Source organism: Gossypium arboreum, chromosome 3 (genome assembly GCF_025698485.1).
Source record: "Gossypium arboreum isolate Shixiya-1 chromosome 3, ASM2569848v2, whole genome shotgun sequence".
Lineage (NCBI taxonomy): Eukaryota > Viridiplantae > Streptophyta > Magnoliopsida > Malvales > Malvaceae > Gossypium > Gossypium arboreum.
Window position 1 is genome coordinate 19,998,468 of NC_069072.1, and position 72,089 is coordinate 20,070,556.

At 33.0% G+C, this 72,089-nt stretch overlaps 3 protein-coding genes across 4 annotated transcripts; 1 reads left to right on the forward strand and 2 right to left on the reverse strand.

Annotated features, from left to right (window-relative positions):
* The first annotated feature begins 15,076 nt into the window (after positions 1 to 15,076).
* LOC108464833 (uncharacterized) lies at positions 15,077 to 16,550 on the forward strand. Its single transcript, XM_017765105.2, has one exon. The coding sequence runs from the start codon at positions 15,460 to 15,462 to the stop codon at positions 16,234 to 16,236; it is 777 nt and encodes a 258-aa protein (XP_017620594.1). The 5' UTR covers positions 15,077 to 15,459; the 3' UTR covers positions 16,237 to 16,550.
* A 12,602-nt stretch (positions 16,551 to 29,152) lies between these two features.
* On the reverse strand, positions 29,153 to 35,351 carry LOC108464837 (uncharacterized). 2 transcript variants are annotated; one of them, XM_017765112.2, is made up of 6 exons: positions 35,018 to 35,351; positions 34,388 to 34,455; positions 32,158 to 34,288; positions 30,413 to 31,996; positions 30,049 to 30,103; positions 29,153 to 29,542 (listed from the first exon to the last, which is right to left on the reverse strand). In XM_017765112.2, the coding sequence occupies exons 1-6, from the start codon at positions 35,145 to 35,147 to the stop codon at positions 29,407 to 29,409; spliced, it is 4,104 nt and encodes a 1,367-aa protein (XP_017620601.1). In that variant the 5' UTR covers positions 35,148 to 35,351; the 3' UTR covers positions 29,153 to 29,406. The 2 variants fall into 2 exon arrangements, with proteins under 2 accessions (XP_017620601.1, XP_017620600.1); XM_017765111.2 differs by having other exon boundaries at positions 30,413 to 31,999; positions 35,018 to 35,344.
* Positions 35,352 to 44,989: 9,638 nt separating this feature from the next.
* Positions 44,990 to 50,620, reverse strand: LOC108464832 (very-long-chain 3-oxoacyl-CoA reductase 1-like). The gene is made up of 3 exons (XM_017765104.2): positions 49,966 to 50,620; positions 45,943 to 46,012; positions 44,990 to 45,553 (listed from the first exon to the last, which is right to left on the reverse strand). Exons 1-3 carry the CDS (start codon positions 50,595 to 50,597, stop codon positions 45,263 to 45,265), a joined length of 993 nt encoding a protein of 330 aa, XP_017620593.1. The 5' UTR covers positions 50,598 to 50,620; the 3' UTR covers positions 44,990 to 45,262.
* Between the last annotated feature and the right edge of the window lie 21,469 nt (positions 50,621 to 72,089).

Sequence of the window (72,089 nt, forward strand, 5' to 3'; positions counted from 1 at the left end):
AAATTGTTTTAAAATGTTTTATTAGGTGATCCAATCACACCTAAACAAAAGATTGGTGGCGACTCCACACTCAATTTTAAAAGTCGATCCCCAATTTTTCCTAACTCGAAAAAATGGTTTCGACAATACCCAAAACCAGGTTTGTTAACCATACTAATGGCTAACTTTATATTCATTTCACGTTAACATTTACTTTATTAGCTTATACATGCCATTGATTTCCAAAATAAAGTTTCTTTATATACCGAAATCTTGAGGTTGATAATGTGATGTGTCTCCGACCAAATCCGACCTCCGAGCTCTTAACACTACAAAACAGGAAAAAAGGAAACGGGGTAAGCACTTCGTGCTTAGTAAGCTCATGTAACAAGAATTATACTTACCTAATATTTTCAATACAATACAATAAACATTCATATATTCATTCAATGCATTATTACCCTAATATGCACAAACTCAACATTCAAGTTAGTACAATAATTTTGATGTACCAATAATATATACCATGATTGATGAGCTCATCAATATCATAATTTCCATTTCCTTGTTATTTTTCCATATTTATCCCGTTGAATTTATCAGAATTTTGATGGATTTTCAGAGGTACACTTTTAGTGTACAATTCCGGGTCCGTCAATTCATATTCATGTGCGCACATTTCTATTTCAGAGAGCACACTCCTGCGAACCTCAACCTTGCAGTGGGATTACCAGTCCAGGTTAAATCCCCTGCAATATAAACTCATAGAGTATTTTCGGGATTACCAGTCCAGGCAAAATCCCCTGCAACGACAATTACTCTAATGAGTTTGGATCTGAATTACCAGTCCAGGCTAAATTCAGACCCTAATTCGGATTACCCGTCCGGGCATCCATTTTACACATATTCTTCGAGAGGGCTATATCAAGATAGAATCACCCGTCCGGGCTAGATCCTTTTTACAGTCAATTCCTTTTCAGAAATCCATCGAATTTTCCTTTCATTCAACCGGGATTTCTTCCCATTTTATCAAATATATCAATGTTTCATTAATTTTCATACAATGAACATTCAAATCATATTTACATCAATAACATACAATCTCAAGCATTTAAGAACATAATTCAAGTTACACGAACTTACATTGATACTTGTTTGTAAACAAAAAAAAATCTACTAATCCCGAACTTTTTCCTTTCCTCGATCTAGATTCATATTTGAATCTTCTGGATCTAAATAAGTAAATTTAATTATCAATTTAATACATTTCATGTTCATATGCAACATTCTCTATAATTCAACTATTATTATTTATAGTTTATTCAAAGCTATCTATTTGAGTCATAGTCACTAAATTATTTATAACTCGAGCTATGGAACTCCAAATTAAGATCCGTTAATTTTCCCTGAAACTAGACTCATATATCTTTTTTACCAAAAAATTTTCATAATTTTTGGTTTAGCCAATAAGTACAGTTTATTCTTTAAAATCACCCTTGTTCTGCTGTATGACAGTTCTGACCCTTCTTCACTAAAAATTAATTATCTCTTCATACAGGATTCAAATGATGTTCTTGTTTGTTTTTCTTAAAAATAGACTCATTCAGAATTTTATACATATAAATTTAATCCCATAATTATTTTTTTTCAACTTTTTATGATTTTTCAAAGTCAAAATAGGGGAATCTGAATTCATTCTGACCTTGTCTCCCAAAATTCATTATATCTCAAAATTTACAAATCCATTGCTTACACTATTTCTTCTATGAGAAACTAGACTCAATTAGCTTTAATTCCATATTTTGTGAATCTTCTAATTCGATTTCTAAAACTTATGGTGATTTTTCAAAGTTAGTCTACTGCTGCTGTCCAAACTGTTTTTGTGCAAGCTGTTTATTACCATTTTTCCTTTAAGCTTTTAATAAATGATAATTTCGTCCCTACTCAATTAGCCTCTCAATTGAGCTGATTTTTCTCAATTAATACTTTATTCTATCACCTTAAACTAGTTTACAACCTTTAGGAATCATAATTTCAGCAATAGACTTTAATTCCAAGCATTTTCACAATTAGGTCCTAAAATCAAGTTCTATTGAAATTACCTAATAAAATCATCTCATAAACAAATTAAAGCTTTAATTTTATTCTATTTCATCATAAACTTACAGCACTCAACCATGGTGGCTTTCAATTTCATCCATGAAATCAAAAACTAATGAATTTAATAGTAGGACCTAGTTGTAAAAGTCTTAGAAACACAAAATTACAAGAAAAAGGCAAGGATTAACTCACTTGGTGCAAAAATTATGGAATACCAGCTTAGAGAAACCTCCTATGGCATTTTTAGCTGCTGGAATTGAAGAGAAATGAAGAGAAATCTAGATATTTCCTATTTAGTCCTAGTTTTATTTAGTTAATTTTGCAATATTCCAATTTTGCCCTTAATTTATCAATTTTTCTGCTGATTTCATGCCCTTTCCGTCCAGCCCAAATAAATTTTGGGTCTAATTGCCTTTTAAATCCTTTCTCATTAGACTTTTAAGCTATTTAATCATTCTAGCAACTTTTACACCTATTACAATTTAGTCCTTTTCATTTAATTGTCTACCCAAACATTAAAATTTCCTAACGAAATTTTAATACCACATTACTAACATTTCATAAATATTTATAAAATTATTTTTTACTCGGTTTTAAGAGATAGAGGTCCCGATACATTGTTTTTACCCAATTTCTTCAATAATTTCTTTTTCTAACTAACTACTAAATCAGTAAATTTTTTTCTATCAATATTTTCATACGGTTTTCCTATCATATCAATTTTCATGCAAAAATATTGAAATAAATTTCTCTTTAAATCGAATTTGTGGTTACGAAACCACTATTCCGATAACCTTGAATTTAGGCCATTACACACCATATCACAGTGCAGCAAAGGCATCCAAAAAGAAAAAAAAAAGGTACAAAAATAGAAAAATAGAAAAATAAAAGCAATAAAACAATAAAACAAAGGTTATAGTGAAAGACGACCAAGCCTTGTAAGGATTGGCATAAAGAAGTTATCATTTACCTTCTATACTTATCGAACGTTGGCCAGGACCTTCGCTGGGGCAATACATTGCTCATTGGTTTATAGGATAGAAATGATTTTGAAGACGAGATTCTTTGTCTCTAAGTCTTGTCAGAGTTGAAGTTAGATAGGGCAGAATAAATCTAAGCTCGATATGATCAGTTGAGTTTGAAGAGAGGAGATTCTGTCGTGGTCCAATGCACCAGAAATGAATGATATGAGAAAATTGCATGAGGGGAACTTGAAATTGAAGAAGATCCTTCCTATACAAGAGGGACTTTAAAGGAAGAAATATGTTAAACTAAGGGGGACCTTATGTAGTAAAGAAGGCCTGTTCTGGAGGAGCATTGATATTGACCAAAAGGATTTGCCCAGTTTAGGGAGTTCAAAATGCAGTCAAAGAGTATTCTACCTAAAATGGGAGAGGCCAAGGTGAAAACTCGCAAAGGGCGCCTTGAGACCTTAAAAAAAAGAGATCGAAATAAAAAAATCAAAATCAAAACAAAAAAAAAAAGAAAATTAAAAAAAGAATAAAAAAATAAAAAGAAAAAGAAAGAAAAGGAGAGGCCAAGGCGAAAACCTGTAAAGGACGCTTTGAGACCAAAGGGGATTTGAGTTGAAAACCTGAAAAGGGCGGCTCAAATTTGGATCAAAATAGGGCACACAGTAGTCTTGCTATGCCTTAATTAATAATGAAAGAAATATGTTACGTATTGGGGCATCAACAAAGTACTCCAGATCCTCTAAACACAGATTGAGCTCAGAATGGTCCTCAAGAAGTTGATACAGAGAAGCTCAAGCTGCGATATCTGGGGCACCTAGCTTTCTATTTTTACCCATTTTTTTGTTAATCTTTGATTACCTTATTCTTTTTAGGTCATGTCCCAAAAAAGTTCTTTCTTAGTTATATTTGCTTGTTTGTTTCGAGCTAAGTTCTCAATTAATTCCTTTCTTGTCCATGATTATGATCTTTTTCAAGCATTTTGCATTGAAATAATGATTTTTGGACTAATAATACTTTCATAAAGAGAGTTTTGCATATTACTTTGGAAAGTTTCTAAATAATATAGGAACCTGAAACAAAACTATTGTTCAAAACTCACCAAGCTTAAGGGTTGGAAATATTTAAACCCAAATTGAGGTTATCTCTTTGGATTTTCTGTCAAAGATATTAATTAGTGTTATAATCCCAGCAAAGAACGAGTAATGGGGTTATTCTTGAGAAAAGGAAAATGGTATTCTGCATTCATGCAGATATCAGGCATATACATCTGTTCATTACACCCAGGAAATGGTGTAACAGATCAAATTGATTGAAGATGATACAAATCCTATACCGCTGAGTTGCCGCAGGATGGGTAGAAGGAATCAAATGATTATTCCCTGAAGTTGCAGTGGGAGGTTCAAACTTTATGTCCCAGAAGTTACGGTGTAAAGGACTCTGAAATTACAACGGGGCAGGCTTGCTAAGCAGAATTTGATTGTTTCTTTGAGTTTTTTTCTGTCAAAAATACCAACCGATCAAGATGGCAGCATAATAAATCAGTGATAGTGCCCTGGTGAACAACGAGCGATGATACCTTAAACATTTAAAAAAGAAAAAAAGATCATTTAAAAAAGATCATTCTCATTTTTGCATTCATATATCATTCATAACACATCTAGTTAGGAGCATTTGATTCATTTCGATCATAGCGTCCTAATTATTTGACATCACATTACATCTAGTTAGGAGCATTTAATTCATTTTTATCATAGCATCCTAATTATTTGACATAAGCATCACATCTAGTTAGGAGCATTTGATTCATTTCGATCATGGCACCCTAATTATTTGACATAAGCATCAAATCTAATTAGGAACAGTTGATTCATTTTGATCATAGCATCTTAGTTATTTGGCATAAGCATGATACATGAAACTGAGTCTACAGGACATGTCCAAGAGGACAGTGTAGTAACATCGGAGAAGTCAGATCTTATATCCCTGAAGTTGCAGCAGAATAGATCGAATATTACAAATCGTATCTCCCTGAAGTTGTAGTGGAGCAGGTTGAAATGACGGGTCTTATCTCCTTGAGGTTGTAGTGGAGCAGACTAAAGACAACAAATCTTATCTCCATGTATCGGCAATGGAGCAGATTTAAGCTGCCAGCCTTATCTCACTAAAGTTGCAGTGGAGCAGGCTCAATATACAAGTCTTATCTTCCTAAAGTAGCAAAGAAGCAGACTAAAGATTTAAGATCTTATCTCCCTAAGTAGTTGTGGAGCAGATCGAAGATGGTGAATCTTATCTCCATGTATCGGCAATGGAGCAGATTTTACCACTGGCCTTATCTCTCTGAGGTAGCAAGAGAGCAGGTTGACGATTGCAGTCTTATCTTCCTGAGGTAGCGAGGAAGCAGCCTGAAGATTGAAGATCTTATCTCCTTAAGCAGTAGTGGAGTAGATCGAAAGAGGCAAATCTTATCTCCATGTATCGGCAATGGAGCAGATTTTAGCCACTAGCCTTATCTCTCTCAGGTAGCAAGAGAGCAGGTTGGAAATGGTAGTCTTATCTTCCTAAGGTAGCAAGAAAGCAGACTAAAGATTGAAGATCTTATCTCCCTAAGCAATAGTGGAGCAAATCGAAGATGGCGAATCTTATCTCCATGTATCGGCAATGGAGCAGATTTTAGCCACTAGCCTTATCTCGCTGATGTAACAAGAGAGCATGTTGAAGATTGAGTCTTATCTTCCTGAGGTAGAAAAGAAGTAGACTGAAGATTAAGGATCTTATCTCCCTCAGTAGTAGCGGACCAGATCAAAGATGGCAAATCTTATTTCCATGTATTGGCAATGGAGCAGATTTAAACCACCAGTCTTATCTATCTGAAATAGCAAGAGAGCAACGGTCAAGCAGATCGAAGATGGCGAATCTTATCTCCATGTATTGGCAATGGAGCAGATTTTAGCCACTAGCCTTATCTCTCTGAGGCAGCAAGAGAGCAGGTTGGCGATCGTAGTCTTATCTTCTTGAGGTAGTAAGGAAGCAGACTGAAGATTGAAGATTAATGTTTTCTTTGGTTTTGGTTTTATTTATTTTTATTTTATTTTTTCCAAGTGGAGTCGCCAAACTGTCGAAACTATTTTTTATTTTAAAAACAATGGGGATCAATTTTTTAAAACCAAATGTGGAATCGCCACCAATCTTTTTGTTTAGGTGTGATTGGATCACCTAATGAAACATTTTAAATCAATTTTGGTCTACGCAAATTCAAAAATGGGTTTGGGAGCTTGTTACGTATGAGGAAGGGTTAGCCCCTCACTACGCCCAAAAATTGGTACCAGATTAATTAAGTGCTGTCCTTATATCTAGGGTTTTAGAAAAATTTTGAAATATGGTTCCCTTTTAAAAACATTTGAGTGATTCAAGCTGGTCATCAAAATTCTCTCGTTTCAAAGGTATAAAGTATTACACCTAGCATGATTGGACATGATCATTTATACCTTTGAGAACACGATTGATTTTTGACTCCCAAAAACTCTTAGATCAAAAATTACAAGAGGTTGTCCAAATATTTAGTCCAACGAAAAAAATAGAAACCCAGCACGGTAGGGCGCGATTTATTGAATTTCTAAATACTGAACATTGCCTTATTTTAGGATTTTTTAAGAAAAAGGATTTGTAAACTCAAAACATATTAATTTACTTGAAATAAGATGGAAAAATTGATTTTAACGAATTGGAAATTATAAAGCGATATTTGCAAACCAAAAAGGAAAAAAAATAAAACATGGGATAACATGCATGCATAAAATACGATGATTGATGAATAAAGATAATATAACCTATTTAATCAACTAACAAAACAAACAATAATCTAAGAAAAGTGTAACCAAATTTTAAGCATGGATGGAGAAAAATTGATATAACAAATAAAATAATGAATAAATAAATTGCAACAACAATATATATATATATATATATATATATATATATATATATATATATAGCATCATATAAAATAGTCAAAGCAAAATGTATAAAACAAAATAGCAATTAGAAGCTAATGTGATATAAGACAATCTTGAAATAATGATGAATTAATGAACACATAATACACATAATATATGAGTTGATAAATTTGCATAAAAACTAGGGATATATAATTATTAAAATAAATGTTGTAGAGTGAAGACATTTGAATTAAATAATGTGCAAAATGTTAAGAAAATGTTTATTCAAAATTGACAATATATACACAATAAAAAATAACTTAAATAATACGTAAGATACGAAAGGATAGTAAAAATACATAATAAAATATAATCCTAGGAGATAAACTATACACATAATAGTACATAAATAGATTTGGAAGTAATTATATGTAAAAATAATGTAGAGTTAATAATGCATATAAAATTAAATTAATTTTACCATGAATATAATAGATTTTAAAACATAATTATGTATATAAATAAACTTAAAAGAATCATATGTATAAAATAACATAGATTTAATAATGTATATAGATTAAAATTAATTTTATCATGAACCATATATATATATACATAATAATATATAAGATTGTTTGTGTGAAATATTATACAAAATATAAAACAATACGATATAAAACTTATAATAATGGTTTTCAAAAACAAAATAACATCATAACAGTAGCTCAAAATGTAAAAATAAGTAAACATGAATTTTTAAAAAATGAATATTAAGTGGTCTTTAAAAATAATAATGAAAGGTATAAAATAAAATAAAAAACTCAATTAGAATACAATTAAAGCAAAAGGGATAATTTATAAATAAAATAAACTTTTGCAATTAAAATAAGGACCAGAGCGCAATGGGTGCAAATGTAAAGGGATCAAATATGAAAATACCCCAGATCCCAAAATACTGCGTTGAGGCGCGGGTTAAATTGCAACAGTGCACAGATTCTAGGAAAATTTAAAAAACAAATAAAACATTAATGGAAGCCAATTTGAAAATCAGTGTGAAGGGGAGGATCAATCACGCAATTAACCCTCCATGGTCAAACACGGGGATCTCATCCAGGTACGGGTCGGGTCATCGGATTTTGACTTCCAAACGACGTCATTTTTTAGACCATTGGAATTGGTTTATACGGCGTCGTTTCTTCTTCTTTATAAAGGCCAAACAATGCCTTTATTCAGCCAACCTAACACCACAACCCTAGCATCCCCATTCTAATCCTTTCAGCTGAACCCTAACCTCCTTTTAGCACCAACGTCGATCTGCCTCCGCAATCGACGATCGGTACATTTGAGCCTTGTAATGATAATTTTCAGCCTTGAGATCCCTCTTCCAACTTCGATTTCAACAAAGCAAAGAGGAATCTATGGCAACTTTGCAAGGTAAGACCTCGCCTCTCTTTCTCTTTTATTTTTTAAAAGCAACAGAAAATGATTGAAAAAGAAAACGAGATAATTCTATAGAAAAACTAAAGCGACTATGAAATAAAGAAATTACCTTAAAAGATTTGCTTTCGAAATGCTCTTTTTCTGATACTCAGTGTGCGTAAATTTGAAAAAGAAGTCCCAATTACAGTACACAATTGGCTTTATATAGCCTATTTACAGCATAAATAAAAGAAAAATAAAATTCTATTTTCTTGTTGTCATTTGCTGGCTTTTGTTATTTGTTGTTCTTGTTGCAGGTATGAAAATCGTGGTGCTACTAACATGGCGAGGCCATTCGTGAAGGCTGCAGTGCAAGGGAACCCTAGGGGTCCAGAAGTTTCAATTTGCCCGGGCCATTTGGGCCGTTTTAAGATTAGGCCTTATTTAAAATTTAGGCTTCAATTGCATTTGGGTTGTTGTAAAATGGACTATGGACATTTATTGGATTTTTATTATTTTTGTTTTATGTTTTTGGTTTTGGTTTTGGTGTAGGCCCAGGGGAAATGGTCCTATTACAGCTAAAAATGGTTTCGACAAGGGCAACCCGAATCTGGCCGAGAATTTGTGGTATACAGTGATACCTCACATGTTGGTTTAGGTTGTGTACTAATGCAAGATGAAAAGGTGATTGCTTATGCATCACAACAACTAAAAACACATGAAGTTAACTACCTAAAGCACGATCTCAAGTTAGTCGCAGTTGTGTTTGTTTTGAAGATATGGAGGCACTACTTATACGGTGAAAAGTGTATTATTTACATCGATCATAAGAGTCCCAAGTATTTTTTGACTCAGAATGAGCTAAATCTTCGGCAACGATGCTGGGTTGAATTACTTAAGGACTACGATTCCACAATTGAGTATCACCCGGGAAAAGCTAATGTGGTAGCTGATGCCCTTAGCATTAAAGCTATGGTTGATCTGAGAGCGATGTTCGCTCGTTTAAGTTTAGTAGAAGATGGAGTATTATTGGCTGAACTTCAAGTTAAACCGGATTGGATAGAACATATTCAAACTAAACAGTTGAACGATAAACTTTTAATTCAACATATGCCGCTTGTTGGCTCGAACGAGAATTCTGATTATAGTTTGAACTGTGACAATGTATTGTGTTTTAGAGCTGGATTTGCGTGCCTAATGATAACGAATTGAGGTGTTCGATCTTACAGAAGGCTCATTATAGTCCTTATGCTATGCACCCGGGTGAGAATAAAATGTATCAAGATCTACAAAAACTATATTGGTGGCCTAGACTAAAACGAGATGTGGTCACTTTTGTTCCACACTGTTTGACGTGTCAAAAAGTTAAAGCCGAACACCAGTTACCTTCTGGTTTGCTACAACCAATTAAAATTCCATAGTGAAAGTGAGAGCGAATAACTATGGATTTTGTTACGGGTTTACCTTTAACCACTACTAAGAAAAATTAAATTTCGGTCATCGTTGATTGATTGACCAAGTCAGTTCATTTCATTCCGATCCGAACGGATTACTTTTTACAGAAATTGGCTAAGCTATCAATCGCCAATATTGTGAGACTACACGGAATTCCAATATCGATCATTTCAGATAGAGATCCATAGTTTACGTCCCGATTCTGGAAGAAACTTCATGAAACCCTAGGCACTCGACTCAATTTCAGTACTGCTTATCATCCTCAGACTGACGGTCATTCGAAGTATATTATTCAGATTCTCGAAGACATGCTTCAAGGCTATGTGATAGATTTCAAAGGTAGCTGGGAAGAATACTTACCGTTAGCGAAATTTGAATACAACAATAGCTTCCAGGCCAGTATACAGATGGCACCGTATGAAGCTTTATATGGTCGTAAGTGTCATACCCCGTTGTGTTGGACGGAATTAGATGAACGCCGAGTATTAAGTCCTAAGTTGGTGTCCGAGACTGAGAATACTGTGAAAATAATTCGTGAATGATTGAAAGCTGCTTTGGATCGCCAAAATTCTTAGGCGAATTTAAAAAGGAAGGAAATTGAGTATTTTGTTTGTGAACAGATTTCTTGAAGGTGTTACTATAGAAGAAGGTTCTCCGATTTGGACGTGAGGATAAGTTAAGTCTGAGATACATTGGACCTTATCATATACTAAAACGGGTTGCACTTGTTGCCTATCAGCTAGAATTGTCGCCAGAGTTGGATCAAATTCATAATGTATTTCATGTCTCAATATTAAGACGATATCGATCAGATCTGTCGCATATTATTACTGTCGACGAGGTTGAACTGCGACCTGATTTAACCTTTGAAGAGGAACCTGTACAAATATTAAACCGTGATGTTAAAGTGTTAAGGAAGAAAGTCATTCATCTGGTTAAAGTTTTGTAGCGGAACCACGGTACCGAGGACGCCACATGGGAACCGGAAGAATTTGTTTAACAACAGTATCCGTATTTATTCGATTCAGGTAAAATTTCGAGGCCAAAATTTCTTTTTGGGGGAGAGAGTTGTAACGCCCAAAAAATTTTAAGTTTTAACTGGGAAAAATCTGCAGTAATTAATTTCTGTATTTGTGGTTCTGTGTTCTGTTTCTGAGTTTAAAGTCTAGGGTTCAAATTGCATTATTAAAGTTTTATTATAAGTTTTAAAACAACCCATAAGTAAGCTTTGCCCGCTTAAGTTCAATCCGCTGTGTTATTGTGACAAGAATGAGTCTGCTAGTTCACTGGTTAAGTATCTTTCTGTATTCTGTTTGGTACCGAGTTCGAATCCCATCGTATGTGTTAGAGGGTATTATTTTTGGCTATTGCCGGATGAATCTAAAAGTTTTTTATTTTCTTCTTGTATGTTACTTTTCCTCTTTTCTTTCTTTCTTTTGTTTTTTTTATTTTACTCTTTTGTACTTTGATTTTCTCAAATTTTGAAACAATTCGGTGCTGTTTGTTAAGTCGTCGGAATATTAAGAGTAAGTTTTTTTGTCTTCTACTTTCAATACAAGTCTGTGATGTTAAAGAAAGTTGTCGAAATGGTTTAGTCGAAGTAGGTTTTATCAAGTGGTGAAATGTTGTTAATTGATCGTTTGATTGTCTTGTTTAGGCAATAATATTGCAAAAGACGCTAACCCTCTGTGTTAGTACGATATATTTACGTCTCGAACGAGGTGAGTGTATGAGTTGGAAGAGGTTAATGTCGAAATTCTCGACAAGTTGATGTTAGATTAATGTGGTGAGAATGTGGAAATGATTGTGAAATTTTGTTGTGAAATGATTAATTAGAGTCTGAAAAATCTCCGAAACAGTTTCTGACAAAGTGAAATCAGGTGCGTAACAAAATTCTCAACTTTCGAAAGTTTCAAATCGCCAAAAATGGTGGCTATCAACGTCACATGGCCAGTACACAGGCGTGTGGTCAGGCCGTGTGAGCCATACGGGCATGTGACAGGCCGTGCGATCAGTCGTGTAACTCACTGTTTGTCAAATTAGGACCACACGGGCTTGTACCCGTGTGAACCCTACACTATTTGACCGTGTAACTCTATGTTTATGGATTAAGGACCACACGAGCTAGCATACGGGCGTGTGCTTCGAACATGTGAGTCACATGGGTAAGGACACGACCGTGTGTCCAAGCCGTGTAACTCTCTGTTATTGTTTGGAAGAACACGGGTACACAACACGGGCGTGTAACAGGCCGTGTGAGTCATACGGGCAAGGACACGACTGTGTGTCCAGGCCGTGTGACATTCATTGTGGTTTAGGAACCCATTTTACGATCGTAATCTTTGTTGTGATTGCTATTGATTATCTGTGACTTGTTTGATATGAAATGAGATTCAATGAGAAACTATTGTTAATGTACAAATGATATCTGGTTGTTAAATCTGTGAATGTAATGTGAAATTATGTGTTCTAAATGTGTTGGATTGGAGAAGTGCGAAGAAGGGAGTATTCTGTTCTGAACAGTGGTTTAACCATTTTTTGATTGAATCTGAAATTGGCGTTTAACGCAAAATGTGTTAGCATCTATGATGTAATTCTGTAACGTGTCAAATTGACACATTACGGTGTGAAGGGATGGATGGACACTGAACATCCTTAATGGTGTGTTGGGTAGGTCGGAGATGGTGTGTAGTGGTTGGAAACTAGGATAAACTGTTGTGAATCTGTTCTTCTATCGGTTTAGGCATGATGATAAACTGCTACTGCTCATATATGTTATCTGAGTATATCTGATCTGCTCTATATCGAGGTTGTGGATATTAGAACTGTATAACCTTCTGAATAAGATCACTTTGTGATCGTATTAAGTTGAATTACTTATTCTTCGTTACACATTGAGTTCAAAACTCATTTTGTTATGTTTGACTTTCAGGTGACCCACCGAACTAAACCGGATCGATATCGCGGCAGCTCGGTCATCTTTATTAATTTATGATGCTTAATATGAGATTATGTTGTTAATATGTTATGGATCTATAATGTTTGAGCACCAAAATCTTTCTGGTGACTATTTGAAGTTCTATAATTAGGATTATCTATCCTATTAACTTGTTAACGATTGGTATGGTGTTTGTAACTCTCTAAACTCGGTATGGACATCCAGGCCGGGGTTAGGGTGTTACATTCTTTTTCTTCTTTTTTTTTTTCGAGTACTCTCTGAAAAGGTAAATGACTAAGTGGCAATGAAATACGCTTTATTGCTTCATTCTCATGGGCAAAAATCAAATCTCCAATCACATAATGAAGGAATGAGGTGAGTAACTGTCACACCATATCTCGATGTTTGTTATTAATTTTATATTTTATTGTATTTATATTAAAATGCAAGTGTTTTTTAATTTTAGGTGGGAATGACAAGGGTGTTGGAGATTCAATGTTGAATATTTATATATGTGAAGTGTGTCTGGAATACATATAGGGATTGAGTTTCATGATTTGCACGAGATTATTACATTTTTACACGTGTTGATCTCAAAATATTTTATGTATAAAATGTACAGCGACCAAGTCCAACCCGACCAACTCCCTAATAGTGCCACCACTCTCTTTTATTTATTTTTATTTTTATTTTTAATTTTTTGGTTGTTGACATAAGGAAATTGTTTTAAAATATTTGTAAATGATTCCGATGCTATTTATGAAAATTTTATTTTATTTAGTAAACCAAATAATAGTCCACCTTCAAAATAGATAATAAATTTTGTTGCTTCTTCCAAATTTCAGATATAGAATGTACCATAAACAGAGTCTCTTTATTTATATGTTACACCATTAATGGTCGGGTGGGGCTTATACAATATTCTTAGATTAATTTTTAAGTTTGGGTTTGATTAGAAAATGAATTTACTCTTTTATTTAAGTTCGATCTAATTTAAGAAAGATAAATTTGTACTCGACCCTACTCGTGCATATTTAATTTTTTAGATTAATTTTTATTTAAAATATTTTTAATATAATGCACCAAATGTACTAAAAAGACTAAAATAAAAATTTTCTAACACATTAAAAATATTTATATTAAAAAGCACTACCATAAATATAACAAATATTTTATTATTTAAAAAATAAAAAATATAATCAATATTTTATTGTATTAAATATAATTTTAAAATTTTATATTTTGGATTGAGTTATTTAGTTGAGTAAATCTTTTTCAAGTTTTGTATAATGAATTTAATTATTATTGGGTTAGTGATTTATAAATATATATTATTATTATTATTATTATTATTATATTATTATTATTTAACATATATAATTAATACAATATTTTTTATAATAATATATTCAGACCGAGCCTGGTTGAGTATAGGCCAAAAAATTTTACCCGAAGGCCAACTCATATAGAAAGTGAACCTTAAATTTTAACTAAACCCATTTTTTAAATTTTATATTTTATCTAAACCTTTCTATTTTTTGAACCAACCTTCAAATTTGAACGGTTACATTCAACCTCAACTAATGAATAATATATAAATCATGTAATGGAAAACCATATTAATTTGCAAACAACCATAGGCGTTTCAAGTTAATAATTTTGACCATAATGAAAAATAATGAAAAATAAAATATATAATAAATGTAATAAAATCATTCTTTTCACCCCACTAAAAAAGTCATTAAACAAATATTAACTTATGTGACACCCATCTATTATACCGGTGAAAGAAAATTTATGTAGAAAATACATATATTTAAATGAATAATAGTTTTATGAAAGAATGATAATAGAAAATGAATTATGTGAAAGTTATATATAATTTAATTAAATAATAGTTTTTAAAGATATTTTCTTAAAATATTTATATTATATGACAAATTAAATATACAAATATTCATATTGTATTAAGTATAGATTCATAGGAAAAATTGTTTTTAAGATAATTTTTAATTGCATTTGTATTACTACACTTAAGCAAAGAGTATGTAAATGAATTTATATTTAAATGAGAAGTGAGAGGTTTGAGTGATAATGTGTATAGTGTTTGGTGAGTTAAAAGGGAATGATGAGTAATAATTTTGATAGATGAGATGTGATGGAGGGAAGTTAATAATGATGGTTTGAGGAAAAACAAAAGATTTTAATATAAATTTTAGAAAACAATTAAATCCACATAAAATAATTAAACATCAATTAATTTCATATAAAATAATTAAAATCAATCAACATATTTCCATGTGGCAATATATTAAAATTTCTCAATTAATTACTATAAATGAGCTCTACCAACTTTCTTAATCGATTACATAATTTTTTAACAATTAAGCTAAAATTTTATATGAAGTATAGATGGATAAATAGATCATTTTAATAATATTTAATAATTGGCTTTGAGTTAATGAAAAAACAGCCACTTTGAGATCACTACTATGATTCCGCTTGTCATTTTGTCACTGTTGCGCCGGAAAGTAATATTTATTTTATTCCGCTTTTGCTCCTCCATTTAATCCAATTTCTCCAACATCCCCCCCTCCCTCTCTACGCGCATTGCCCAAAGCAAAGTACACCTTTGTTGGGGTTGGTGTTTCTTGCAGGCATGAAGACGGTTAAAACGAAACCTCCATTGCTAAAATACTACTTTCTCACCTTCGCCTCCCTTTCATTCCTCATCCTTTTCTTCTTCTTTTCTAATCAGCGTCGCCACTCCCTAACATCATTCCTCACAACCACCGCTGCTACCACCCACACTTCCTCTGCCTCCGAGGTAGACCTCAAAATCCGACCTGGCTACACCTCCTACGACGCCTACATCCAACGCCAACTCAACAAAACCCTCAACCCAAAACTACGGAAAATATGGATGACTCGTGACTGGGACCGCAAAATCCACGTCTTCTCCAATTTCTTCCGGGAGCTACAACTCCAAAACCTCCTCTCTAACTCTTCCAAGTCCCTCTGCATCGGCGCCCGGGTAGGCCAAGAGGTCGAGGCTCTCAAACGCGTCGGCGTCTCCGACTCTGTCGGCATCGATCTCGTGCCGTCCCCGCCGCTCGTCTTGAAAGGAGACTTCCATAACCAACCATTCGACAACGAGACGTTCGATTTCGAGTTCTCCAACGTGTTCGACCACGCGCTCTACCCGCGGAAGTTCGTTGGCGAAATCGAGCGGACGCTGAAGCCGGATGGTGTCTGCGTGTTGCACGTGGCGCTGTCAACGCGTGCTGACAAATACTCGGCCAACGATTTGTACAGCGTGAAACCGTTGATTCATTTGTTCCAGAGATCGCAGCTGGTTCGGGTCCGAAAAGTTGACGGCTTCGGATTGGACACAGAGGTCATATTTCGTAAGAAGAAGGCAACCCAACGTTCTTGATTTCATTTCTGATCATCCATTGTCATTCAATCCTTGTTAATTACTGAAAAAGGAAAACAAATTCTGGGAGTATTGAGTTGTAAAATGAAAAGGGGAATGGGCCATTGAGGGTGAGTATGATAATCAAAGAACAACGGCATTGACATTGTTAAAGCAAAGCAAGTTGTGAGTTTAGATTAATTAGAAGAGTGGGGTCCTTTGACAATGATATCACCAACTCATTTCCATCTGTTCTTAAGTAAACTCAACGCAAACCAATATATAAGGAAAATTGTATACTCTTCATCATTATAAAATTCATTTGTTTTGTATAATTTTATCCTCTTTTTTATTTCTTATATTTTAATTAGATTGAATTTGAGAGTCTTGGTGGAATGCGATTATATTACTAAATTATGTAATTGCTTGGTTAAAATGCGAATCATACTCCAACTTATGGAGCTTAGCAATACTACACCCATGCAACTTAATTCTCAAATATATATAGTCTAATCCTCTCTCTATCCATGCATTTCATTTTTCAAATAAGCTAAAAATATTTAAATATTTGTTTGATGGTTGATAGCAAGCTATTTTTATATGTACTTAATTTTTATTCATTTTTTAATAGAATATTACTAAACTTGTGATTTCTTGCTTAAATTTTATTAAGGGAACAATTGGAGTGCCAAAGTTAAAAAACAAGCAAAATCCGGCTAAATTGAAACAAAAAGTAAGTTGGGGGCTAAATTAAAAATTGCAGAATTATTTTTGGGTTGATAAAAAAATCATACTTTTGACTTTGACAAAAATTACCCATATAATATAAATTGGAGTGCCTTTTGTGTTTGGGTTCTCCCAAACAAATTGGAGTGCCCAGGTGGGAAAAGGCTAGTTGGATTCCATCAAGGGAGATAGTGATTGGCTTTAAACGACCCACACGGTTGAGGCAATTAATTTGAGTTGGGCTCTTCTAGATCGTAAGGCTGCCGAGATCTTAAATTACGGACGCGTGTTGTGTGGTTAGATAGTCAGTAAGGTTGATTTGCAGGGTGTACCGAAATCAACTACACAAGGAAAAGTTGGCGGTTAAGACATCTTTGATCGATATAACCAACTTATCACTTGGAAGGAAAAGTTCACTTTTAAGGATCACTCGAGTCCGAAATATTCCGAGTCTAAGGCTAAGAATTCGCGTATTTGATTATCTAATTTAATTTCAGTTATTTGATTTTGGTTTTATAATTTAATTATTATTTTGTTCAATTTATATTTTTAAACTTAATCAGCTAAAACCCCTTCATTTTATTTTCAACTCAGCATGTTACAAGTCATGGGCACGATAACTGCCAAGAATTTGGAAGTTGTCACGCAAAAAAATGATATTAGGAATCTCAGTCCCTATAAGATTGACCCTGCTTCTCTATACTACTGTTTAGTTTAGTTAGAGCGTAGGAAATTTTTATTTGGTGGCCGTGACAAACATCAATAGTTATATATTTATATATAGTTTTTAAACCCACTTGTTCATCATTTACTGTATCAAACAATTACCCTTATATAAAAATATAAAAAGAAAAAAAAAGAAACACATCATATTTGTTAGCCTAACTGAGTTGATGTTAGTTGATTCATGATACCAACTCATTCAGATGTTTAAACAATAGTATAGATTACTAGTCAATATTAAATAAAAGTTTTTTTAATTGTTAGCTTTGATGTCTAAAGCTTTTGATATAACAACATTTAAGATAAATTTTAAACATAATAATTTTTTTTTGGCCCTCTAACTTTACAAAAAAAAATCATTTTAGCCATTCATTTAATTTTTCGTCTCTTTTAGCCCTTGAACTTACATTTTTTTTGTCAATTCACCCCAAAATGGATGGAAAGTATATGCCACGTTAGCAAAGTTAAAAAAATGTTATTTTTTTTATCCATTTTTGGGTGATTTGATAAAAACGCAAGTTTAAGGACTAAAAAGGACAAAAAATTAAATGGAAGGCTAAAATGACTTTTTTAAATTTTATATGTTATACCTCCTAAGTCATTTGGTGAAAACAACAGAAATATCTTAGAAAATATTTTCAAGTCCAAAATAAATTTAAGAACACTTATTTAAATTTTTATTCATATGTTCTTGAGTAAACCAAATGCCTCTGAATATGTTTTAAACTAATTTTGACTCATTTTAGGCATTTTGGTGTGAAAGGTTTGATCCCTCCGATCTTATGGTTTATTGTATATGAATTAAGGGATCGATCCCCAAACGTGCAGGGTTGAAAAATGTCACAAATTAAATGTTTCCAATAGCTATTTTTCATCTCTAAATGATTTTCTTGGTATAAATATATCTCAAGAACACTTCAAGACACAAGAGAGACACATCCAAGTATTGAAATCAAGAAAATTCATTCAAATCTTCATTTTCTCATAGTTTCTTAGGTGCTTATTATAATATCTTTTATCATTCTTATTTACATTCATTGAGTGATCTAACACCTATAAATACACACCTTTGAGAGATCTTCATTGTTTACAATTTTTTTTTTGTAATTAAAGAGTATACTTAAAGATTTTTGGTAAAAAAACCTTAAGGGGATTGTAAAGAGTTTCTTGTAACACCCTCTTACCCGAGCCCGTCGCCGGAGTCGAGCACGAGGCGTTAACAGACTTAAATTATCACTTAAACAATTTCAAACAATTTATTTCACCTTTCGTAATAAATTGCCCAACTGCGTCACAGTTACTAAACAAAATCATATCTCGAGTTACAAAACTAGAAATTAAAATCCGTAAATTTTATCTGAAACTAGACTCATATATCTATTTACTAATTTTTTTCCAGAATTTTTGGTCTAGCCAATTAGTACAGTTTATTAGTTAAAGTTTCCCCTGTTTCAGTGTTAAACTGCTCTGACCTCTATTCACTACGAATCACTTTTATCTCTATACAGAATTCATGCCGTTTGTTTCTCTTAAAAGTAGACTCAATAAGGAATCTGTACATATAAAGTATGACTCCTAATTATTTTTGTAAAATTTTTAGTGAATTTCTAAAGTTAGAAAAGGGGATTCATATCGCTCTGACCCTATTCCATCAAAACTTAAATTTCTCACAAAATACAACTCATTTACCTGTTTTGTTTCTTTCATATGAAAATAGACTCAATAAGCTTCAATTTCATATTTTATTCATCATATAATTATGTCTATACTATTTTTAGTGATTTTTCAAACTCACATCATTGTTGTTGTATGATACTGTTTTATAGCAAATTTCACCTTTTTATGAATTTCCATGGATTAGATAGCACATTAAGTATACATAACACCAAATATGATCTTGATTAGCCATTAGAATGGCTAATCATTACTAAACATTTTCTTACCACCCAATAGTCATATCATAAGATCATATACACAAAATGATTATAATGCTATACATGCCATACTCAAAATATACAAGCCACTATACCAAAATGGTCCACGGATAGTGTAAGAGAGCCTCCGACCGTTCCCAATTTCCGAGCTGGCTTGACAAAACTACAAAGAATGGAAAGGAGGGAGTAAGCATAAATGCTTAGTAAGTTCACATGTAAATAGAAAGTAACATAATCATGCAATCTAACATAAAACATCATTTGTATAAATATCACCAAGACATTCATGTTACATTTGCATTTACTATCTTACCACGATTTCATCATACCAAGTTCTCAACCTGAGGGTTTAAGCGCATACCTGTCCAAATTTTCTCATTCACCACACTTACCAACATGTCACCTTCGTCTTAAGTATTCTCCTTATTCACTTAAGATTCACCCGTTGAACACATCAGAATATAATTTGGATACACGGATTGCATGCACATAAGTGTCATACCCGCAGCTAGACAAACTCAATAGCCTGCAAAAATTATGTAGCCAAGTTACCATATAACCCACCCATAAACGAACTTGGACTCAACTCAACGAGCTTGGGCGTTCGCATCCATAAGTGAACTCGGACTCAACTCGACGAGTTCGGATGCCTAGTTACATCTCACGAACTCGGACTCAACTCAACGAGTTTGGAACTCAAATATCCTAATGACATATCACTTGTATCCTAATCTATTCCCAAGTTTCAAATGGGATTTTCCTCAATCACACATCTTTGCTGTCTTCCACGAAATGTCGGAACCGATACTTGATAGCATTTCATATTTATCAAGTAGCTCATATAATTTGCATATTACTAAATAATAATCCACAAAATATAATATTTCATGATAATAATCATCATATCATATAAATAACATTACATTAGTTAAAATGAAAATTATGTTACTACATTTACACATGAACTTACCTCGGTACAAAATGTTAGAAATCGAGCCTATTCCTCGTAAACTTTATTTTTCCCTCAATCACGACTCGAATCTTGTTTCTCTTGAGCTAAAATAATAAATTTAGCTTATTTAATACTCACATTTATTAAAGCAGTCCTTGACTCAAACTTTGGCAAAATTACATTTTTGCCCTTAAACTTTTACATATTTACACTTTTTCCCCAAGGCTCGGAAATTAAACTTCATCCTATTTTCTTATATTTTATGACATGCTGATTATTTTTCCCTTCTGTGGAAACATCAAATTCTCACTCTAACATGTACTTATGAACATTAGGTATTTTTACCGATTATGTCGTTTTACTCGCTTTCACGTAAAATCGGTTAGCAAAAGTTGTTTAACACAATTTCAAGCTTCATATTCTACCATAAAACATCAAAATAAACACATTTTACCCATGGGTATTTTTCCAAATATAAACCCTAGATTAAATTATTGCTAGAATAAGCTTAATCAAGTTACCAGGACTCCAAAAACGTAAAAAAACATTAAAAACGGGGCTAAAATGGACTTACAATAGAGCTTGGAAGCTTTAAAAACCCTAGCTATGTCTTCCTCATGTGAAATTCGGCCAAGGGGTTGAAGATGGACAAAAATTGGCTTTTAATTTTGTTTTTAATTCATTTTAATAACTAAATGACCAAAATGCCCTTAATTAAAAACTATGGTGTTTTATCTTCCTTTAGGTATTTTTGTCCAAACTAGTATAATGGTATAATTACTAACCAAGGACCTCCACTTTAAAAACCCATTACTCACAAGTACTTAGTACCTTTGTGAACTAGAACACACATTTACAACTTTTGCAATTTAGTCCTAAATATCAAACTGGACCCTCTATCGATAAAATTTCTAAACGAAATTTTCATACAATCATGAAATAATGCCATAGACCTTAAAATGATAATAAAATAATTATTTCTATCTCGGATTTGTGGTCCCGAAACCATTATTTCAATTAGGCCCTAATTCGGGATATTACATTTCTAGTTAAGCCACAAAAAGTAAAGGGTTTTAGTTTAGAAATAAAAACTAAAGGGGAGGATCTATATTAGCCTTTGAGAAAAAATAGGGATTGTAATGTTATACTTTAGTCTTAAAATGCATCAATTTTATATAGTGAATTGGAAAAAGCCTTGGTTGAGGTATGTCAAGGTAGTGGAGTAGCCAATTGGCGTCGAACCACTATATATCAATTATCCAAACTTTTCTCTCTTCACTTTATTTCTTTAGAAAAGTTAAATCCCAAATCACCCTTCACGAAATTTTTGGGCTAACTTTTGTTATCAGAGCTTGATCTCTATCAAAGATTTAACCACTAAGAGCAATCCAAAAACACCAAATAACATTTGAGTCAATGTCAACAATCATGCAAGAAAGCCATTCTATCATGTATCCTTCTGTAACGCCCCCACACCCGAGACCGTCGCCGGAGTCGAGTATGAGGTGTTACTAAGCTTAGTTTAACATTTTTAGAACTTTGAATTATTTGTTTCTACATTCACAGCTTTTAAGCTACTTGCGTCACAGTCACAAGAAAAATCATATCTCGAGTTAAAAAACTCGAAATTAAGATCCGTAAATTTTCTCTGAATCTAGACTCATAAAAATATCTACTAATTTTTTTCTAGAATTTTTGGTTGGGCCAATTAGTACAGTTTATTAGTTAAAGTTACCCCTGTTTCAAGACTCGACTGGTCTGACCTCTGTTTACTACGAACCACATTTCTATCTGTACAAAATTCATATGACTATGAGGTTTCTTTATACTAAAACTAGACTCAATAAGGATTCTGAGGATATAAAATACACCACCTAATTATATCTTTACAATTTATGGTGAATTTCTAAAGTAGGAATAGGGGATTCAGAAACTGCTATGACTCTGTTTCACTAAAATTAAAATATCTTCTAACATATACTTCCTTTACTTGTTTCATTTGTTTAATGTGAAACTAGACATAATAAGCTTCAATTTGATATGTATTTCACCACCAAATTCAATTTCTATGATTTTTAGTAAATTTTCAAACTCACGTTAGTATTGCTGCGGTATTCTGTTTATGGTAAATTTCATCCTTTTTATGAGTTTTTATGCACTAAGTATCTTAATAGTTTTCCTTAACATCAAACATAATCTAAACTAACCATTTTCATAATTTATCATTATCAAGCATTTCCTCAACCATTTCACAACCATACCATAAGATCATTTACACAAAATGGGTATATTGCTATACATGCCATACTTAAATTTACAAGCCATTTACCAAAATCTTCGGATAGTATGGTCGAGCCTTCGACCTATCCCGACTCTGAAATGGCTTGTCCAAAACTACAATGAGTAAGAAGGAGGAGTAAGCATAAATGCTTAGTAAGTTCATATGCAAATAATAAGTAACATAACAAACAGTTATACCAGTCAACATTAGCATACATCACTAAAACACATATCACATTTTTAATCATTTTTCATCATCTTATTACCTTATCGTGGTTGTATCAATAGTCAACCCGGGGTTAAATACATACCTGTCCAAAATATCCATTTCACATCACTTACCAATACGTCTCTTTACATCTCGAATATTCCTCCATTTGAGTAGAACTTTACCCGTTGAACACATCGAATATAATTCGGATACATGGATAACTTGCACATAAGTGCCATATATGCAATCAAGCAATCATGTAACCCGCCCATAAGCGAACTCGGACTCAACTCAACGAGCTCGGGCGTTCGCATCCATAAGTGAACTCGGACTCAACTCAACGAGTTCGGATGCCTAGTTACATCTCACGAACTCGGACTCAACTCAACGAGTTCGGACATTCGCATCCATAAGTGAACTCGGACTCAACTCAACGAGTTCGGATGCTCAACCATCCTAGTGACATGTCAGTTGTATCCTAATCTATTCCTAAGGTTCAAACGGGCTTTTTCCTCGAACACTTATCCTTTTCGTCTTCCGTAGAATGCCAAAATCAATACTCGGTAACAATTATATTTAACAAGTAGTTCACATAATTTACATATTATTTGAAATTAACCACAAAGCATACATTTCATAATAAAATTCAGCATAACACATAATTAATATCAATAACTTAAAATAACAATTATGCTACATTATTTACACATGAACTTACCTTGGTACCAAAATACAAAGATTTTGCAATTTAGTCCACAATCTTTTCTTTTCCTCGATTGAGGTCGATTCCACGTCTTTCTTGATCTAAAATAACACATTTAGCTTATTTAATACTCACATTATCAAATTAATCCTTAACTCAAATTTTGGCAAAATTACAATTTTACCCCTAAACTTTTGCATATTTACATTTTGCCCCTAGGCTCTGGATTAAACTTTATTCCTTATTCTTATGTTTTACAACATGCTGATCACTTTTCTCTTCTATGGCAACATCAAATTCTCACTCTAACATGTACTTGTGACTATTAGGTATTTTTACCGATTAAGCCCTTTTACTCGTTTTTGCTTAAAATCGAGTAGTACAAGTTGTCTAACATAATTTAAAACTTCATATTCTATCATAAAACATCAAAATACACAAATTTCACATATGGGTATTTTTCCAAATATAAACCCTAGGTTAAATTATTGCTAACATAAGCTTTATCGAGTTCTAGGGATCTCAAAACGTAAAAATCATTAAAAGCGGGCTTGGAATCACTTACTATGGAGCTTGGAAGCTTGAAACAAACCCTAGCTATGGAGAACCCTTGAAATTTCGGCCTAATGAAGAAGATGGACAAAATTGGCTTTTAATTTTGTTTTTAATTCATTTTAATAACTAAATGACCAAAATACCCTTACTACTAAACTTTCCAAAATTCCTTCCATGTCCTAATTTTGTCCATGAACTTAAAATTGGTAAAATTGCTATTTAAGACCTCCTCATTAATATTCCAAAACAATTTCATACTAAAACTTCTAGAATGCAAGTTTTGCAACTTATTCGATTTAGTCCCTACTTTCAATTTAAGCACTTTAGGCATAGAATTTCATCACGAAATTTTCACACAATCATGCAATCATATCATAAACATCAAAATCATTGTAAAATAATTATTTCTATCTCGGATTTGTGGTCACGAAACCACTATTCCGATTAAGCCCTAATTTAGGATATTACACCTTCGCTCCTAAATGAAGAAAACCACTCCAATCGAAAAAGCAGAATGAATTTTTTTGTCTAACATTTGATTATGGTGCTTGGAAGATTATCTCAAAAGGTCCATTAGAGATAACCAATATAACGATTCGACTTTCGTTGGTGTCAAAAAAATATAGTTTTGAAACTCCATTTTCATCAACCGAGCCCGTATGTTTATAATTGGAAGATTTACTGAGTTAATATAAAAATATATTAAAGAATGGTTAGGAAATTAAATCGAGAAAATCGCTAATTAAGCTCAAGGACTAAATTGTAAAATTCCAATCAGAATTGAGTTTTAAATTGGAAAATGCTTGAGACCCAATTGAAAATTAACCAAAGGATCTAAATGGTTATTAAACCATTATTGTGAAATTAATTAGTGGATGTTGGTAGATATCCACTTGCTTATAATAAATTAAGTCAATTAGTTAAGTAATTATTAATTAAAGGTTAAAATGTAGATTATTTAAGTTAATTACGGTCTTAATCCTAGTATAAATATCATATTATTAGGGAGAAAGAGATGAGTGATCATCATCTCCCTTATTGCGCCGTCCAAATTGAGAAAGAAAAGGAGAAAGACCTTGTTTCGTCCTTTAGCATTCGGTCCTCAAAATTTATCAAGTTAGTGAGTAATTTTCTTGTTTTTTTTAATCAAATTTTAATCATCCAAGCTTATTTCATCACACCCATGCCTTAGATTTTGTAATTTCTAAGAGCACATCAAGTTACAATTGTTGGAGGTTGATGAAATTTAGCTTGATAGTCGTAGAAATCTAATTTGTTAACTTAAAACTTATTAAGATTATAATTGAAAATGGTGAAATTAACTTAGGATTAAAAGTTTAGTTTATTTTAGTTTATTTTGACATTAGGGGCCAAATTGAATAAATTGAAAGTTGTTAAGAAACTATGCTATAGATTAAAAGTATAAGGTCCCTAAAGCATATGAAATCAGATTTTGATCCGATGTTAAATATTAAAAATATGAGAATTTCGGATATATAAACTAAATTGAATAAAATGCAAAATATGTTTGATTATATGTTTTAATGTGATTTGGGTGAGAGCTAATACCATTTTCTAATTGAATTCTCAAACGTAGTTAAAGATGATGTCAAGCCATCCCGAGAGAAAGGAAAGGTGTGAGTCGTAAACGAGTAACGAATATGGTTTGTACTTTCATTATTTAAATTCAATACATATGTATATGTGTCGTGTTACAAACTAGATTATTTAAGGTAAGAACTCTCATTGTCTCATGATTCGGATTGTATTTGATGATATGAAATATTATGGATTTACTTGAATTGAGCATGATATAGTTGGTATTACATGAAATTACGATATAAGATCATGAACATTTATATATGTGGTTGAAACATTAGTTACCCTATTAACTGTCTCGGGCAGAGTCGAGTATAGTTGGCATGCCATAAGATTAGTGTAAGGGATTATACTTCAGTTTACATCGATTAGGTGTGAAGCGCATATTATATTTGGACGTTCCAATGAGGTGCATATCACAAAATACTTCGATTTAAACCAATGAAGTGTGGAGTGCAATTTATACTTCAAACGTACCGATGAGGCACTGGGTGTTGGATATTTTGATGCGATGGTTGGATAATTTGTGCATCCATATTGAGTCTGTATCTAGTTAATAGGGATTATAAAACATATAACATGATACATGACTTTTGATATGAAATATTGATATAGAATGATTAAAAAGTTTATTTTGGTTTTACTTTTAGCATTATTTTGGTTTAATTAGTTATCTTTGATCAACACATGTTTAAAGTTGTACTTAGTATGCATGCATGCCAGAACAATACATTTAGGACATATCACATGTTTGTACATAGTAGGAGGAGAAAACAAAGTTCAATGATATTTTATGATTTAAATTTGTTCTTCAAAATCATTTCTGTAAGAATTATTTTAAAATTCATTTAAGTAAGTGACTCTTGAAAAATAATTTGAACATTTTGAGAATTTAGTTTTTAACTTTGCTTAGACAAAAATATTTGATAAACTTGCAATAATTTGAAATTTGATGTTTTAAATGCAAGTTTGTAGGACTTGTACAATTTAAATGATCAAAATTTTATTTTAATGAATTATGGACATTGGAACCATTTAGACATACTTAAAATTTGTTATAAAACTTCTCTAAATGATTTTAAAAGCTTTAAAATTATATTTTTACCATAATTGTCTATTTTGAGTCCAAATTCAAGGAAATATAAGTTTTCAATAATTGACTTTTAGTTTTGCTTATTAATTAGGTCATTTAATTACGTAAACAAATTTAATTCATTATTTGAAGGTTGTAGGAAGGGTTCAAGCTAGTTAAAATTGAGTTTTTCACTTAGTTGCCAATTTTCAAAGTAAAAAGGAGTTCTAAATATTCAAAGTTAAACTTTGTTTGATCCACATAGATAATGTTATTTTTAGTGTAATAGGTAAATCTAGGTTCATATGGGATATAAACACATTTGTATGAAAACATGTTTGATATATGTAACATATACCTTATATCTCAATTGCTAAGTATGAATGTCATATTTTCATATTTTAGGACACTTAGTATGGTATTCACAATTGCTTTTTGCTTGAACAAAAAAGTCACCTAGTGATTTTGAGATTCAAACATGTTTGTATTATGTTCTTCTGTCCTTTATACTTACTACATGTTTATACATTTGTCAACATACGTTATCGAGGTTTTAGAATTTTTTGTATAGACTTTTAAGATTGTTTAATGTATATTTTTCTACAAGGGATCGATTCCCCATTTCAATAGGGATCAATCCCACCTGTCTAGAAATGTCTCGTTTTTTGTGTATTTTGTTCACAAGGGATCGATCCCCCCAAGCAAAGGATCAGTCCTTCTGTTTTTTGGGCACTTTTTCAATACTTCAATCTATTCCCAAGTGCATATAGGAGTGTATATTCAAGTCACTATCTACCATACTAATTATCTTCTTTTTTAACATATTTTTATATATCCCTAAATTAAACACCTATTTATTAAGTTGAAAACCTACCATGTGAAATTGGAAGGAAAAGCATTGAAGAAAACTCATTTATCTCTAGTATTTATGAAAATATTTTTTGCATAATAAGAAAAAAAATCAAGTAAAAAAAAACTAGAAAGGAAAGAAAAATACCATAATAAAGCGAAGGTGGAGAGAGAGAAACTAAAGAGGAAAAGAGAAAGACAAAGGTAACTTTTTGTAGGAAGTATAAAAGAAACGTTGTTTTCCTTCCAACCTTAACGTAAAATGGTTTATTTTTAATATTTCTTTCAATTTGCTTTGGCTTCCTTTAACCTCTTCACTAAGGTTGGATTTCATCATATCTTGGTGAGTTGGAATTTCAAAAAAAATCTATCGAACTGGAATTTAGTATGGTTTAGATGACCTCCAGTGAGATGGGATTGATGACTTAAAACACATGAGTGAACCAATTCCAACCCTCACCCTCATTCCTTTCTTTGTTGGTCTTTGGTATCAACAAGAAGACAACCTAGGACATAGGCAAGATTACACAAGACATACCATAATGCCAACCTACCTACGTCAATAATGCCTGTTTAGCTTTTGGCCCTGATCCTTGAACTTTGACTTGTCAATATGGCTTGCAAACCGATACTATAAGACAAAGAATGACCCATTATATACACCCAAAAATATGAGGAAAAAAAGGGATCAAGATCATCACTTTTATTCTTCTATCATCTTAAACCTCTCATTTTTCTCCTCATTCCTTTTCTTATTGATCTTTTGTATCGACATACTTCAACTATTTTTGATAAAAAAAAAATGATATTTGAGCTGTACTTCCGCATTCAAATCACCCAAAACATCTTCTTTTTTTTAAATCAATCAATAATAAACGATATGTCTCTTGGTTTCTTATTTCTAAGGTTTGCTTCTAAATCTGAAATCCTAAACTTTTCTTTCTCTCGTTTTGCCTTTTGTTTTCATTACTTTGAAAACAGTCCTTGGTACGACTCTAATCATGCGATGAATCTAAATTTAATGTTGAGTTTATGAAAAACAAAGATATCATGTCCCAGTCAATTGTATTTCCTTCTCCAATGCAATAAAAGAAATAAAATCTATTGTTTTTCGTTTTTATCAGTCTTCCACAGTTTTAATTTCTTTTTCCATTATCTGAACAGTAAATAGAAAACGTCAAAACCGAAATCTGCCCTCGTAGATTTTAGTTCAATATGTAGTTCTACTTAATTTCTTCAGCCTCAAAAGAGATCTAAATATGCTAATAAAAGTAGCCAATTATGCCACGACAAAACTTGAGCAACATTGACATGGAAAATTTATTCCCAGACATTCAGGAAACGGGGGTGTTCATTTTCAGCTTCATCGTCACCATCAATTACCCAAAATTATAAGTACAATTTGAGAATATCATTTCTGACCAAAAAAATTGAGAAAAAGTAACAATCAAGATTACTAGAATGCAAAAACTACAAAATATGGGATTGCAACACCACTCTACTGACAATGATTAAGGAGAACAAAAATGGCAACCCATAACGGATGAAAGACAAGACAACATAGGGAAAACAGAAACATGCCGTTGACTATGGTGCCTGACTGTCTGGAACAAATTCTTCAGACTGGCTATCAATGGCTTGAGAGGCTGTTAGTTTAGCCTTCTTGTAACTGCTTGAATTGCGAAGGATTGCATGCAAGGACATGCTCTTGGGGTTAGAAGACCTGCTCAAAAAAAAAAAGATAGAAAGAAAGAAACAATAATATGATATTCAGAACACGTGCTACTGCACAATGGAGATGTTTGACATAGATAGATTTTGTTCATACTTTTCAGTGTTATCAAATGAACAAAGAAATGAAAAGCCGCCAAAAGAAATTTGAAGAATTCTTTCCAGAATTTTGGCATTTCAATATGCATTACCAAAAGATCTTTGCCCTTAGCTCAGTCCCACCCAAATCCAAAAATCAATGCACAATGCAACGGGAACAAGCTTCACATCAATGAGCTTAATTTTTGGTAGCTAAGGTTGGATAAGAGAGACTAGCTTTAACCATATGAAAGGCTTGCGTGCATGAGAAAACTATAATGGTAAATTTATTAACATAGAACGGGTATTCAATATTACCTAAACCTAACAAAGTGTCTCTAAACCATACATATAAAAAATGCAACAAGTATATCATAAAATAAAGAAACGAATGAATTTATCGATGTTGATCCACCTTACCCTGGTTTTGGTTTGTCTCTTCCACCAGCTTTTTCGCATTTTGAGTTATAAGATCCTACATCAAAATTCAACATAAACAGAAGAAACTATCACCTATGCAATCCAGATCACAATTAACCATAAATAAAATGCTGCAATAAAACAATAAGAAAATGCTAATTAAGTTAAATCTTCAATTTTGTTCATCTATCAAAAACCACATGTGAAAAAAGGTAAAATAACCCTATCATATGCAAACAAACAATATCAGTTAGGCACTTTGAAGACGAAACACATTAACATGAGCAAATAATGATTCAACGTGTCAACGCATAAAGAGTGGGTTTTAAGAACTAATAAATCTGTGAGAAAGAATACGAATTACCATTTGGTGATGAACTGCCGTTCACATGACTGTTGCCTGAAGAGTCGGACGATGATGAACTATCAGACGGAGTTTTCGTGCTGGAATCCGAATTGCCTATTCCATCTTCGTCATCAGAGCTCTCCTTATCATCATGCCCAAATATTGTACCTGAGGTACCCAGTAAATTCTTCTTATTTGCCAAGTTGTTTCCAACTTTCCTGCCATTACTTTCAATAGCTTTGGCAATATCCAGGGGAAGTCGATGCCCATTACCTCCTTTCTTTAGATTAGGAGTACTTTTGGGTGTTTCCAAGGCGGAGCTTGATACAACGTGAGGGTTATTTTTCTCTAAATCTCTAGATGACCTTGAAGAATTGACGTCAATGGGCCTCTGAGCACTTTTAGGTGTGGAATCAATTTTGTCAGATTTATTAGGTTCTTTTGCCGCACTTTCAGAAATGGTCAAAAGTGGCTTATTAGATTTAACATTGGCGCTACTTGGTTCAACCTTCGACGAAGATCTTTGAGATTGGATGGAGCTAGATTTGGCTGCTTGAGCTTTTGCTTCCTTGTCTTGATTCCCATTTAACATTTTTGAAGATAGTTCAGGTTTAGTGTTCTTTTTCCCTTTCACCACAGTTTCCACTCCTGTTTTGCGCGTGGCCTTATCAATGATAATCTTACCAGAATTAACAATTTCATGTTTCTGTTGGCTTTTGACCCTTCCATTTCCACAGGGGTCTTCAATTTCATGATTATCTACACGAGTGCTTTTAGAGTGATCTACACTGACAACATCTTCAATAAGCCTTCCGTCATTTTGTGGTTTAATTGTATCTCGATTAGATCCCAAATCTGATCCATTCAATTGCACAGCAGAGTTTGAATCTAGCATCACATTCTTCCTTGTGGATTTAGACGAGGCACTCACCTCACTCACGTTATGAACTAGGACTGTTGAATCCCGGTGATCAACATCATCCTCTCCTTCCAATTCTGGAGGGGCTACTACAGTAGAGCTTTTCTTCTTAGTTCTTTTCCTTGGTTTGTTGTCCCTTTTTTCTGCATTTGCAGGACCATTTTCGCATTGCTTCAAGGACTCCAGCACATCCTGAATCACATCATCAGCTTTCAGATCAGTAACTGAAGGCGAACAGTCTGATTTTTTTATTTTTGATTCCTCTTTTCCATCAGTTTTGCTGCCTTGCTCAGCATTATCACTCAAACGGTCACCATTCACAAACGTAGGACGCTCGACAGGAGATAAATCACTTGCAGTACCTCTATTATGTACTACATCTACTGCTTCTGTCCCTCCAACAGGATCCTTACTCTTCTTGTACTTCCTTACTTTCTTGGAAGACTTCTTAGGTTCCACGATTTTCTCTTCCAAGGTACAACTTTGATTTCCATGCCTTGATACCCCAAATTCTTTCCGGAAATCAATTCCTTCTTGTGAAACAGGTGTAGGATGGCCATCCACAAGGCTGGAAATCTGATCATATGAATCTCTAGCCTTTATTGCTGATGCAACATCCGGTTGGGCTGCTTCATTTTGGCTTTTCAAGTTGCCATCATTGGTATCATCCATATCATTGTAACCTGCTAAAGTTGGTATTAATACTAGGAAAAGTTATTTCTTGTGTATTATTTCTATTAATCCTGGACAATGGTTGAAATGGAAAAGATATTTTTTGGGGGGAAAGGGGGGACAAGGGGGTTGGGGGGGGGTGTAAATAAATTGCATATAAGTGGGAACTTACCCCCAAAGTGGGGCACTTGATTTGTTTCACTAACTTCCTGCATTTTCATTGATGAGATCAGACCAGATTCAGATATTTCTCCACCTGCAGAACGTTTTCCAAGAAAAGAAACTGGATCACCTTTACTGCCCAAATCTTTGTCTTTAATGGCTTCTACAGCCTGAAAAGTTTCCACATGAACATCTTTTGCAGAAGAGACTTCACTATCTACTTGACTAGGATTTGATTTTTGCCTTTTCCTGTTCTTCTTCCCACCGCTTGCATTGGCCGTCGACAAATGGTTTTGTTTTACGGATTCAGCATTCAAGGGATCTACGACAACCCTCGTATTTTCCAATTTCTGACCTAAAGTACACTCGGTGGTTACAGTATTGAGATCAGTAGCTTGTTCTCCATTTTCTATTAAAGAATTGTCATTAACATCTTTCTTCTCGGCTTTGCGCTTTTTCTTTGATACAGGCCGAGATTGAAAGGAATCTTCTTTTGACTCATGTTCCTGGTCCTTGTGAGCAACATCTTTATGTTTATTAGTTTCCAATTCAGAATGTTCTCCTGGAACGTTTATTCCCCCATCGGCCATCTTTTTCCTAGCAGTTGACCTCTTATTTCTGTCAGAAGACAAACTCCGAGAGGTTTCATCCACATGAATTTGGCTTCCCAGATTTGCATCATTCAAAGCCAAACTTGGTCCATTATGAATCAAATTTTCTTCAAGTACACGGCCTGAATCCAACGCATCTTTCCCAGATTCAACAACTAAAGCACCATTTTCTTTAGAATCATGGTGGATGGCATATTTGTTTCTCTGGGGCACTTGATTTGTTTCACTAACTTCCTGCATTTTCATTGAAGAGATCAGACCAGTTTCAGATATTTCTCCACCTGCAGAATGTTTTCCAAGAAAAGAAACTGGATCACCTTTACTGCCCAAATCTTTGTCTTTAATGGCTTCTACAGCCTGAAAAGTTTCCACATGAACATCTTTTGCAGAAGAGACATCACTACCTCCTTGACTAGGATTTGATTTTTGCCTTTTCCTGTTCTTCTTCCCACCGTTTGCATTGGCCGTCAACAAATGGTTTTGTTTTACGGATTCAGTATTCAAGGGGTCTACGACAGCCCTCGTATTTTCCAGTTTCTGACCTAAAGTGCACACAGAGGTTGTATTGAGATCAATAGCTTGTTCTACATTTTCTATTAAAGAATTGTCATTAACATCTTTCTTCTTGGCTTTGCGCTTTTTCTTTGATGCAGGCCGAGATTGAAAGGAATCTTCTTTTGACTCATGTTCCTGATCCTTGTGAGCAACATCTTTATGTTTATTAGTTTCCAATTCAGAATGTTCTCCTGGAACGTTTATTCCCCCATCGGCCATCCTTTTCCTAGCAGTTGACCTCTTATTTCTGTCAGAAGACAAACTCCGAGAGGCTTCATCCACATGAATTTGGTTTCCCAGATTTGCGTCATTCAAAGCCAAACTTTGTCCATTATGAATCAAATTTTCCTCAAGCACATGGCCTGAATCCAATGCATCTTTCCCAGATTCAACAACTAAAGCACCATTTTCTTTAGAATCATGGTGGATGGCATATTTGTTTCTCTTTTTAGTTTTCTGCTTTTCCTTTAAAACAGATGTAGCTACAGAAGCTTGTAGATCTTCAGATATTTTGTCATCTCCAACATCTTTCGACTGTACCTTCGGCCTTGACCCCGTGTTGGTAGCAGGGAGCGAAACCTGATTATTACTATCAGCTGTATGTTCAGCTTCCTTACACAAATTTCCTGAGTTTTCTTTGGTGGAATTGCTAAAACCAAACTGTTGAGACGCAGAATTCTGTTTTGCATGACAGTCATCTCTGTCTTGTAGCAAAGGTGCATCATTGACATTGGACAATCTTTTGGCTTTATCAACAGGTAGAAGATCAACAACATCAACCGAATAATTATTAATTCCAGTACCGAAGCAGGCTACAATGTTGCCAGCATCAGGTTCAATGGAATTATGATTTTCCCTATGCTCTTTAGCACTCGAGGCATCAACCGAAAGAAACCAACTCCTGCTCACTCCACCAAAAGCACTTTTCACAAACATGGAATCAGAAAGGTGATAAAGAAATCCTTTGCGCTTTACCTATTCATGTTAACAAAGCCATGTCAATGTAAAATTTAAAATCAACAGTAAGACATCCTTAACAAGTAGCATCATAACAGTACAAGATATAGCACCAACCTTTAACGCATTAATCTTTATCTCCCCAATGTTGGGAAAGCACAACGGGTGTTCATACAGTATCTTTTCTGCAAATCAGCAGCACATAGATATTACTAACTAAAACAGAACTTTACAACACTTGATCTTAAAGATGAAGTTGATATGTCAGTTACTAAAAGTTGATAAACTAAATTAAGATCAAAATATGTTAGACAACTAGAACCAGTGACTATTTTTGAGAATGATAAAGCACAAGGAGAAATAATACATAACTTCCATAACATAACTATATCTACATTCTACATATCAAAACAATGCACCATTTCTTTTCCTGTTCAAGCATTCTAGAGGAATTCTCAATGGCTACAACAACTTCAGCACTTTAATTCACCCAATTTTAGGTTAATTACAGGGGAAATTTTAGATTTCCTATTCAAGTTCTGATCCTTGAGGTCTCAAATGGATGAACACTTTGAACTGGTATTGAAAAATAAACAAAGTCCAGCCGATAACGTTGCTTTATTACTTTAAAGAAGATAAATTTGTATCCTCCAAAAGCAAAGAATGAAACTTTACTTAAAAAGACAAATGGTAAACCAAAACACCAAGAAATCAAAGATGAGAGGGGAAAGGGAGAAAGTATCATACTTTTAAGATCGGAAACGGTTTCGGAGTCGGAGACGATCATGGCAAGGTGAGTATCAAGGTTGGAATCAATGAAAATACTGTGGTAGACATCGGAACAACCGCAACCGGAGGTGGAATCCGGCTTTTCCATTTCCTTTTTGAAAGGAAGACGGTGACCTATAACCGGGGAAAAAAAGGGTTTCGAGTTTTAAATAGAAAAGGAAAAGGAAAAGGAAGTAGAGTTTTGTGGAATGAGGGGGGTTTTGTTAGTGTGGAAGACGAACAGACTTTGGCCTAAATGGCGGCATGCGCGAAACAAACTAACTAGAACATGTTGAAGCTTGTCTTGTCCTTTAAAACTGAAGTAGTGAGAATCGGCCTGTTTTTATATTTGAGTTCGGGCTTTTTAAACTTAACCCATATAAATAGGAACTGGGTTAGGCTTCACCTAATCTCCATTTTTTTATGATTATTGGATATATCCAAAATTATACAAAATAGAGAGAAATATTTTTATTTTTATTTTTATTTTTAACACTTGAATACCTTAGAATTTCGTGTCGGGTTATTTAATAAATATAATTTATTTTAATTTTAAAATAATAAATTTAAATTGATTATATTTTAATTATTTACCTTAAATATATTTCAATACCAATTATATTAAAGATAATAAAATACTAATTTTCATAATTTTTTAATTATAAAATTCAACTTCCCATTTTTCTAAATACTTGGGTAAATATAATCTTATATAAACAAAAAAGTCAGTTTCTCACTAAAAAGTAATATTCATATATGGATAGTGAAATTCTTGACCTTTTTGAAGAATTATTTGATTATTTTTAAAAATTTTATTAAATGTGTAAAAATTAAATCTTCCAAAAATCGTGAGAAATTACTTTTACCTTTTTATTATTTCTTATATAACCGAAGCTGACAAAATCCGATATGGATAGTCTACACTTTCGACATCTGTATAACTTTATATAAATAACATGTGTTTTCTATTTAATCTTTTAATTTTATGAAAATTAGTTTAAAAATCTTATTTATTTACTTCAATAATTTATATTTTACTTTATTACAGTATCTTACATAAAATTTAATTTAAATAATTCTTTCCTATAATAATTTTATGGGTTAACTACATAAATAGTCACTCATCTTTATTCAATTTTTTTCTTTTTGCCACTAAATTATAAAATTACACTTTTGTTACTATTATTATCGAGTTATAAAGTTTTGGTCACTCGTTAGTTAACGAGGTTACAGCCTTTATGAAAAAGTGACATGGCATATTAATCCAAGAGTTAATATCTAATTTGACTCTTAAATTATAACTAAAACATTCAATTTAGTCCTTTTACAACTTTTTTTAATGATGATTCTAAAAATTTTCAAAAATATCTCTAAAAATTCTGAAATTTCATTATTTATTTTTGGAATTAAAAATATGTTTTTAAAATTTTAAAATAATCAAAATATCCTTTAAAATATCATAAATTCCAAATTTTATTTAAAAATTAAAATATCAAAAAATCTTTAAAAATTCTAAAATTTCATTTTTTTAAAAATATTTTTAAATATAATTATGTAAAAAGTTAAAATTAATAAAATTCTAAATACATAAAAAATAAAAATATATAACTAGAAAGCCAACTTCTTCATCATTATCATCAAGAGTTCCTTTTGGAAGCTGGCTTTCAATGGAAATTAACCTTGGTTCAGATTTAGGTGGAAGAGGTAGTGGCGGTGCTGGTTCATCGTGTTGGAACAATTTCAAATATTTATAGTGTTCTAATAACTATAAATGAATGGGTGTAATTAATCAAAAGATTATATTGTTTGATTTTTGAAAAGAATTATAACTATTTAAATAATTTTATTTGAATAGTTATAATTAAATGAATAATTACGTGTTTATTTTAAAGACATTAGTATTTAGAAAGACACCTATTGATGAAAGATGCCTCTATGAAGAGACATGAAAATTCCTATAAATAGGAATGAGATTTCATTTGGAAATCATACCAACAAATTCTAATATTCTTTCTTTCCATCCTTCATTTTCTAATATTATTAGATTATTCTATAAAGTATTACTGTAGAAATCCTTTATAGAAATTGAGTTCCTTGTCATATATTGCTCAGTGTGTAGTAGGCTATTCTCGTCAGTGCAAAACGCAAATAGCCATTGGCTTCATTGTATCTTCGAGGTTAATTTGCTTAAAACTCATTTGCACACCGAAGATAGGTGGGGGCGAATATAACCTTAAAGATAATAGCTTGATACACATCTTGGAGCCTTGTCCTATTTCTTCTTCTGTTCGAGTTCCGTTCATGTGTTCAAGATTTTCCTCACTGAATATTTGTACTAACATTTTTAAGGTTATAATTCATGATGACTACCACAACACATGAAAGTGGAACACTAAAGAAGTTGGCTTCCAATTTTGTCAAACTTGATCGATTTGATGGGTGCAATTTTTTACGATGCAGAAAAAGATGCACTTCTTATTATCAACTTTGAAGATTGCTTATATTTTGGATACTCCAAGACTTGAAGGGATTAAAAACGAATCTGTTGTTGCAACCCGAGAAAGACAAAAATAGGACAATACTGATTACATGTGCATGGGCCACATATTGAATGGTTTATCAGATGGTTTGTTCGACACCTATCAAAACGAGGTCGCTGCTAAAGAATTATGGGACAAATTGGAGACAAGATACATGACCGAAGATGTTACAAGTAGGAAATTTCTTGTCAGTTGTTTCAATAATTATCTAATGGTTGATGGTCGCTTTGTTATGGAACAATTCCATGATATTGAAAATATGCTGAATCAATTAAGCAATATGGTATGAAAATGGATGAAATGATTGTTGTATCATCCATAATAGACAAACTTCCTCTATATTGGAAAGATTTTAAAAGAAGTCTAAAACATAAGAAAGAGAAAATATCTCTTGAGGCTTTGGCAAATCATCTTCGTATTGAAGAAGAATATCGAAAGTAAGATCAGAATCTAAATTCTGAAAATGCCAAAGTGCATGTTATGGAGGAAGTACAGACTTCTAAACCATTCAAGAGAAAGTTCAAACAGACTCATAGAGCACCTAAGTTCAAAAAGAAACAAAAGGGCTCATGTTATTATTATGGTAAGCCGGAACATTTCAAGAACAAATGTCGATTTTTAAAGAAGAAATCATCTTCTAAGGCTGATAATAATGAAAAGTTCATTGCAATGATATCTAAAATTAATATGGCACAAGATGATAATACATGGTGGATTGATACCGGAGCAACCAAACATGTGTGCAAAGATAAAAGCATGTTCACAAAGTTCACACAATGTGAAAATGACAATGTGTTGTACATAGAAAATTATTCCACTGCAGCAATCAAAGGCAAAGGGTTTGTTGAACTACAATTCACTTCTGGAAAGGTTTTTACCTTAAATGATGTATATTATGTACCAGAAGTTAGAAAGAATTTAATGTCTAGAAGTCTGTTAAATAAGTTTGGTTTCAAACTTGTTTTTGAGGCAGATAAGTTTATTTTGTCTAAGGGAGGAATTTTTGTAGGGAAAGGGTATATGTATGAGAGTATGTTCAAACTGAATATTATTAATAAAAATAAAAATACTATTTCTGCTTATATGGTTGAATCTTTTTGTTGATGGCATTATAGATTAGGTCATTTGATTTATAGGAAATTGAATGACATGTATAAATTAGATTTAATTCTGTTTTTAATAATAATATTGAAAAATACAATACATGTATGTTGACTAAAATTACAAGAAACCATTTCCCTAAGGTTAAAAGAAAAATAAAATTACTTGATTTGATACATAGTGATTCATGTGACATGCATAATACTCCTATATTAGGTGGAAAGAAATATTTTGTTACTTTTATTGATGATTGTTCTAGATATTGTTATGTATATTTATTGCATTCAAAAGATGAAGCGCTTGATAAATTTAAAGTTTATAAATCTGAAGTTGAATTTCAGTGCGAATCATTAATCAAGTGCTTAAGATCAGATAGAGGTGGAGAATACTATAATCCATGTTATTTTGAATCCACTAGGATTGTCCATCAAGTTTCAGCCCCTTACACACCACAACAAAATAGTGTAGCTGAAAGAAAAATAGAGTCTTGACTGAAATGGTAAATTCAATATTATCATATTCAGATCTTGGACAAGGTTTTTAGGGAGAAGCTTTTCCAACAGCTCGTCATATATTGAATAGAGTTCCTAATAAGGAAACTAAAATAACCCCTTATGAACAATGGAAGAAAAGGAAACCAAACCCTAATTATTTGAAGGTTTGGGGTTGTAGAGCTATTGTCAAAGTTCCAACACCTAAACGTAAAAAGTTAGGTGAAAAAGGAATTGAATGCATATTTATATGATATGCACATAATAGCAAGGCATATAGGTTCATGGTAATTGAACCAAATGATTCAATTTCAATTAATACTGTTATTGAATCAAGAGATGCTATTTTTGATGAAAATAGATTTAATTCTATATCAAGACAATTACAGCCACAACAATTGATTTATTCTTCAAATGATAATGAGATTCCATTAGAAAAAATTGATAATAATGATGAATCTTGTCAAGAATTAAGAAGAAGTAAGAGGATTAAAAAGGTCAAAGATTTTGGACCAGATTTCATTAAGTTTCTTGTAGAAAGAAAATGTGAAAGTGTATGTAATAAGATACCTTATTGTCATAATACGGAATCTGATCCTATTACATTTGAAGAGGCAATGAAATCTCAAGACTCTGCTTTTTGGAAAGAAGCAATAAATGATGAGATGGATTCAATAATCAGAAATCAAACTTGGATCTTAGTTGATCTTCCACCAGGTTCCAAACCAATATGTTATAAATGGATCTTCAAAAAGAAAATGAAGGTCGATGGAACCATTGATAAGTTTAAAGCAAGGTTAGTAGCCAAAGGTTTTACACAAAAACAAGATATTGATTACTTTGATATCTATGCTCTAGTAGCAAGAATTGCTACAATTAGACTCTTAATATCACTTACCTCTATATATAATTTGGTTGTTCACCAAATGGATATTAAAACTGCATTTTTAAATGGTGAATTGGAAGAGGAAGTGTACATGGAACAACCGGAAGGATTTGTTGTTCCAGGACAAGAGCATAAGGTTTGTAAGCTTGTTAAATCTTTATATGGACTTAAACAAGCACCAAAATAATGGCACCAAAAGTTTGACAATATTGTTTTAGCTAATGGCTATAAAATAAATGAATCTGATAAGTGTATATATAGCAAATTTGAAAATGGAAAAGGCGTCATAATTCGCTTATATATAGATGACATGCTTATTTTTGGCACGGAATTGGAACAAATAGAAAACACAAAGAAATTTTTGTCAAACAACTTTGTTATGAAGGATATGGGTGTAGCAAATGTTATTCTTGAGATTAAAATAACTCGAGATGAAAGCACTATAGCTTTATCACAATCACATTACTTTGAAAAGGTGCTTAAAAAGTTTGATCTTTTCAACTGTATACCAGCATCTACACCCATGGATCCTGGTAGGAAAATTGATCAATTGAAATATGCAAATCTAATTGGTTGTCTTATGTACATAATGACTTGTACATGACCAGATATTACATATGCTGTTGGGAAATTAAGTAGGTACACAAGTAATCCAAGTAGTTTGCATTCGCAAGCTTTGAATAGAATACTTAGGTACTTAAAGAAAACTATTAACTATGGATTATGTTATAATGGATATCCTCCAGTTTTAGAAGGGTATTCGGATGCTAGTTGGATTACAAGTTTGAAAGATCATGCATCTACTACTGGATGGATTTTCATTCTTGGTGGAGGAGCCATTTCTTGAGGTTCCAAGAAACAAACATGTATTACTGATTCCACCATGGCAGCAAAATTTATTACATTAGACGCTGCATCTAAAGAAGCAGAATGGTTAAGAAATTTGCTTTATGATGTACCTTTATAACCTAAGCCAATTTCACCTATTTCTATCCGTTGTGATAGTGAGGCTACTCTAGCAAATGCATATAGCCAAGTATATAATGGAAAGTCTAGACACATTGGATTAAGACATAGTTATGTTCGAAAATTAATTTCTGATGGAGTGATCACTATTAATTATGTGAGGTTAAGTGAAAATTTGGCGGATCATTTGACAAAAAATCTTGCTAGAGATGCAGTAAAAAAGACCTGAAAAGGGATGAGACTCAAGCCCATTAATTAGAGTCGCCCATGATGGAAACCTGACTCAACGCTTGGTATAACGTCAAGTGTTGAGTTCAATGAGACAAAGTACATCATTAGTATGTGACTGTTAGCACTATAAATAAATCCATCTTGTAATTAAAGTGCTAGGTACCCGTAATGATAAGGGAAAGATGAGTAATGTACTCTTAATGGACCCATAACATAAATATGTTATAGTGTTATAATTACGGGAACACTCTTGATGGGATCTACCTATGTGAGTGGAATGGTAGCCGCTTCTAGGAGCTTAAGGGCTTGGTTCTGACAGCACTCATGAAAAGAGGTCACAGACACAAGGACATAATAGTGTCCTTAGATACTATGCATTGACCGATGTTGAAATCATTATGTGAGATGTGTTCAGTTAATCAAATGAAATAGTTGGTTCAAAGCTTAGTCTACCATGCAATTTCGAGTAACTTTAACATGTTTTCACTAAGTGATGGTTCAATCCTAAGATACCTTCATTTATGCAAATTGATTTCCAAGAATATCAAAATCTAAAATATTTTGAAAATGGAGGCAGATTGTTGGAACATTTTCAAATATTTATAGTGTTCTAATAACTATAAATGAATGGGTGTAATTAATCAAAAGATTATATTGTTTGATTTTTCGAAAAGAATTATAACTATTTAAATAATTTTATTTGAATAGTTATAATTAAATGAATAATTATGTGTTTATTTTAAAGACATTATTATTTAGAAAGACACCTATTGATGAAAGATGTCTCTATGAAGAGACATGAAAATTCCTATAAATAGGAATGAGATTTCATTTGGAAATCATACCAACAAATTCTAATATTCTTTCCTTCCTTCCTTCATTTTCTAATATTATTAGTTTATTCTATAAAATATTACTGCAGAAATCCTTTATAGAAATTGAGTTCCTTGTCATACATTACTCAGTGTGTAGTGGGCTATTCTCGTCAGTGCAAAACGCAAATTGCCATTGGCTTCATTGTATCCTCGAGGTTAATTTGCTTGAAACTCGTTTGCACACCAAAGATAGGTGGGGGCGAATATAACCTTAAAGATAGTGGCTTGATACATGCCTTGGAGCCTTGTCCTATTTCTTCTTCTGTTCGAGTTCCTTTCGTGTGTTCAAGATTTTCCTCATAGGAGATTTGTATACTAACACATCGTTAAGAGGTGGCTCCGCTACTGTGAGTTGATATGGAAGGGATATTTTCGAGTATCTGATAGTAGCAGATATGGCTGATGTAATGTTTAATTCAGGTAGCAGCAACAATCATGTAATTTGTTTTTCCATGTGCAAAAGACAAACGGGAGGCAGATGGCGGTGCTAGGCAACGCGAAAGAAATGATGAAATATTTGTTAAAACTTAGAAATGTGATTCATGATGGGCTCTATCTCTTTCATGTGCATACCACGATAAAAATGCTGAATTTTGATGTTTTTACAATAATTTACCTCACATATACATTACACATTCATCCAATTTGTTGTTTATCTGACAACTTTTGTTTGGTTTTTTGTAACATTATTGGGTTTGGATTATGGAAACAAAAACTTACTCCACTACTGAATAATTCGTTGTTGTTTCCATCAATTTTTACATTATTACAATTTTAATTTTTTTATATAATTTCAAAGAAATAAATAATGAAATTTTTAAAGGATTTTATGATTTTTACATAATTCCAATTTTAAAAATATTTTTATAGTTTTAAAATAAATATTTTTCTTAATTTTAAAGAACTTTTTATATTTTTAGGATTTCCCAATAATTTTTTAGAATTATGATTAAAAAATTGTAAAAGACCAATTTGAATGTTTTGCTATAGTTCAAGGGTCAAGTTAGATATTAACCCTTGAGCTAAAGTGCCATAGTCACTTCTTCGTTATGGATTTAATGGCCGATAATGGGTGAGTGACCAAAACAATATAACTCGATAATATTAATGACCAAAACATAACTTTTCATAGTTCAATAGCAAAAAAAGAGAAAATTCACCAAAGATTTGTGACTATTTATGTAGTTTACTCTAACTTTATTTAGAGCTTAGCATTTTACATTATTTGATTCTAATTTTATTTAATAAAATCTCTAAATTCTAAATAATTATTAAGCTTAAATTACTCTCAATTTAAAACCGTATACATCAATTTAGAATTAATTTTTTTATGTTATATTCTTATCTTCTATAACAACTTTTCATCTATAACAAAGAACACAAGAAGATATGAAGTAAACTATTTTTTCTAAATTAGTTCTTTAATAATAACTCTTTTTCAAATTTTAGTAAAATTAATTCTATTCCTAAGGGAAATAAAATGATAAATTTTAGTTAAGATATTATTTCAATAAAATATTTAAATTTATATAAAAATATACTAACAATATTTGGAGCTTGCACAATATAAGTACTACTTGTTTTGAAACTTATAGCCATATACCATAGTTGTAGTTAAGATGTTTGAGTCTGCAACTAACCTATTGGTCTTACCTCTCACGACTTCATCCTTGATGAATAATAAACAAAATTAACAGGTAGCAAAGCAAAACAGTGACGCTCAGATGTTCGATTTCATCGAAAGTAAGGTTTTATCTAAGCAAGTGAGCTCGCTTTCATTCTTAGTATATATATATATATATATATATATATATATATATATATATATATATATATATATAACGAAAAGAAATATTTCAACAATCACACTTTCGATTATCTCAAGTTTTCGGGTTGAAGGCATTAAGAAGATATTAAAATATGTTTGAGATTGAGATTGATTTTTTTGCTAAACGAAATTGAGATTGGTTTCGATTGAGATGTCATCAAGTTTGGTAGGCATGTATTTGTGATTGGCCTTTTGTATTTATGTTAGCAACAGTCAAAATTGTTATACTTGAACCTTTTATGGTGCATAACAAATTTGATGTCTAGTCTAGCTTTAGATAATGTTCAATTTTATAATTTATAAGACAATTTTTCTTCATTTACAAGTGTTTTAATTATTTTTCTTATTTAATGTTTTTAAATTATTAATATTATAATAAAATTTAATTATGAAAATTCTCTAAATAATTATTTAAAGAATATAAAATCATACATTCTTTTTACTGATGGTAACCATTCATAAGTATCGTCAGCATAGAGCAATGAGTAAATAATTATAATGAGGGACTTTACTGAGGAATTTAACCCTAAATTGACGACAATAAAAAATTTAAATAACTTTTGTTATCTATGGAAATCTATTTTAGTCCATCACTGAAACTCTGGTGGAATGACATCCAAAAAATGTTTTACTGACGGACAAACAATCATTATAATACAAAAGGTTTAGGTCATTTCGTCGGGTATCGCTGTTGACCGTCAGTATAGGTCATTTGCATTTCTAGGACGGATTTTTATACTTATATTGACGAATTTTTTGCCCATCTGTTTATGGCAGTTTTGTTGTAGTCATCAGCACTTCAAGAAATTGACTTTCATGGAACACAGCTCTTTAAGGTGACGACTTCTTCTCTTTTTTTCCTTCAATTTAATGTAAAATTTATCATATTTTCACAATATTGATTTCCCTTTAATATGTACAGAAAAAAAAGGTTTTTTTTTTTTTTATCATTTGCCACCATATTTTTTCTTTTTGAACTTAGATCAAGGTTAGCATGCAACTCAAACAAAATTAGGGAGAGAAGAATTTCGGCTGACAAACTCTACAACCCAACCTTGACAACGATGGGTGGTCGCCAATATTATTAAATGAGTGTCAGAGTCGACAAATAACTATATTAGGGAGAAAGTAGTATTGAAATGAAAACAAAGAGAAGGAAATATGTCCAAAACAGTGATTCACTGCAAGATAATAAACAAACAACAGCCTGAATTTGAATTCATCTAGTAGTTGACTAGATGCTGCTGCCATTATTTTAGCGTAAAAACAGAACCCAATTCTTAGTTTTTGACTATACATAATTCACCTACATGGCATTTGTGGGATTGTTGTTCACCTTTGTTCTGAATTTCTTAGAATCTTTCAACAGCATTCTCTTACGCATCCCTAGAAAGTAATGGAAAATATATGGATCCTTCAAGCTATCCGGCAATGCATTCAATACGAAACACTGCAAAGAATGAGGCCAATAAGGTACACACAGATGCTCATCATGGCCAACCCATCGTAAGCTTGCTTTGCTAAACATCTCGGCTGATGGGATGAACAATGAAGATGTCTTAAATTTCGTCATTTTGGTGGCCACGAACAATGGAACCTGAAATTGCTCAAAAACTCAATATGAACATAAACCATCTTACAAGAAAATTGAACTAGAATTAGGGAACAAACAGCGGGGAAACCAAAACAAATTTTTAGGGTGGTCGAATAAAATTTGAATTCTTTATAATCTATATTTTTATAATTTTTAAAGAATTAAATCAAATTTTTATAATTTTAATCAGGGTCAAAGTACAATTTTATCTTTACTAATTTAAATTTTTTTTTAAAAAAATTCAATGACCTAAATAGAAATTTTCTATTTTAAGAGGGCAGAGCCTCTACCACCCCTATATCCGCCGCTGGGAACAAATATAAACTGTACAACTTGAGAACGTCGTTAAATTCTGCAATTCTTTTTGAAGATTAATAGATAGATAGGGTTACCTGACACTGAATATCAATTCCAATTTTCTTGTATTCCAAGTTGATGCTTCTTGAAAACATTGTAAGGTATCTGTGAACAAATTGCAAATTTCCTCTTTAATTCTTCTCTTCTTACATGATAAATCCAACAAATTTCATTGGTTTTTTTCTCATCCCTTTTTATAAATTCACAGAATATATAATAGGTGACCTAATTTGACTTGGCAGTAGATAAAAAAAATTCCTATTCTTCTTGCATGTTATTACTACATGATACCCCTTTTGTAAGCTTGTCATGTTCCCTATGGAAAACGTTACATGAAAATCTGCGATTCATAAAAAAATGATATGTACAATATATTACAATTTTTTTAAAATTATAATTAGATAACTATATATGATAAGGATGATGCTTATATCTTCAAAAGTGAATTATATGCTGTCATTTAATCCTAAACATTTTCTATATATGCTTACATATGTTGGAGCATGCTAAAATAGTTTCAAGTTTAACCACTTCATCAATTGATTTTAATTTCGCACAACGATTTATTTGTCCCTCCAATTTTATTTATTTTTCGTCTCTTTTAGCCCTTAAATTTAAATTGTTTATCAAATCATCTCAAAATAGATAAAAAAGCTAACGTTTGTTAATTTGCTAATGTGATAGCCTACGTGTATCCTTGTTAGCAATTAATTAATTTTTAAAATTAAAAATAATAAAAATATATATTTTATAATTTTATGCCCTTTTAATAGTTTTTAATTTTAAAAATTTTATACATTTTTGAATTTTTAAATTTTAAAAAATTAATTAATTGTTGACATTGCATTTATGTGTATGTCACATCAAGAAAGTTAATTTACATTAACTTTTTATCTAATTCAAATTCACATAAAAATCAATTGATGCTATGGTTACAATCGTAAAGTTAATTCATTATCATGCAAGGTATTTTAGGTTCAAATCTTATTATAATTAAATTTTTATTGATTTATTATATAAAATAGGACAAAAATACACTCATAACAATATAACTTAATTTATACATGAGAAAGTATTTTAGTAATTTCATAACTAAATTGGTGTCGATTGTTCGTGACACTAACTCTATAAAACACTTAAAATAAATTAGAAATCCTATCAAATGTGTGTGGAAACTACAATTTAGAACAAAAATATGTGTTTAAAAATAACATACAATAAATAATTAAACTTATAGCTTGGAACTAATTAATAACAACACATGAAATATTTATGATGTTAAAATGAAAAAAATAGATTAATATTGTTTCATTGTATTGTCATCAACCTTGGGTTGGTGCCGAGGTAAAAAGTGGCATAATAAAAATTGAAATATATAATATCAAAATATTGTTTTAGTTGAGTGATAGATTAAAGGTTTGACTAATGCAATTAGTTCGGATTCAAATATCATTATATGCATATTTTTAATATTTTTAAAAGAGAAAAGACTAAATTACTCTCAAACAATAAAACTTATTTTAATTACAAAGGGTGCTTTTGTAATTTTCCTAATCGATTTGATGATTCAGTTGAGGATTACACCAATTCAGGTCATCAACTCAAGAAACACTTAATAAATAGTATATATATATATATATATATATATATATATATATATTTATATTAAATAAAAGAAGTACTTCATAAATATTATCATATGTTTGGGTGAGGAGCTTGTAGGAAAGAATTAATTTGTATTAAAGTTTTCAAAATTAAAAATATAATTTATTTATTTGAGTAAATATATTAGAGAATTTTAAAATTTGTTAATAATTTTAAAATAGAATTTTACTAGCTCAAATTCTTTTTTAAATTCCACTTAAATAGGTGGTTTTTAAAATTTCTTTTAGTTTTATTTGATTTAATAACTTGATCCAACTATAAATAAAAATTTAAACTTCAAAATTATTTTATTTAATTATAAATATATATATATATATATATATATATATATTTTTATTTTATTAAAATTACTTATAATTTTTTACAAATATAATAATATCAATATTGAATTTTTATATCATTTATATTTCTTCTTCTTTTATAATTATTTTATAATTTATAAAATTTTATTAACTTATTGAATAAATATCTACGTAGTTTACCTTCATTTTATTTTATATTTTAATTGTAAATACAATTGACTCGAGGACGAAAGCAGATTTATTTACCCTCACACACTTTTGTTTTTTTTTCTTTTTATAATCATATTTCATATTTAATCTTTTCATTTATAAATTGTTACTGATATTACTTATATATTTTAAAGACTAAAAAGCGCTAAAACGCATGTTTTCATGAATTAAAAGAAATACTATGTGGTAATTAGATTTATTTAAAATAAAATTATTAAATTTAAAATTTAAAAATAAAATATAAAAATTATAATATTAAATATTTAAATATTTAAAATATTTTTAAATTTGATCGATCATAGTCTTACGTTGACAGATCATTGATTAGTGTTGATTGATAATATTACTATTAGAACACGTCACATATCATTTATATATATTATACTAATTAAAAATGTAAAAAAAGTATATATAATATTATTAAAATATTAAAATATTTTTATAAAATTTTAAAATATATGACTATAAAATTTAAAAATTAAAACAATATATAAATTAAAATTGAAAAATGTTATAAAAATTAAAATAGGTATTTAAGTTTCAAGTAATTGCAAAAAAAAACTTGAAATTTAAATACATTTTAGAATTATATATATTACAGTTTTATAAAAAAATTTAACTTTTTATAATTTCTTTTACAATTTTATATTTTTTACAATTTTTTACATTTCTTGTAATAATATTATTAATTTCAACTAATTTCTTTTTAATTATCATATTTTTAAATTTTTATAATTTATATGCTTTTCCTATATTATATATATAGATTTATATTTTTATATTTTTAATGTGTATACAAATTTAATAAAATAAAATTTTTATTTTTATATATAGGTGCCATATTATATTTTGTGATTGGTTATAATTTTTTAACCTTTGTCAAAAAAATAAACTGAAAAATATAATAGATGCATACTTTAAATACTAAATTAAAAAAAAGAATACTTTTTAAAGGCGGAGTTAAGTGAATATTCCACCTCATTGTTAACTTCTTTGATACCATTTCAATCGAAAATGTTAGCCAATTGACTGAAAGTCTTGTTAAAAGGATTAATTAGCTAGTTAGTTAGCATGTAACTAATTAATTTTTGTTATTAGGAGTTAATTAATTATTAAGTATAAGTACACTACATTAGGTGATGAATAAGATGAATGAATTTTTCCAGTATTTTAACAAGTCTTAACTTTTAAAAAATATTTATTAGGTAGAAATAGATTAAATTTAAGATTAGTATTAATTAAAATTTTAAATACACTTATTTTGCGAAATTTTTGAATGAATACTTTTTTTCTTATATAATTCAATAAAAGTTAAAATTTTAATTAAACTCTAGCTATAATTATTTTAGATATTTTAATTAATTGAATTATATAATTTAATATATTAAAAATATTTTTATTCTTTGATTTTTTTACTAATAAATAAAAGATTAAAAAATTAAATTGTAGGTTGTTAATTAGTTGTTTCCTTGTTTAAGAATAGTGTAAGTTTGAATTACAGAAATATTTTTTACTAATGAAGTGCTACACTAATTAATTATTAGTATATAATATAAAATCTTAAAAACAGTATATAAGAGACTAGACTTATCTAAGGATTGGATAATTCGTTTGGCTCGATAAATCTAACTCAATTTGAACTAAGCTTGAACAAAAGTTTTATATTTGGATGGCTCGAAATCAATTTAAAGAATAAAAAGATATTTTAAAATTAAAATTTAATTATAAAATAGCAGAATATATTTATAATATTTTAATAATAAAATAGGTATTTTTGGGCTATCCGATACAAAAACAATCGTAGGTTGAAAAATATTTTGGAACTGAGCGACAATCCTAAGCAGCCCGAAACATGTAGACCTCAAGGGAGGAGAAACTTACGCTTTCGTAGCAGCATAAATGGTGTATAAAGGGTAAGAACAGAAGCCGCCATAAGAACCAGACCCAACGTTAACAATGGCCCCCTTCTTCTTCTTCGCCATAATCGGAACCACTGCTTTAGTAATCCAAGTCGCCGCCACTATATTCACCTTTATAATGCTCTCCGCCACCTCCGAATCCACCTCGTGTAAGAACCTCGCTCCCTCGTAGGCCAAGCCGGCGTTGTTCACCAGTACGCCAATGTCTAGCCCTTCAATAGCATCCTCCATCGTCTTTGATATCTCTTCTCCGCTGGTTTTCGCCAAGTCAATGACGACGTTTCTGGTCCCAACTTGTGCGCCGAAATTTTCAAGTATGGCATCGGTGGTTGCTACAAGTTTCAAAGGGTTTCGCCCCACCAAGACCAAGTTAAGACCCTTGGATGCCAGTTGGAACGCCAGGGCTTTCCCGATCCCATCGGTGCAGCCGGTGACTATGGCCCATGAACCGTAGTGGTGCTTGAGATTCTTTGGCGGCCTGAGGAACATGACCCACACCCATTTGATGAAACCGAGGATTGGTTTACAAAGGGAGATGAAACCTAGGCAACTGATGACGAAGATCAGCATGAAATCAGGCAACTGGGTTGCCATTTGATAAATTATTTGAAATATTCTATCTTATTAAAAAAAAGTTCAACATTTAATTTTTTAATAAAAAATGTTGAATAAGATGACTAAGTTGAAAATATTAAGTTAATTTTATTTTTAAAAGTATATTTTAAATAAATTATCTTTATTTTTATTAAAATAAAATATTCAAAAATCTATACTAATAAGTTTAAAATAATGAAATGAGTAAATTTTCAAAATAATGATTTACCATTATCAAACAATGTAACTATATCCTGTACTTGCCAATAAAGTTTTGGTTAAAATAGGTTGAGGTCATGTAATGTTGAAGTCTCATGTTTGAGTCTCACCTTTCTATAATCACATCTTAAGATTTTATTTATTTATTTATTTATTTATTTAAGTCTCACTATAGGTAAAGCATTGCTGGAGAAGATAGATTTTTTGTACTTATTACCCCCAATTTTTTTTCAAGAAAAACTTCTATCAAACAAGCCTTTTCAACAAAATGTTTTTAGCTTTCGTCCCTAAGGTTTTTTAATTTGACCTCCAACCTCTAACCTACAAAAGTAAGGTTAAGATAATTTTCTATTTTTAAAAATATATAGTAAAAAATATAAACACCATAATTATCTATACTACTATTTAAGCATTTAATTGAATTGATGTTAGAAACTAATCAAATACTAACTCAATTAAAAATTATTAAAAGTTAATCACTTTTACAAAAGATCAAAAATTAATACGAGAATATTTTTTATCTTCTTATATAAAGTATTACTATAATATTTAAATTTAAATCCAATTTAAATTCTTTTATAAATATTTTTACATAAAATTTTCACCTAACTACTTTTAAATTGCCAACAACTGTTATAAATAATTTAAACATTTATTTAAATTATTATAGAAATCCGTTGTTTTATTTGACCGCTGCATCGGTACTCTCACTGTCAGGTCACTTCATTCCATGTTTATAAAAGACAGGAGGTATCACTTCAGTCAGCTTTTTGATATTTATATTTAACTTCACATGCATTTACGGGTTTATTATTCAACTATTTTTTAAATATTACATTTTAATTAAAATTAAATTTTATTAATTTATTAATTAACATATTATAATTAATAATTTTAAATAATTAATTAAAATATTTTTAGCATATTCAACATATAATATAATTTTTCTTTTATGTAAGTAATAGACAGTGACTATTAAAAATAATAACTAATGAACATAGTTAACTCTAATATTAATTATTAAAATTCTATTTAATTAATAATTTTATTTTACAATAAATATTTAGCACAACTTTTCTTTACATCAAAATTTTAAAACTAATAATTGTAAAATATATTTATAATTATATGTTATCACAATTTTTCTTATAGTTTATCATTCGATTTCTATTCTAGTAATAATTTTATTTTTAAATTATCACAATTTTTAATTAATAATTGAAATTTAAATTCTAATTATTTTAAATGTATAATTATCTCAACTTTAATTTTATTAAAATTTTTAATTAATAATTCTAAATTAAATATTATAATTATTTTTAAATATGTGAATTTAATAATATGCTAGAAAATAAAGGTATTCTTGTCGGTTCAAAAATTTTTCTAAGCTCATGTTTTTTTTTTCCTGAATGGGCCCAAAGGCCACTACCTCAATTAAATTGTATAAAAAATTACAAGGTTCTGAATATTACTAAGATAATCGATCTCAAACTTCAAGTTACAAAAATTAGACAAAAATCATTTACAAAGAAAGTCAGCCACTTTATTATCGCCCCTATTCACCTATCTGACTTTGGCCTTAGAGAAGGAATCAAACATCTCACGAACCTCCTTGATGCAGTAGCCAAAAATAGTGATATCATTTTTGTACTTACAAAGGTGATTGACGATACAAGCACAATCCATTTCAAAGATAACCTTGCCGAGACTAAGTGACTGAGCAAGTCGAATGCCTTCAAGGAGAGCATCCAATTCCGCCCACTCGGAGTTAAGGGCCTTATCAATGAAGATCGCTCTACCATAAAGAACAAAGCCATTCGAGTCTCTAAGGATAATACCCAAGCCTATTCTATTCTCTTTCACGGAGGCATCAACGTTCACTTTAGTAACACCTTCCAGGGGTTTTTCCCATTTGCAATCTCTAGGGACCCGAGGTAAAATCGACAGAAGGGATAAATTATGAATCTAGAAGTCCTCGTTTAACTTGCGGGTTCTTTCCCATATCACGCGAACATCTTACTCATTACATCCAAAAATGGCGTTATTTTTGTCGTTCCAAATATTTCATAAGGTATTAGTGAAATCCTGAAATGCTTTTCTGTCCAATAGCTGCATAGAGTCTTCAAGCCAGTCAATGCAAAACTCATATTCCTTAGTCAACAATCTATTATTGAAACCACCCGCAACAAGGACACCTCGAGTTTTAGGGCAATTTCTTAAGGCGTGAATCACTGTTTCATCACCACTCTTACACCTTGGGCATTCCCGAACAGCATTATGTTTTATGGTCGAGACCGTAACATTTGTGGGGAGCAATTCATGCCCAATCTGCCATGCAAAAACACGAATTTTTAAAGGACTTTCAAATTCCAAATGAGTTTTATTATGTAAACATGAATACATTGTACAAAGAGTTGTAATAAGAAATAAACGAGTTATTTCAAAGTAAAAGACTTAGAAATTTTATTAGTCGAAGAATTACATAGGAAAGTATAAAAAGAGTTTAAGTACATCTGTCCTTAGGCGTAACACCTAATACTCGAATTCGGTCGATTGGGTCAGGTGGATGGCATTACACCAGGACTACGCCAAAAAATGGCGACGAGTTTGAAGTCTGAATTGTTACATAGCAATCCATACTTTGGAGTATTTGCAACAGATTAGGATTTCAATTTAGATATCATTGTAATTTAATTACCATGTGTGGTAGTTTTATTTTCTTATTGTATATACTTAGGTAATTTAGTTTGAAATTTGTAAATAAGAAGGTATAATTAATTGTAACCTGTTTAAGTAGATTAAGTTTTTGTATTTATTTGGTAATACCCAAGATCCGAATCTGACATAATGGATTGGGTTGAGGGTGTTACATTTCAAGATTTGGAAGTGTGATTTACTCACTCCCTCAACTAACAGTTGATTGGGCCCAATGCTACGAGCATCTGGAATCAAATGGGATCTTCAGAAAGTTTATCATTATGAATGTTACGACGAATTTGATTGGGAAATCCAGTGGCAAAAGGAAGGAGATTCATTAGCTCGTTATTTAGTCCGAATCAGTGAAATGACGGAATCTATAAAAATAATTCAACAGCCCCTGGAAGGAATTTCGGGTGGTCCCTATGAGAATTTAGAAATCCGATGCTTTGATCGAGAAATGGATCCAGAATGGAGATCTTGTTTTCCTTTTATAGTAGAATTTCCTAAAATATTTGGTTTTCTTCTACTGGTCGAAACTTGCATCCAAGGTTCGTATAGAGAAATCGAATCCTTTGCAGCACCTGTAGTTGTAGCCGTCACAGTATCAATAGTAGACACCATTGTTGGATCCGTTATGTCAACCTATTTCCCATTCCCTTGTTGTTTCAGACAGCTTCTCTTAGTGTGCCCATAACATCCACACTCATAACAGATGATAGGTAAGCCCTTATACTCTGCATATTGAACCTGACCATCAATACCAACACAAGAAATTAAAGGTTTTTTCAGATCAACCACCACCATTAGGTGAGCAAAACGACACCTTTTCGCTTTTATTGTGTTATAGTAAACTTTTATAATCTTTCCCAACATTTTGGAGATGATTCTCAACAAACCTTTAGTATAGTATCGATATGGGAGTCGAGGAAACCTTACCCAGACCACCATCTTCGAATGATAATGCTCACTTGTTATGAAATCTCGACTCTATGGTTGTACCACAAGAAAATATCCATAAATCATCCATGGCCCTCCCATTAGAGCATTTTCATAGTCCTTTTGATTACTGAACAAGGAAAAAATTGTTATCAAGGTCAACCACCTGAAATCTCCCAGTTAATTCCTATAAAGATTGTAGACGACCTACCAAAGCTTTCTAGCCAATTTTTTCCCCCAAAAAAACGCACTACAACTGTCTTAGCCATGCTCCTATCAATCCATTCATGAATCCACTTGGAAAAAGTAATCTTAGGATACTCGCCTTCAGTACTAATCGTGTAGGTATCCTCCCTAATTTCAAGTTCTAACTTCACAACCATTTCATCCTCTAACCCCCTTTCCTCCACATTCCCTACAAGTTTATCTCGCCATGAAACATTTGGGAAGCCATCTTCCACCACATCCTCTGGTTCAGGACCATCAAGGGATTTATTCTTGGCTTTCTTTGTGGCCCTCTCTAGGCCTTCAAGGATCGGAAACCCTGATCGTTCCAGCGAGGTAGAAGAGAGAAACTCTTAGGAGAACCCATTTGTTGTTTAATAAAAACAAATTTTATCATAAAAAATTCAGTAAAACGACACCTATGTTTAAAACAAAATATATATTTGTCATAAAAATATTGAGGCCAATAAACATAATTCATGTCGTACCATTGTATAATATATAAATCATGTTGCAAAATATGAATATAAAATAAATAAAATTGTGCGTGAGCTAAGTATTTATATTTAAATTTTCTGATGAAACTATTAGATTATTTTAATTCTAGTGAGTATATTAATAAAACAGTCTATTATTTTATCTTAATTTCTTATAAAAGTATAATAAAAATATTCGTACAATAAAATTCACACGTGAGTAATGATATCATATTACTGATTAAAGAGTACTTAATATTGTAGTATAAAGACATAAAATAAAACACTAAAATTAAATTGACCAGAAGCTTCAAAGTGTTCAAGAATATTTGAAACTATTGTAGTTTTTATATTATCACAGTTAAATGAAATGTCATTTTATATTGTATTCAACCCTTAGTCGGGTCAACTCGACTCGACCCAAATTCGATTTCTATAAATTGCCATCTCCCAATATGTACACATATATTTAAACAATAATGTAGCGACGTAAAAATTTCGCTTTTGGTCGCTAATTAAGGCGATTATTTGAAAATTTAAAAACTGACTTTCGATTTTATTAAAAAGAGGAGTCGCCACCAATCTTTTTTCTAGGTGTGACAGGACACCTAATAAATCATCCTTTTTTAGAAAAGAAAACTTATTCTTACACAAAAATGAAGGCCGAATTTAGGTCTACGTCAAAAGCCAGAGTAAAGTTGGGTTCGGGAGTCGGTTCCGTGCGAGGAAGGTATTAGCACCCTCGAGACTCCCAAAATTGGTATCTTATTAAACTTGTGTTGTCTTGATTTTCAAAAGTACAAATTCAATCTGACATTTACTCGTGATCCAATTGAAAAATGAGAATTTTTAGTTTTTGATTTTTTAGAAAGGGTGTCCCGTTTTTAACACGAGCCGATGAATTTCACCCAACATAGCGATGAAATCGATGGCTTAATGTTAAATCGGTACATTGCCTTATTTTTGAAATTAATTAAAACATGAGAAAAAATATTCCTAAAGTGAGAAATTAAAATAGATAAATGATACAAAAAAAGATATCATTAATGAAAAATATTAACATGGAATACTAGAATATTAGAATAACAATAATAACGATATTTACAAAAAAAAAGAAAATAAAAACAAATCATGTACTAATAATAAAATAGGAAAAAATGATATATTTGGTAATAATAATATAAAATAATAATATGTACATAAAAATACATATATATATATATGCATATAATAAATATATGTAATAATAATAATATCTACAATAAAAGAAAATATTAGGAAACGTACATAAAATATATACATAAATTTTTTACAACAATAATATAAAATAATGATATGTACAAATATATATATATATATATATGTACATAATATAGTTATAAAAATATATATATTAAATTCGGAATAGGTAAATAATAATAATAAGGGTAAGAATATACCGAAGCTCCAATGTTATGGATTACTGAAATTAATCTCTTTTCTTCTCGGGCTGTTGAAATGGGCCTTTGTTGGTGATTTTCACCGGATCAGATTGCCGCAAATAGAGTCAGATTGACCCGACCATTTTAAAATTTAATATTTTTTTATTATTGTAGTGTTTTTAGACCAATTTTTGTTTAGCCCAATTACAAATAAAATCTACATAAAAGATACAAAATCCAAATTACTTCAACCCAACACAAACCAACCTCAGCCCACTAATTTAATAATCCAACACAACCAATTCAACCCACTAACTTAACATATCACCCAACCCATTAATTAACCCAAACTAAATTTAACCCATCAAACCTTACATAAACCAACCCATTAACTAAAATATTTCTTTTTTTTTAATACTAACCCCCCCCCCAAAACAAACAAGTTCCAGCAGCAAACAAAGAAAATCCAAACTTCAAGCTGCCTATTCTCCCTCTCCTTCCACCGTGCGCGTCACCAGCAGCCACCGTATGCACCACATGAAATCAGGCTACGGGTAGTTGAGGTTTGGGTTTTGGGGTGGCTGATAATCGATTGGCTCGGGTATTTAGAGTGGATTTCGGTTTGGGAGCTTGGTTGTGGTGTTAATGGTGATTAGTCCTTGGTTGCTTGGTTGCTTGCCGGATATTGGAGTTTTTTCTTGCTTAGATTGCTGAATGTTCCTTTTTTGTTGTTTTTTTTGCTGAATTTTTTTTTGCTCTTTTTTCTCAAAATGGGAGAATCCTCCTCTTTTTTGTGTGGTTTTCTTCTTTTTTTTCTTTTTTCTACCATTTTGCTTGTTTTTTTATGCTATTTGCAGGTAGTGGGTGAAGAAGGAACAGCCACCCATGTTTGTGGCCTGAAAATCTGGGACGTGGGTGCCCCAAATCACGTAATCTGTCTGAAGGACCAAATCACAAATGCAGCAAAACTTCAAAGGCTAAATGTAATTTTTAGAAAATTTAGGGTTAAATGTAATTTAAGGAAAGTTTAGGGGTCAAAATGCAATTTTTATTTTTTTGAATTTTTTTTTTGAAATTTTGAAAATTAAACACAAACTCTAGTCGGACAAAAATTTAGTGCTTACAGCTGCCCCTCTTTGCTTGTCATTGTGAAACAAGGATAGTGCAAAGACTTAAAAGCACTAAATTTTGTTCAATTGTCCAATCTTTATTCTTTATTGAAAAACAAAAAATTGAAAATAGCTCGGGATGCGACTCGAAGTTCAACTCACCTCTCAAATTATAAGTTGATCTTTGAAAAAGCAAAAAATTGAAAATACCTCAGCGTATGACCTGATGCTTAACTCACCTTTCGCAATATGAGTTGATTTTTTTGAAAAACAGAAATTGAAAATACCTCAATGCGTGATTTGAGGCTCAACTCACCTCTCGCAATATGAGTTGATTTTTTTTTTAAAAAAAACATAAATTGGAAATACCTCATCGTGACCTGGGGTTCAACTCACCTCTCGTAATATGAGCTATTTTTTGAAATACGAAAATTAAAAAAAAGAAATTAAAAATAGAATTTGAAAAGACCTCGACATGTGGCCCGAGACTCAACTCACCTCTCGCAATATGAGTTGATTTTTTGAAAAACAGAAATTGAAAACACCTCAGCGTGTGACCTGAGCCTCAACTCGCCTCTCGCAATACGAGTTGATTTTTTGACAAACAAAAATTGAAATTACCTTAGCGTGTCCTGAGGCTCAACTCACCTCTTGTAATATGAGTTGATTTTTTCTGAATGACAGAAATTGAAAATTACCTCAGCATGTCTTGAGGCTCAACTCACTTCTCGCAATATGAGTTGATTTTTTTGAAAATACCTCATCGTGTCTTGAGGCTCAACTCACCTCTCGCAATATGAGTTGATTTTTTTAAAAGACAGAAATTGAAAATACCTCAACGTGTCTTGAGGCTCAACTCACCTCCTCGCAATATGAGTTGAGTTTTGAAAACAGATTTTGAAAAACAGATTTTGAAAATACCTCAGCGTGCCCGAGGCTCAACTCACCTCTTGCAATATGAGTAGAGTTTTTTGAAAACAGAAATAAAAATATCAAAATACCAAAAGGTGTCATCTGGTGGAACTCAGGGGTCTTTTCCTTTGATTCAGTACAACTATCATCGCATCCTCTTGCTCTACTAGAGTACCTATATATGTCATGCATGATGTTTATCATGATATGCACATGTTGGCCTTAAATATCTTTATGCCTACATGATTTTGCTATGCGCCCCAGACATGTTTGTCATATGTCCTTTTTCGTCATGATTTTTGATGATCTGTGTTCATTGCTTTGACTCTTGACTTTCTCTTCAGGCCCTGTACCCGTTCTCTAGCTTCACGACTAATCTGCATTTCTCAGATATCGCTCTTTTGCCCCTGGTTGAACTTTGTCCTTGCTTTGAGGCTCTTGTACTTATCAAATTCTTATCCGGGTAATGCTTAGTACTTCTTGTGTTTAGAGTATGTCATTTCACTATTTATCATGTAAATGAACCACATAATGAGATGCATGAAAATGGTTAGGTAGGGACAAAAGGATACCTCACATTTATTCATTTCAAATATAGCAAACAAAGAAAGTTAATCAATGATAGTAGAAAAAAGTGTCATAAAGAGAAAGGGGATCGTATTTCAACAAATACAAATGCTCTAGATATTCAACGCATGAATTCTTCCACGTTCCTCAATCAAGAATCTTTTCGAGCATGGCTTTCTTGTGTAAGAGATTTTGAGTTTTCAGAAATGCTTCAAATACTGTAGTCTCTCTGTTTGACCCACCGTTCAAAATGCCTTGCTTTTTAAGCCAGTGCTTGCTTTATTAGAACGCCCTTTCGGGTTTTCATCCTAATCTTTTGTGTTAATCAAGGCGCCCTTTTCGGGTTTTCACCTTGATCCTTCTCTTTTTTTTTTTTTTAGGCATAATACTTCTTCACAGCATCTGAATTCATTGGATTAGGTAACTCCTTCCCATCTATTTCAGTGAGAATCAAAGCTCATCCCGAGAATGCCTTCTTTACGACGTATGGTCCTTCCTAATTTGGTACCCATTTTCCTCGTAAGTTCTTCTGTATTGAGAGAATCTTTCTTAACACGAGTTTTCCTTCGTGGAATTCTCTTGGCCATACCTTCTTGTCATGAGCAGCGATCATTCTCTTTTGGTACATCTGCCCGTGACAAATTGCCTTTAAACATTTTTCTTCGATGAGGTTTAACTGGTCATATCGAGCTCGAACCCATTCTGTTTCCTCTAATTTAAACTCCATTAAGACTCGTAATGAGGGGATCTCAACTTCGATGGGTAACACAGCTTCTATTCCATAGACCAGAGAGAAAGGAGTTGCTCGCGTAGATGTCCGTACAGATGTGCGATATGCATACAAAGTAAATGGTAACTTCTCGTGCCAGTCTTTATATGTCTCGGTCATTTTCCCAATAATCTTCTTAATATTCTTGTTGGCTGCTTCAATAGCTCCGTTCATCTTTGGGCGATAGGGCGAGGAGTTATGGTGCTTTATTTGGAATTGCTCACACACTTCTTTCATCATCTTGTTGTTCAAATTCAAGGCGTTATCTGAAATGATTCTTTCAGGCAAACCATATCGACAAATGATTTTCTTTTTCAAAAACCTGTAAACTGCAGTCTTCGTCACATTGGCAAATGATGCGGCTTCTATCCATTTTGTGAAGTAATCAACAACCACAAAAATGAATCGGTGTCTATTAGAAGCTTTTGGGGAAATTGGCCCTATAACATCCATGCCCCACATAGAAAAAGGCCACGGAGAAGTCATGACGTGAAGGGGCAAAGGGGCTACATGAATTTTATCACCATAAATTTGACATTTGTAGCATTTTCGTGCGAAATTAATGCAGTCGCTTTCCATCGTCAGCCAGTAATAACCGAGTCTCATAATTTTCCTGGCCATAGTGAAACCATTGGCATGTGTCCCACAAATTCCCTCATGGACATCTTCAAGTATTTTTCTGGCTTCAACAGCATCTACGCATCTCAAGAGTACCTGATCTTTTCCTCTTTTGTACAGGATGTCCCCATCAAGAATGAATCTCGCTGCCATTCTTCTGATTGTTCTTTTGTCATTTTCATTTACTTGTTCGAGATACTTTTGATTCTTGATATATTCTAAGACATCATGGAACCATGGCCGTCCATCTGGCAATTTTTCAATGCTGAAACAATGTGCAAGGACTTCATATATGCTCATTTGAAGAGGCATTATTTCTGTTTCTCTGTTTACTTTGAACATTGAAGCCAAAGTGGCCAGGGCATCAGCCAATTGGTGTTCTTCTCGTGGGTGGTAATTAAAAGTTATTTCTTCGAATTATTTAATCAACTCTGCCACTAGATCACTGTATTTAACTAGTTTCGAGTCTCTCACTTCCCAATCTCCACGGATTTGGTAAATCACCAAGGCTGAGTCTCTGTATACCTCTAAAGTTTTGACGTTTCATTCAATAGCTGCACGAAGTCCCATGATACATGCCTCATATTCCGCTATATTATTGGTACAGAAGAAGTTTAGCCTGGCAGTGAGTGGGTAATGGTTCTCTTCTGGTGATACTAAGACTGCTCCAATCCCATGCCCTAATGAGTTCGATGCACCATCAAAGCTCATCTTCCATGACTTCTTTTTTGATGACTCGCCCTCTTTTTCTGTAATGCATATCAAATCTTCATACGGGAAATCAAATCTCAATGGCTCATATTCATCTATTGTTTAGGTTGCCAAGAAGTCAGCTATTGCGCTTCCTTTTATTGACTTTTGACTCACATAGACGATGTCATATTCCGATAGTAAGATCTGCCACCGTGCCATTCTTCCTGAGAGTGCAGGTGATTCTATCATGTACTTTATTGGATCCAGCTTTGAAATTAACCATGTCGTATGATACAACATGTATTGCCTGAGTCTCCGAGCTACCCAAGCCAGAGCGCAACAGTATTTTTTAATGGATGAATACTTTGCCTCATATTCAGATCGCATTTTCTTTCTTTCCTGACTCGTCGTGTTGCCCTAGTATGCAACCCATTGAATTTTCGAACACAGTCAAATACAATATCAATGGTCTTCCCTGAGTTTGCGGTACTAGCACTGGAGGACTAGAAAAATATTGTTTTATCTTATCAAAGGCCACCTGGCATTCCTCATTCCATTCTCCCGGGTTATGTTTTCGAAGAAGCCGAAAGATTGGGTCGCATTGATTGGTAAGTTGAGCGATGAATCGGGTGATGTAGTTTAACCTCCCTAAAAATCCTCTGACTTCCTTTTGCGTGCGCGGAGGTGGTAACTCTTGAATGGCTTTTATTTTATCTGGATCAACCTCGATACCTCTTTCACTGATAATGAAGCCTAGCAATTTTCCCGAGGTAGCCCCAAACGTACATTTGGCCGGATTGAGCTTTATCTGGAACTTTCTCAGTCTGTCGAACAACTTCTTCAGGTTCACTACATGCTCTTCTTCCCCTCAAGATTTAGCAATCATATCGTCGACGTAGACCTCTATTTCTTTATACATCATATCATGGAATAACGTCACCATAGCCCTCTGATATGTTGCCCCAACATTCTTTAATCCGAACGGCATTACCTTGTAGCAAAATGTTCCCCACATTGTTACGAAGGTAGTTTTCTCCATATCCTTAGGGGCCATCTTGATTTGATTATACCTCGAGAATCCATCCATGAAAGAAAACAATAAATGTTTTGTTGTGTTATCCACCAACGTATCAATGTGTGGTAAGGAAAAATTATCTTTAGGACTTGCTCGATTCAGGTCACCATAATCCACGCACATTCGTACTTTGCCGTCTTTCTTTGGTACCGGGACTATGTTAGCCACCCATTCTGGATATTTAGAAGCTTGTAAGAAACCCGCATCGAATTACTTTTTTACCTCTTCTTTTATTTTCAATAGCATCTTAAGTCTCATCCGTCTCAACTTTTACTGAATGGGTTTGCATTCTGGCCTTAATGGGAGTTTATGAACCACTAAATCTTCATCTAGCCCTGGCATGTCCTGATATGACCATGCAAATACATCTTTGTACTCACAGAGCAAAGCAATCAAATTATGCCTGGTGCCCCCTGAAATAGAGGTCCAAATCTTCACTTCTTGCTTCCTTTCTTCAGTTCCCAAGTTTATTGTTTCAACAGATTCTTGATGAGGCAAAATCTGTTTATCCTCTTGTTCCACCATTCTTAGCAAGTCAGGAGACGAGACATAGTCTTCAGCATTTTCTTCGACTTCAAATTCTCCTAAACAAACAGCCTTCTCAAAATCGATTTCAGGACTCGTAACGGGTTTGTTCATGCAATTGATATCTGAGCACCTGAAAGTTGAATGGAAAAGGAAACTATAGGGGGGCATCTAAGTATTGAAACCAACAAACTGAATGTTATGGTATGGCATGAGGCAAATGTAAAGATAGGCTATGAAATGATTATGGAATTAGTGATAATGGGAAAAATTGTGACAAAATGCATCTTCATTGATATTTATTTAAATGATAAAGAGCAAATGCAAGCTCTTACAAAAGAATTCTATTATATCTAAGGACATAACAGAATGTTAACGTTTGAGCATTACTCTGAAGACTTATAGACTACAAGAAGATCCTCGGCAGTCCAATTGTTCAACATGAAACCCGGGGGACAAGGGCGTATCTTTGAGACGTCTTTACTCGCGTCAGCTCCTTTGTCAATGACATTTATACTGATATTCTGAAAACCCTATTTGATCATTAACATTGTGCTTTGTGCACTATACTGCCCTGGGTATATCATTCCCGCAGACGTAAATGTTCTTGACAAATGAAGGAATTTCATGGGCTCCCATTCTGGTTCTTGGCCTAATGTTCTCGCGATCCTTCTTTCCTGATCTTTCTTCCATTGGTTTCTTCTTTGACGCATGTCTGGCTAGAATCCTAAACAGTATCAAGCCTTGTGGTGTACTGGCTTTAGAGTCCTGACTATTCCTTGCAGTTATCTCCCTAAACCTCTTCTCGCTCGAGCTCCCCTTCCTACAGTCAACTTGACACCCATTCTAGTATTTCTCGACAGTTTTGGCACCAGAATTATGTTTTCCTCGATGACAAAAGTGGCATTGATGAATTCAATGGATCGGAAGGAGCATTCCACTGCGTCCTTACTTACTTCAAGATATGGCACATCAGCAGAGATAGATGCGACAATGTCTTCTTCTCCCTCGACAGTGACCAAACAGCCATCCATGATAAATTTTACCTTTTGATGGAGGGATGATGGGACCACTCCAGCGGAATGGATCCAGGGTCTTTCCAAAAGGCAGTTATATGAGGGTGTAATGTCCATAACTTGGAACTCGACATCATATATGTAGGGATCCACTTCCAGAGGGATCTCAATCTTCCCCATGACTTCACGCCTTGTCCCATCGAATGCCCTTATCGTGGAATGACAGGGCCTTAAATAGGACGAATCCATTGGAATTCTGGAAAGTGTGGCTAAAGGCATGACGTTGAGTGCCGACCCATTATCGATGAGCACGTTCGATATTATGTAGCCCTTGCAGCGAGTCGTAATATGTAGTGCTTTCACTGAGCCTCTACCATTGGGTGGTATTTCATCATCACTAAAAGAGATGAAATTATCCGCATTCAAGTTGTTCACCCATCTGTCAAGCTTCTCCACGGATATATTGTTTGCCACATAAGCTTGATTTAACACTTTCAGTAAAGCGTTCCGATGTGGCTCCGAATTTAACAGCAGAGATAAAACCGAGATTCGTGCTGGTTACTTATTCAATTGTTCCACCACATTGTATTCACGTGCTTGATAAATTTCAAGAACTCTGTGCTTCCTCATCATCCATGTGCTTTTAGTCTCTTGCACGGTGGAATTTCTTGCTCGACTTGACCTCATGCATCTTGCTTTCCTTTTGCTTCGATCCAACGTTCTTCTTCTTTGGTTCGACCTTTTTGAATAACATCTTCCACTTCAGGTAAAATGACCTACCTCTCCAACATCTCCAATTATGGCTTTGAGTTTTTCATCTTCAGGTGTGACGATATTGACGTCGTATTTCCATGGTACGGCTTTGTCCTCCTTGTACGGGAAAGGAGACGGTACTTCGATTATCATTTTTGGTTTCACTGGCTCTTTCGTCGCGTCGTAATAAATTACTATGGTCAATTAGCGCTATAAGGAGGACCTGATGACTGGTTGTCAGAGGCGTATATTTCTTTTTCGTTGGCCTCTTTCCTCTTGTTAAGGACCTTAATTTCCTTATTATCCATCCGGTCTTGAAGCAACCTTTTAAAATCCTTACATGACTGAATGTCATGTCCTACAATTCCATTGAAATTGCAAAAACTTTGACCTTCTTCTCCAAAAATTCTATCGGGGTGACAAAGCAATCCTTTCTTAACCAGTACCTCCTAGATTTTCTGCAGAGGCGTCCTTATTTCCAAAACACATCTTCTGACTTTTCATTCGTCCTCTTTCCCCACTGTGCTCACATTTCCTTCGGTATGGTTAGGGAACGAGTTCCCAGTTGCGTTACTGGCACTATCGAATCGTAGGATACCCGCGTCAATGAGTCATTGAACTCTCCTCTAAAAGGCTAGGCAATTCTCCGTGGAATGCCCCTGGTTCCCCGCGTGGTATGCACAACTAGCATTTGGATCGTACCACTTTGGGTATGGAGGTTTAAGAGGTGCCATGTAATGGGGAGAAATTAGTTGTTTCTCCAAAAGTTTTGGGTATAATTCCCCATACGAGATAGGGATGGGAGTAAATTACGGTCTCTCGGAATTAGGCCTTGCTGGTCTTGGTTCGTTTCTGAGCTGGCTTTAAGTGGGTATCGTGTTTTGTGGGAATGTGGTGACGGGTTTTTGGTTGTTCGTGGCGTATACGGGGTAGGAAGGAGGTGGTGCTTGGTAGTAAGGGGTTTGAGGGGGATAATAGAAATTTGGAGGTGGATAATTTCGAGGTCGGGGTTGGTTTAGATATGGATTAGGGGCATAACGGCTTCCCATTCCCACCATGTGGGCTTCTGGTTCTTTCTTCTTCATGGGCGCTGCCCTTTTTGAACCTTCTGAACCTTCCATTCTACCGCTCTTGACGGCATTCTCTGTGAGCTCACCGGATATTACAATATCCGCAAAATCCTTCGTAGCACTTCTTACTAGTTTGTCATAAAACGGCACCTTTAAGGTGTTGATAAAGAGAACGGTTATCTCTATTTTTGTTAGTGGGGGTTCCACTTGGGCCGAGACGTCCCTCCATCTCTGCGCATACTGTCTAAAAGTTTCTGACGACTTTTTCTCCATCATTTGTAAAGTCATTCGGTCAGGCACCATATCTGATACATGCTTGTACTGCTCACAGAATACCGACGCCAAGTCTTTCTAGGATCGGATCCTTTCCTTACTAAGCTGGTTGTACCACCGAAGAGCCGATTCTACTAGACTATCTTGAAAACAATATACGAGTAGCTTATCTTCGTTCACGTAACCGGTCATTTTCCGGCAAAACATGACAAGATGCGCTTTTGAACATCTTGTCCCATCGTACTTTTCGAAATCAGGCACCTTGAACTTCGGAGGTAGGATTAGGTCAGGTACCAAACTGAGTTCTTTAGCACCTAGTGCAGAGAAGACTTCAGTGCCTTCTATTGCCTTAAGTCTTTCCTCCAAGCTCCGATACCTCTCTTGAGCCTCGTAATCATCTATTTTCAACTTGGCTATTTCGGCCGGATCATTTAAATCTGGAACTACAGGATTGGCAGGGGTTGCTCCGGGATTTGACATAAATGTTCCTTGCCCTAGATGAGCAAATGGCATAAGTCGTTGTTCCAAGCCTGTGGATTCCCCTTGAGTATACCCTCTTTGTGCTACGTGGGCATGCGGTGGAGTGAATCCTGGGGGATAGGGTGGATCCTGGTCATGATTAATTCTTGATTGAGGTTCCATACTGTTGGGGTTCTGCATGGGTCCTTTTCCTTTGACCAAAACTGACATCATCTCCATCATTCTAGCCATTTGATCCTTCTGTTCAAGTGATTCCTCTCGAGATCTTACTATCAAATCCCTCGTTTCTTGCTGTGATTTAGCCAGTTGTTATTGTAATTCCCTCTGGATTCTTTCCATTCTTTCAATTCTTTCATTGAACTCAGCCTCTATTGCTCTAGCTTGTCGACGCGTTTTATACGAATGGCGTGGTTCCAGAGTTGAAGTGTTGCAACTGCGAATTATATGATTCTAACCTTAGTGAATGATTATGGGATATGTATATGCAATGAATGAATGAATAAATATTGAATGGATGTCAGTCATGAAAGAAATGCGAGAAATTGGTGTTGATCTTGAGATAGTCCCTATTAGGCATTTCATTCATCAAAAGAGTTCATTACAAAACATTTCGCCATTTTTTATTCGGCCATTACACAAACTTCCTAGTTATATCGCTATACTTCTTTACTCGCTCTAAGAACTCCGATATGCTCGATTGTTGGCTCGGCGGGAATTGGAAACTGAGATCCTCTGCTTCATCTGATAGTTGTACCATGTGCATAGCCGCTTGACGGATTTTGTTGATCAAAAAGCCAAGTTGCATTTCTCTTTCTTGGAGGTCTGTTTTATAAGCGTGAGTGTCTTTATCATATTGATCATTCTTTTCTTCCAAGGCTTTTAAGAGAGTATCCAATTGTTGCTGACGAGCTCGCAATGCATCTTCTAGATCCCGTACTCTTTCTCTTAAGCTTTGACGTTCAGATTGACTGGTTGTCCATTTGGTAGACATAGCTTCGTGTTTAGTGCTTTTCTTTCTTAATTCTATCATAACCCGTGTAGCCTTTTCCTCCTCATTTTCTGCCCTCTTTTTCCAAAATTCCATCTCGCCTTTAGCATTGTTTAATTCTTCTCTCCACTCTGTTGATGACTTACCCAAACCACTATTCTTGATAGTGACTCTTAACTTTTTATTTTCCAGATGAAGGTCCCTTAAGTCATTTCTTATGACTTCAACTTCTTTTTGTACTTTCTCGGTTTTAGACCTTTCGATCTGGACGTCGATCTTCAACTGGTAATTTTTTTCTTGAAGAATACTAATGTCCCGTAACATTTTGACCTTTTCGCGCTCAAATTCCTGTCTTGCTATTTCTAGCTTGGATGGCACTTCTGCCGAGAAAGGATTCTGGACGGTATAATTTGTCGACGAGATTTGTTGGCTGTTCACCCGTTTCTTTCTCCATATGTCGTAATCTTGGGTGAGGGTATCAGCATATAGAGCTAATTCCATGTGATGAATTCTCTTCCAAGACTTTGCGGTATCTCGGACCCTCTTCATATATCCTTCACCCGCAAAAGCAAACTCTGATTGTGCTAATCCTCCGGTGGCGGGTACGAATTGTCGTGAAGAAAATTACCTTTGGACCATTAACGGAGTATATCCAACTCCTCCTCATAACCCGAGTAGTGGCACCCAATCTTGATCTCCGACCTTGTATAGCAGAATTGACGGGCGTATCCACGGGGCTCTCCAAGATACGCCATCGGCACAAAGATTCTGAAAGACTGAGACCCAGTGTTGTTCAGTGATCTCCTTTGGCCATTCTTTTTTGAGATAAGCTTCTAACGGGGAGAATGTTTTAGAAAACATATGGAACGGTGTGCACTCTACTTTCCAGAAGTGGCTCAGAATCCAAACATTGAGTAACTGCGCGCATCCGATAAAACGACCTTCCCCTTTCTTCCTACAGCTACTTAGTGATCTGAAGGTTTTGGCCAGGATAGTTGGGACGGGGTTGATTCCTTGTTTTAACCTTTCGAAGAAATCTACCACCGCAACTTCTATGTGTCCAAGGACCTTCGGGAAGATGATCAAACCGTAAATGGCCAGAGTGAATAGATTTACCCTTTTCAACATGTCGGGATGGTTTAAAACCAAGTCTCGTAGGGAAGACCATGGAATGCAAATAGCTTCATTCTTCTTCTTTATCTATTTTTCGACCCACGCGTTAGTCATGTCTGTCAATCTCACTAACTTTTTCTTGAAGGTCATTGGCTTAGGTTCTTTCACATATATCTTATAAGGTTGTACGTTTTCGACACGAAACAAAGCAGTATACTCTTCTATAGTCGGGGTCATGTCTTCCTGATTGAAAGTAAAACATTGGTAAGCCGAATCCCAAAATCTAACCATGGCTTGGATCAATCGTTCATCTACATTAACAGTAATTAAGTTGGTTATGTCCTCATATCTTTCAGTAAAGATACCCCTAGTGTCCAAGTCCCACTGATTCCAAACCCGAACCAAATCTTCAAGGTTATTCTGGCGAACATTCACAGTTACGTGTTAGGGCAAATTGGCAATACATCCCTCCACTAGACTATCCCCTCTTTCTTTCTGAGTCTTTAGAGACCAGTCTCAAACCACGGCATTCCTCTTGGTTATTTGTATAATTGACTCTTCCATTAGAAACCCGTTTTTTGGCAACCGATCTCTAGTCAACACCTTCCTAATATGTTGCCTATAATGCATGATAGAAAAAGAAATAAGGCAAAGACAAACAACCTTGATTAGTAATTAAGTATAGGCAGAAAAACATGGAAAATTTAACAAATCGAAGTACCCAAATCTAGTTTATTAAACAGACCCAGTCCTCTTGTATAGAAAGTGAAGATGCAAAAGATAAGAGGCGTTCCTCCCGTGCACTTATTTTGGTGACTACTAAACGGACGGAGGTTTGGCATGGCTCTAGTTAAATGGCTCGTACGGTTCACTATATGCGGTTTTGGTTCTAGATAGGTACTCGAATTGTCCGTACTGTCATCTGCTAAGATTAGTACGATACTTAGGTCATAGCCCATCACAGGCTCACGAGTTCAATTCGAGGGGTTACATTTACTTATGCCTATGCGGAGGGACAAGTTAACTCACGAAAGCATAAGTCATATGTAACCCGAAAGTATTCACTAGCCTGTACGAATGGACGAGTTAACTCACGAAGGCGTACCGTTTACTTTCACTTAAACGAACGAGGCCCGGGTAGAGAGCTCATGTTATGCAAAATGCAACTGCGCGGTATGTGGGAGAAACTCACAAACCTTTACGTTTTATTTAAAAGAACTAGACCAAAACTAAAACCATAAAAATTTAAAGCTGAATAACAATCGGATAAAACAAGTTGGGAGAATATATACAACACTTCAAAAAACCAATTTTGGGATCACGACTAAATATTAATTCGAACAAGGAATTTTGAAAATTTTGATAACACGCGTTTAAGTGACTCGACTCTCCAAAACTGACGTCCCCAGTGGAGTCGCCAGCTGTAGCGACGTAAAAATTTTGCTTTCGGTCGCTAATTAAGGCGATTATTTGAAAATTTAAAAACTGACTTTCGATTTTATTAAAAAGAGAAGTCGCCACCAATCTTTTTTCTAGGTGTGACCGGATACCTAATAAATCATCCTTTTTTAGAAAAGAAAACTTATTCTTACACAAAAATGAAGGCCGAATTTAGGTCTACGTCAAAAGCCAGAGTAAAGTTGGGTTCGGGAGTCGGTTATGCGCGAGGAAGGTATTAGCACCCTCGCGACGCCCAAAATTGGTATCTTATTAAACTTGTGTTGTCTTGATTTTCAAAAGTACAAATTCAATCTGACATTTACTCGTGATCCAATTGAAAAATGAGAATTTTTAGTTTTCGATTTTTTAGAAAGGGTGTCCCGTTTTTAACACGAGCCGATGAATTTCACCCAACATAACGATGAAATCAATGGCTTAATGTTAAATCGGTACATTGCCTTATTTTTGAAATTAATTAAAACATGAGAAAAAATATTCCTAAAGTGAGAAATTAAAAATAGATAAACGATACAAAAAAGATATCATTAATGAAAAATATTAACATGGAATCTTGGAATATTAGAATAACAATAATAACGATATTTACAAAAAAAGAAAATAAAAACAAATCATGTACTAATAATAAAATAGGAAAAATGATATATTTGGTAATAATAATATAAAGTAATAATATGTACATAAAAATACACACATATATATATATGTAATAATAATAATAATATCTACAATAAAAGAAAATATTAGGAAAGCGTACATAAAAATATATACATAAATTTTTTTTATAACAATAATATAAAATAATGATATGTACAAAATATATATATGTACATAATATAGTTATAAAAATATATATATTAAATTGAATAGGTAAATAATAATAAAAGGGTAAGAATATACGAAGCCCCAATGTTATGGATTCTTGAAATTAATCTCTTTTCTTCTCGGCTGTTGAAATGGGCCTTTGTTGGTGATCTTCACCGGATCGATTGTCATAAATAAAGTCAGTTGACTGACCATTTTAAAATTTAATATTTTTTTATTATTGTAGTTTTTTGGACCAATTTTGTTTAGCCCAATTACAAATAAAAGCTACATAAAAGATACAAAATCCAAATTACTTCAACCCAACACAAACCAACCTCAGCCCACTAACTTAATAATCCAACACAACTAACTCAACCCACTAACTTAACATATCACCCAACCCACTAATTAATCCAAACTAAATTTAACCCATCAAACTTTACATAAACCAACCCATTAACTAAAATATTTCTTTTTTTTAATACTAATCCCCCCCCAAAACAAACAAGTTCCAGCAGACAAACAAAGAAAATCCAAACTTCAAGTGCCTATTCTCCTCTCCTTCCACTGCAGGCGTCACCGGCTGACCACCGTATGCACCACATGAAATCAAGCTACGGGTAGTTGAGGTTTGGGTTTTGGAGTGGCTGATAATCGATTGGCTCGGGTATTTAGAGTGGGTTTCGGTTTGGGAGCTTGGTTGTGGTGTTAATGGTGATTAGTCCTTGGTTGCTTGGTTGCTTGCCAGATATTGGAGTTTTTTCTTGCTTAGATTGCTGAATGTTCCTTTTTTGTTGTTTTTTTTTTTGCTGGAAATTTTTTTTGCTGATTTTTTTTTGCTCTTTTTTCTCAAAATGGGAGAATCCTCCTCTTTTTTGTGTGGTTTTCTTCTTTTTTTTCTTTTTTCTACCATTTTGCTTTTTTTTTATGCTATTTGCAGGTAGTGGGTAAAGAAGGAACAGCCACCCATGTTTGTGGCCTGAAAATCTGAGAAGTGGGTGCCCCAAATCACGTAATCTGTCTGAAGGACTAAATTACAAATGCAGCAAAACTTCAAGGGTTAAATGTAATTTTTAGAAAATTTAGGGTTAAAATGTAATTTAAGAAAAGTTTAGGGGTCAAAATACAATTTTTATTTTTTTAAATTTTTTTTTGAAATTTTAAAATTAAACACAAACTCTAGTCGGAAAAAATTTAGTGCTTACAAACAATATAAATGCGAAAATTAGATTTAATACTAGTTATTATAAATTTTAAAATGTTAAACATTACTAAATGATTTCTATTAA

What these genes read in the sequence shown, in the direction of transcription:
- LOC108464833 (XM_017765105.2), top strand. Translation starts at nt 15,460, where the DNA reads ATGAAGACGGTTAAAACGAAACCTCCATTGCTAAAATACTACTTTCTC.
- LOC108464837 (XM_017765111.2), bottom strand. Translation starts at nt 35,147, where the DNA reads ATGGAAAAGCCGGATTCCACCTCCGGTTGCGGTTGTTCCGATGTCTAC. An exon ending in AACCGTTTCCGATCTTAAAA is followed by an intron (nt 34,456 to 35,017) that starts GTATGATACTTT and finishes GCTGATTTGCAG; the next exon opens with AAAAGATACTGTATGAACAC. An exon ending in CGGCAGTTCATCACCAAATG is followed by an intron (nt 30,104 to 30,412) that starts GTAATTCGTATT and finishes ATTTTGATGTAG; the next exon opens with GATCTTATAACTCAAAATGC.
- LOC108464832 (XM_017765104.2), bottom strand. Translation starts at nt 50,597, where the DNA reads ATGGCAACCCAGTTGCCTGATTTCATGCTGATCTTCGTCATCAGTTGC. An exon ending in ATTTATGCTGCTACGAAAGC is followed by an intron (nt 46,013 to 49,965) that starts GTAAGTTTCTCC and finishes ATTTGTTCACAG; the next exon opens with ATACCTTACAATGTTTTCAA. An exon ending in GAATTGATATTCAGTGTCAG is followed by an intron (nt 45,554 to 45,942) that starts GTAACCCTATCT and finishes GAGCAATTTCAG; the next exon opens with GTTCCATTGTTCGTGGCCAC.